This window comes from Manis pentadactyla, chromosome X (assembly GCF_030020395.1).
Source record: "Manis pentadactyla isolate mManPen7 chromosome X, mManPen7.hap1, whole genome shotgun sequence".
Classification (NCBI taxonomy): Eukaryota; Metazoa; Chordata; class Mammalia; order Pholidota; family Manidae; genus Manis; species Manis pentadactyla.
Window position 1 is genome coordinate 136,243,156 of NC_080038.1, and position 72,089 is coordinate 136,315,244.

A 72,089-nucleotide genomic window follows, 5' to 3' on the forward strand; every position below is an offset into this window, starting at 1 on the left:
TCCTGGTACTGCTACACTTTGCTGCACGCTGAATAATTCATTCCGAAATCGGGCCATGGATTGCTCTAACACTTATTGATCTTTCTTTTCCGGACTTCATCATTTTTCCCTCTTGAACAGTTAAGTGACAATTCATCCCCAGTCTCTGGTTATTCTCTTATTTTCTATAGCTTCTCATGCGTGAAACTCATATTATTTTGACTTTATAATATGTCTGTATATAGAACTCGAACTCTAGCATTTAAAGCGTTTGGATTCTCACTCACATATCCCTTACTTGTACTTCAATTCCCTTTTATCCATGTTGCTTCACTCTATCCAGTTTTAAGATCATTCTTTTTAAGGTAAAAGCAGCTAAGGAGTTGGGCAGTTCTGTTCTTTTTTTTTCTTCTCTCTTCATATGCTGTTTTCACATAGAGGGAATCACCCCCTTGCTGTTCTGCTTTTGTGTTGCAAATTTATATTGGGATTTTGCGATTATGTGAAGGCATGGGTTTCTGTGGAGCCAGGTAGCATTATGGTCAGGAATTCGGGAATGCCTGAAGTGCTCTGCCAGGCACCTTCCTCCCTGTGGGGAAACACACACACACACACTCTGATCAGAAATGAACAGGTGCCTGTATAGGATTCCTTAGCAAAGTGTTATTGGAGTAGATATCCTCACCAAACATTCATGAGGGTTTCTAGTGCATATAAGGCCAAAATCCCAATCTGTGCTCTTACCTGTCTCTGACTGCCACATAGGACAAGAGGCAGAAGGAAGGTTGATTGCGCATAGCATAAAACGTTTCCTGCACAATGACTGTATGAGTAAACAAGGAAGGAAGGAAACAAGAATGCAGGTATGGTGAATGGAGAAAAATCTTCTCCCCTATGGAAGACTTTTCTGCCTGAGCTAGTCAAACCATTTCCTACGTGGTCCTCTGAGATTCCTAAATCCATTCTCCATGCAAATGCCAAAAGTATTTGTTTTAAAGCACATCAGACTTTATAACTCCTCTTCACTGGAAACTGCCAAGATGCTCTATCCAGTCAACAGTTTTGTGGATCTGAGGGAGGGCAATTGCAGCAGGGTTGGTGACAAGAGCAATGGCCACAGCTCACTGACCTCTGCATAGTAAGCATGATGGTGCAGGGTTCACGTCAATATCCCTGCAGCAGACCTTCAATTTCTGTCATCCATGTTCTCAGCACAATCTTATAAACCTGTAGTTTCCTGTATCAAATGTATTTTTCTTTAAATACTTCTCTCCACCTGTTTGCCTCTTTCTCATGACTTCATTTCTGCCAGCTAACCATCCGCATTGTTGTAGGATCAATACATCTCTCTAGAGAAGAGCATTCCTACCACTGGTTTAAAAATACATTCAGGATTTCCTGTTTCTTTCACTCCTTACTCTGCACGGGTAAGGGAGCTGACACTAAAGGCAATTCTCAAAGTTACTCTGTAAACAATTTCAAATAATCCCCCTGATTTCAGCACCACTAATAAACTCTGTTACCTGTACCCACCAACTCCAAGACCAGACCTAGAAAATCAATTAGCAGTCACTACAGGCTTCTGCTGGGCTGTTTCTATATGACTTCATTTGCCAATATATTTCTATTTTTAGTCTTCTAGAAATCTTTTGAAATACCTTAATCACTAGAGGTCCCTTTCCATTCTCTTCCCGCTTATCAAGTTATTCGCTTCAGTTATCTATCAGCTCACGAAGTTGTGTAACAACAAAATGCAAAGTCTCGGTGGCTTGCGGCCATCCACATTTAGTTTATTTTTCTTGGTGTTCAGCTGACCTCAGCTGGGCTCTTTCATCCGTGTATAGTCAGCCTCGGGGCTCTTGGTAGTAATTTTGGCTAGGCTCCCTCCCATGTCCAGGAGTAGACTGCTTATCCGCTGGGGCAGTTCTGCTCGGCTTTATGTGTCTTTCACATCTCTCCAGCAGGCCAGTTTGGACATGTCCTTATGGCAAAGGCAGAGGCACAAGAACAAGTAAACTCAATTTTTGAAGTACTTTACAAGCCTCTACTTGTGTCACATTTGCTAATATCCCGTTTGCCAAAACAAATTGCACTCTGGCTAATCCCAGAGTCTGAGCAAGAGGGAACTACAAAGTTGCAGGCCAAGAAGTATGGAGGGGTGAAGAATTAAGACCATTAATAAAATCAATTCACCACATTTTTTTTGTTTGCATTCTTCACTCTCATATTAATAGTATCTCTGGAGGGAAGGAAGCCAGATGTGAATGTTCAGTGCACCAATTTGAACCAGAAGCCTTCATGATCTTTCAGTCACATGCCGTTACCCTGCTGTTTCCTGAAACTGGAATGACGCTTTCTCTCCCTTCATCTATTAATATTCTAACCATCTTTCAAAACCCTAATCAAACACCATCATTTTGTGGAAGCCTTCTATAAATTGTTTTTGCCTATTTATCAGCCATTCCCCATTGTTTTAATAATACAGCTTTGGTTTCACTTCACAGAACTGACATTTCACACCAGTCTTAAGTGGTTCCCATGACACAGAACCAATTATTCAACTCAAGGGATGGGTGTATGATCTGGCCAATTGCATACCCCATACCATGATGTTAGTGATTGGTTCCAATGTAGGCACATGGATCAAACTGGTCTGGAATAACGGGAAAGAGGCTTATGCATTTCACAGGAATTGCCAAGCTATTAGGATATTACCCTAAATCTTCTGGTGATCATCTTTCTCACAACATGGGTAGAGTATCCAATGAGTAAAGGCAACACTAACAAAAACAGTGCCAAGTGATAGAAATGGAGAGATCCCTGAACACATGATCTGAATATCTAGATCTACTTGATATTTTAATTTTTTCAGTACTTTTCGGATGTTTCAGTTAGGTGAACTAATACATTTCATTTTAGCTTAGGCTCATCACTTATAATCAAATGAATTCTTACTAATATAATTCTCTGAAATCTCAAGCCCCTGCCTTTGCTTTGCTATGACTATAAAGTGTATATTTCTTGAACCTTATTCCCTTCCTTCCTTTCTCTACTTAGGAGGTTCTTAGTGGAGGCACACACACACACATCCAGTGCGGTCATACGGAAGCTCCGGAGAGGAGAGCTTCCTCTAACTATTTTCCCACGCTCTGAGCATTCAGAAGTGCCCTCCAGTGGCCCACGAATTCTACAGTTAAGTACTACTGCAGCGAGTTTGTTGGCTCCCTCAGGTGCATTGTGATGGACGTAGGGACAAAGTTCAAGAAGCACCAGCAATGATCTAGGTCACAGCCTATGTCATAATGCACTCTTAGTAAATCAATATTTCTTTCTCTGCTTGATAAATATCTGTCTTTTGTCCTACACTGCAACCTTTATGACAGCACCGCCTAGGTATATTTTGTTCGTCCACTTATCTTCAGGTCAAAAGACAATGCCTAGGACATAGTACAGACTGGGAAGATATTTCTTGCATGAATAAATGTTGAAATAGATTCTGTTTTATTTATCTCTATGCCACCACAGCAACTAACTCAGTATATGTTCGCTGAAATAAAATGAAAATAATTACACAGTCTGTTCTAAACCATACATCTGTTGTTTCCCATTCCACCACCATCTCTCTAGTCTCTTCATCCTCATCATCTGCCTATGAAGACCTTATTCGTTCTTAGCACATCCATGGATTCCGAGATTTCTTGGAGTTAGCCTTCCTAGACTTTTTCTGTGTGTGTCCTTGATGTGTGCTCTCCTTGTATATTTTATATAACTCCCTTCTAAATTAGAGATCTTCCAGTGAAGTTTCATTTATTTTGTTCAACGCCTTCTCTTTTGCTTTCACAATGGTTATCATTTGGATAGCCCAAACTGCTTTTTTCCTGTCTCCATCCCTTACTACAGCTTTATTTATCCCTTTTGGAGTTTCAGGCCATTGAATTATAACCACCTCTTCCCATGACCTTTCTGATCTGAAAGTCAAATATAAACACTACCTCCACCCTATCTCTATACCATCATGTTTAGGAGACAAGAGGGAACCCCTGACCGATAAATCAGAGGATTAAACCATCCTGCCCCTGGTTCTCTCATATTATTTATTTAAGAGGAAGCCCTGAATCCCTGTGAGCTCTAAAAAGACTGCTTTCCTCCAGCCTCGAAATTCCCATTGAAAGGAGTTAAGTAAGTGTCCCTTCGTCCTGAAGGCCCCTAGGAAGACCTCATCCCTCTCGCGCCCCCACCATTCTGCCTTCAGACAAGCAGAACTGCTCTTGCTGTACTCGGCATTCACTAATGACCGTTGCTTTACGCAGCCAGATCCTCTGGGGCATTCTTCATCCCCTGGTTCCTAATCCTTATATTCCTCAGTAAATCTATTTTTCTGGCCCCCTTGGCTTCCCTGGTTGAACTCCCAAAGACATATTACTGTGCCTTATGGACCTCATGTTATAAGTCTTCAGCAAGGTCCCTCATGTTTTAAACCTCTTCTGTGTCAATTTCTTCAGTCCGTTGACACTAACACCTTTTCACTGCCTTGATCTCTCTGATATCTTTATTTCCCTCCTTACCCACCTTTAAGTTCTGTGTCCCATCCTTATGACCACTTTCTTACAGTCCTGCAACTTCTAATGTTTATTACTGCACGAGAGCAGCCGAAAGATTGTAAAAATCAAGAATAATGAGGAGACACTGACCCTCCCAAATAAAAAGGGTAAACTATAGTAATTAAAACAGTACAGAATTCCCAAATCATCCAGCTTCCTATGTACTCAATTTCTTCTCCAAACATCCTTCAGTCTCTTCAACTGAAATCTTGCTATTCTCTCAGAACATTATTTTTATTTAGTCCTTTTATAATTCATATATTGTTAAAAGTCAACATATCTCTAATTCAGAAAGTTACTTCCTTCCCCAATGCCTTTTCTTATAGATGTCTCCTTTAAAGCTTTATAAAAAACCCCATTGATTAGAGCCTTTGCTGTTTAACTATATCTCCTTCTCCGTGCCTCTATTATTATTTATGAGCCTCCCAGTCATTTTTCCTAACTAATCAGAGACTATTTCTCACCATCTTAACCTCCACCAACATTTAGCTTTCTTTAATCACCATGAATACAAATTCTTAAGGTTCAGGCTCCTCAGCCCTTTAACCTCACTGGGAACCTGAGTCTGTCATAACTTCTCTTTACTCTTTCTATTTATGTCTTCAGTTTTGTCATTCTTCATGTCCATTATGTTCTCACTAATGCCCTAAAGAGCCACTCTGCCCTTTATGTACTCACACATAATAATAATAATAATAATAATAATAATAACAGTAATAAAAACAACCCTGAAAGAACCCAATTATCTGTTTTATCTGTGACCTTGCCCACAAAGCTTAATACTACTGGATAAAGTCCAATGACATGGTAGTTTCATTCCACTATAAGATCAAAAGTACAGACACTGAAAGTGCTCACAACACTAATAGCAATCCCATTTTATCATGTAAACTCAAACTCCTTTTACCCACAGTAACTATAACAAAACTTCACTCATCAAGCATTTACTGTTATACCTCTCCTCTGACTCCCAACACATGATTTTGCCTGTAACTTCATGAGGAAAAGGAGGTGAGGGAAGGGGAGGGGGAGAGAGAGAAAGGAAGAGAAGAGAGAGGTGAGAGAGACTAAGAATACTTCGTCCTGTTTGCATATTTGCAGCCACATTCTTGAATTGAACATTGTATCTAATCCCTGCACTGTTTCTTAGGAAGCTGACACTATTGATAATCCCCTCTCACCTGTATTTAACCATTCTCTATCAATTATTTTTCTCATATCACTGTTGTGGCAAGTTGAACATCTTTCCATTATTTGAAAAAAAAGTAAAATAATGATTTCATACTCTACTCCTATCACCACTCTCCTCTCCACAGTGAAATTTCTTTAAAAAGCTATTTATAAACAATTTTACAATTCCTGACCTTCTACTCATTCCTCAAATCATTACATCTGGACTTTGTCCCAAATGATCTACCAAAAATGTTCTCACTAAGGTCACCAATAACATTTCTGCCACTAAATTCAAACATTTTTCAGCTATTCTTTTGGTTGATATTTCACTGGCATCTGATACTCAGTTTTTAAACTATTCTTTTTTCTTGGCTTTCACAGGGCCAGTATTTTTTATTCTTACCATTCTATCTCATTTCAAGATTCACTCTTCTCCCTTTGACCATTAAGTGTTGAAGATATCAGGTCTGAACAAGGCTCTTTCCTTTTATTTATCTAATTTCTCTCCCTAGGAAATTTCATACATATCTATGGTCTCAATTACTACTTGTTGCAGGAGACTTACAAATTTATATACCCATCCAGCTTTTCCTCTGAATTCCAGACCTAAAATTTAAACTTCTTTCATCATACCTTCCTTGATGTCTAGTAGACATATAAGTATCTCAAAGTCAGCATTTTTCAAACATAACTCAATCTGCACCCCCAAACTTTGTCTTCAATTCATTGAACTTCACTTTAATTAATATACTTCTCTCTGGCTTGACTTGCACCATCCTACTTCATATTAACATTATCTTTAGCCTAGTATCCTGAAATGGCTTCCTAACTGGTCTTCCTTCCCATCATATCTTCTCCACATTGTGATCAGAATAATGTTTTTTAAAATACACATGTGTAATTGTATTACCAACACACCCCAAGTGTCTAGAACAATGTTAGATCTTCAGTGAATACTTTGGAGTGAATGAATGAATGCAGGAGACCACTGGAAGAGACCAGAGAAGAGGGAAATGGGCTGGTAAATAAGAAACTACACAACTACAAAACTGAGAAAAGAGAAAAGTTGTATATTTACCTCACACCACTCACATATAAACATTTCAGATAAAATACAATATCTAAAAAACTATAAATGTATAGAAGAATAAATGGGTTTATTTTAATTTTGCTGTGGGAAAGGATATCCCAAGTAAGACATGACAACCTCAGGAATAATAAGGAAAGTAAATGATAGATATGATAAGATAGAGTGCAAATCTTGGCTTGAAAAAAAACCTGTAAACTGCAATGAAAGACAACAATAAAATAATGTATTTGAAAGATATGTAAAAGACAGAATTAAAATGACAACATATAAAGATCATCTATGGAAGAACAAAGAAACAAGTCACATAAAATGAACAAAGATTAAAAGAAGATGTAAAAATGTCTAGTAATCATTTGGAAAGTGGTTAAATACTGTTAGAATAAAGATAACCAAAGACATAATTCCTTAACCTTCAGATTTGTCAAAAAATTATAGATGGATGGTAAGAGTATAGGGAAAACAAACCCACATACACTTTTGATACTAATGTAAATTTTCATAGATTTTAGAGGATAATTTGGCTATATTCATAAATATTTTCACTGTGAATAGCAACTTTACCCTTAAGTAACTGTATTTTAAAATGCAGAATTATGCAAAATTATACTTATGAGGATCATTGATTTTGATAATAAAAATTAGAGACAGTCTGACTTTCAACCAAAAGGGTAATAATTTATAAAATATTAACACATGTAATAAGGAATATGAGTAAGAATTTATTAATTCCATCTGTACCGATGTAGAAAATTGTCTGGAGTGTCTTAAGATTTTTAAAGAGCTAATTCTAGAATGTATGTAATCTAGGAAACCACTTCTATGAAAACAAAAAACAAGCAAGCTTAGAAAACCTCATGGAAGGATAATCATACCTACTGTTAGCAATAGTAACCTCCAATTTTTAAGTTTTACTAGAATGAGATGAGATAGAAGAGGGGTTCTCATTTTAGATACTCTTTCAGATTTTCTCACATGTAACTTCAGTAAATTGCAAAAACAATAAATGTGAAATAAAAGAACAAATAGTAAAATTATAAATTTGTTGCATGCTTTTACATACTGTCTAGATCCATACCTATTCTAGCAAGTCTCTCAAATGATTTGATCTCACAAACTGAGAACATGTCCGAGTGAAAATATAGAAATTTGAAAGTTTTCAGAAGAGATACATAAAAATCTGAGCCCTTCACTCAATGATACCTATGTTAGACATTCTTTAAGACTTTGCTGGTTCAATTATGTATTACCTATATTGCCTATACTATGAATTTGTGACTTTAACATACAATGGCTAATGAAAAGGTCAAGTAATAGATTAATGGGGTGGATTCAATCATGTAAATTCCCAGATTGGGAGATGGTAATGGAATTAGCCAAACTTTTTATATAGTCCCCAAAATACTCTGAGTAATTTGTATTAAGGCAAGATTTTTTAAATTTAGCTTGCTGGATAATTTTTACTCTGATGACTAAGCTCAAAGAATCTATTATGCATTGTTATCATCAACACGTCTCTTAAATTTGCTTTGGTGTGGAAGAAGTTATATAACTTAATAGACTAGACTTTAAACAGCAAAAACATCCCAAATACAAATACACATACCTCTTCTGAAATTTCAGGGTTTCAGATTTTAATCTATTATAATAATAGTCAACCACTCATCTTAGCATATAATCAATTAAAATGCCCTCTTAGCATGTAAAATGAAGAGATTTGGGAGGAATTTTTTTTACAGGTTCCTATAATTTTGCTGTATTTGCTCAGAAACCAAATGCAAATCAACACCAACTAGAATGTTATATTTATAGTTCGTAAATATAAATTACAACTTCAATCTGATTAAAACAGGAATACATGCAGTATTAAAAGCTTCTCCCCATGGCATCTAGTGCCAATTTCTTTCTGTCCATAAAAATCACCCGATTTACTGTGGCATATATGAAATATTCAGTTTTCCTGATTTATCCTGTGTGTATCATCTAAGTGACACCTAAAAAGTGAAAAAGGGGACAGGGATGCAGCTCTCTTGCTGTGCTCTTAAGTGCAGCTACTGGGTAAAGGCTGAAGGTCCAGCACTGCTCATGCCGGATGACAATTCTTGGACTCATCCTCGGCAGGTGGTAGGTTAGAAGCAGTTTAATGTTCTCAAACAGGTCCTGTTAACTGGTACCAAGGTCCATGAGAGACATAATCTCAAAGGTTTGGTGTATAAAAGGCAATTTTATACAGTGTCGGGCTACCTAAGATAATTGAATTCTGGGCATCTCCTCTTACAACAGGTATGGAAGGAGCAATGCTGATGTCTTAAGAATTTTCCTGGCCTGCAGAGAGAAGTCCAGACCTGAGGTTGTTAGGCTCAGTTTGGTTTAAAGATATATCAGTACTGTTATCTTCTGTCATTACAGCTTTTCAGTGATCGAAATCGGCAGCAGTGGATAGTTACATATCAAATCGAAGTAGGTGCCCTATTTCCTTCTGGGAAGAACCATAACATCACACAGAGGCTAATGGATGTGCAGCAAAGTAGGATCAGACCAGTACTGTTCGTTCTCAGTAATTACCTCAGTCTTACTTCTCACTTCTCCTCTACACACACCTTAGGTTCAAACCAATCTGACTTTTTCATGAATATGCTCGATGATGTACTAAAATCACATCTTCACTCATAATAAACATAACTAGAACCTATGATCATCCTCGATCCCCATCTATAATTATCAATAATATAATCTTGATTATCTATCAAATATGATTCCAGTTGTGGTTTATGTTTTATCAACATTCTTTAATAGTTGCCAGGTGCATGCTATGTGATGAAGATCTTCTTCCCATTTTGTGCCAATATGAATCACGACTTCCCTTTGCATAACAAAATTTATGTAAAAATTCCAGCAGACTTTTCTAACCTTTATTTAACAATAACTACTCAAGGGCAGGCCCAAGCTCTTATTGCTCTAACCAGTCAGAATTTAGGACAGGATTTGGCACTAGAGTATCTTCTCAATAAATGTTTATTGAATTGAACAGCATAAAAGATAACTATTAAAATCATTAAAGCATTTTCATTCAAAGATACATCCACCCAGTATTTCCAGTGTTTTTTATTAAGGTATCATTGATATACGATTTTATGAAGGTTTCACATGAACAATATTGTGGTTACTAGATTCCCCCATCATCAAGTCCCTACCACATGCCCCATTACAGTCACTGTCCATCAGCATAGTAAGATGTTATAGAATCACTACTTGTCTTCTTTGTGCTATACTGCCTTCCCTGGGCCCCTCCTGTATTATGTGTGCTAATCATAATTTCCCTTAATCCCCTTCTCCCTCCCTCCCTCTCACCCATCCTCCCCAATCCCTTTCCCTTTGGCAACCACTAGGCCATTCTTGGGTTTTGTGAGTCTGCTGCTGTTTTGTTCCTTCAATTTTTGCTTTGTTGTTACACTCCACAAATGAGTGAAACCCAATTAAAAAAAATTATTTATGAAATTTCTGAAACAATGCACAGTGCAAGTGTATTTCTACCATCTATTTGAAACAGACTGATAAGGGGAAAAGAATAAAAGGGAAAAGAGAAAATAAGAAGAATATCTGCTGAATAAAATGGAATTAGAAGACCTTCCAGTTTCCAGCTCCACATATAAGGAGCTTGGAGGTCACCACTCCACCCTAACAAGTAAAAAGTTGAACAGACTGAAAAACCAAAACTCTTCTGAGATCCATAGAAAGGGGAGGACACAGGGCAAACCACTGCTCTCAAGATTGGAGAGAAAGAGGGGCAGAAGATGGCGGCATGAGTAGAGCAGCGGAAATCTCCTCCCAAAACCACATATATCTATGAAAATATAACAAAGACAACCCTTCCTAGAATAAAGACCAGAGGACACAGGACAATATCCAGACCACATCCGCACCTGAGAGAACCCAGCGCCTCGTGAAGGGGGTAAGATACAAGCCCCGGCCCCGCAGGAGCCGAGCGCCCCTACCCCCAGCTCCCGGCGGGAGAAGAGCAGGCAGAGCGGGAGGGAGACGGAGCCCAGGACTGCTGAACACCCACCCCCGCCATCCGGGCCAGAGTGCAGGGCCCTGTATACTAGGAAAACAGGGCAGCAAGAACAGTAAGCGGGCACTGGAGGCCGGGCGCTGGAGGAAATAAGAAAAGTGAGCAACCAATTTTTTTTTTTTTTTTGCTGTTTTGTTTTGGCGAGCGCTTTTTGGAACTCTTAAAGGGATAGGGCCCCCAATACGAGGGAAACAGGGCAGCAAGAACAGTGAGCAGGCACCGGTGGCCTGGCGCTGGAGGACACCAGAAAAGCGAGTGACCAAGATTTTTTTTTTTTTTTTTTTGTGGTCGCTGTTTTGTTTTGGCGGGTGCTTTTTGGAAGTCTTAAAGGGGCAGGGCGGGACACTTAATCCAGAGGTAGGGAATCCGGGGATCTCTGGGCAGCCTAATCCCTGGGCTGCAGGGAGCAGGGAGGCCCCTCACAGAGATAAATAGCCTCCAGGCCGCTCCCCCTGCAACGCGACTCCACCACTTTGGAGCAGAGGCCCGAACCAGGCCACGCCCACAGCAACAGCGGAGATAAACTCCATAGCAGCCGGGCAGGAAGCAGAAACACTGTCTGCGCGCAGCTGCCCAGCACAAGCCACTAGAGGCCGCTGTTCTCCCAGGAGAGGAGGGCCACAAACCAACAAGAAAGGAAGTCCTTCCAGCCGTCACTCGTCCCAGTTCTGCAGACTATTCCTATCACCATGAAAAGGCAAAGCTACAGGCAGACAAAGATCACAGAGACAACACCAGAGAAGGAGACAGACCTAACCAGTCTTCCTGACAAAGAATTCAAAATAAGAATCATAAACATGCTGACAGAGAAGTAGAGAAATACGCAAGAGAAATGGGATGAAATCCGGAGGGAGATCACAGATGCCAGAAAGGAGATTGCAGAAATGAAACGAACTCTGGAAGGGTTTATAAGCAGAATGGATAGGATGCAAGAGGCCATTGATGGAATTGAAACCAGAGAACAGGAACGCATAGAAGCTGACATAGAGAGAGATAAAAGGATCTCCAGGAATGAAACAATGTTAAGAGAACTGTGTGACCAATCAAAAAGGAACAATATCCATATTATAGGGGTTCCAGAAGAAGAAGAGAGAGGAAAAGAGATGGAAAGTATCTTAGAAGAAATAATTGCTCAAAACTTCCCCAAACTGGGGCAGTAAATAATCGAACAGACCACGGAAATACACAGAACCCCCAACAGAAAGGATCCAAGGAGGACAACACCAAGACACATAATAATTAAAACGGCAATGATCAAGGACAAGGAAAGAATTTTAAAGGCAGCTAGAGAGAAAAAGGTCACCTATAAAGGAAAACCCATCAGGCTAACATCAGACTTCTCAACAGAAACCCTACACGCCAGAAGAGAATGGCATGATATATTTAATACAATGAAACAGAAGGGCCTTGAACCAAGGATACTGTATCCAGCACGACTATCATTCAAATATGACGGTGGGATTAAACAATTCCCAGACAAACAAAAGCTGAGGGAATTTGCTTCCCACAAACCACCTCTACAGAACATCTTACAGGGACTGCTCTAGATGGGAGCACTCCTAGAAAGAGCACAGCACAGAACACCCAACATATGAAGAATCGAGGAGGAGGAATAAGAAGGGAGAGAAGAAAAGAATCTCCAGACAGTGTATATAACAGCTCAATAAGCCAGCTAAGTTAGGCAGTAAGATACTAAAGAGGCTAACCTTGAAACTTTGGTAACCACGAATTTAAAGCCTGCAATGGCAATAAGTACATATCTTTCAATAGTCACCCTAAATGTTAATGGGCTGAATGCACCAATCAAAAGACATAGAGTAATAGAATGGATGAAAAAGCAAGACCCATCTATATGCTGCTTACAAGAAACTCACCTCAAACCTAAAGACATGTACAGACTAAAAGTCAAGGGATGGAAAAAGATATTTCAAGCAAACAACAGCGAGAAGAAAGCAGGAGTTGCAGTACTAAAATCAGACAAAATAGACTTCAAAACAAAGACAGTAACAAGAGATAAAGAAGGACACTACACAATGATAAAGGGCTCAGTCCAACAAGAGGATATAACCATTCTAAATATATATGCACCCAACACAGGAGCACAGCATATGTGCAACAAATACTAACAGAACTAAAGGGGGAAATAGACTGCAATGCATTCATTCTAGGAGACTTCAACACACCACTCACCCCAAAGGATAGATCCACTGGGCAGAAAATAAGTAAGGACACAGAAGCACTGAACAACACAGTAGAGCAGATGGACCTTATAGACATCTATAGAACTCTACATCCAAAAGCAACAGGATACACATTCTTCTCAAGTGCACATGGAACATTCTCCAGAGTAGACCACATACTAGGCCACAAAAAGAGCCTCAGAAAATTCCAAAAGATTGAAATCCTACCAACCAACTTTTCAGACCACAAAGGCATAAAACTAGAAATAAATTGTACAAAGAAAGCAAGAAGTCTCACAAACACATGGAGGATTAACAACATGCTCCTAAATAATCAATGGATCAATGACCAAATCAAAATGGAGATACAGCAATATATGGAAACAAATGACAACAATAACACTAAGCCCCAACTTCTGTGGGACACAGCAAAAGCAGTCTTAAGAGGAAAGTATATAGCAATCCAAGCATATTTAAAAAAGGAAGAACAATCCCAAATGCATGGTCTAATGTCACAATTATTGAAATTGGAAAAAGAAGAACAAATGAGGCCTAAGGTCAGCAGAAGGAGGGACATAATAAAGATCAGAGAAGAAATAAATAAAATTGAGAAGAATAAAACAATAGCAAAAATCAATGAAACCAAGAGCTGGTTCTTTGAGAAAATAAACAAAATAGATAAGCCTCTAGCCAGACTTATTAAGAAGAAAAGAGAGTCAACACAAATCAACAGTATCAGAAACGAGAAAGGAAAAATCAAGACGGACCCCACAGAAATACAAAGAATTATTAGAGAATACTATGAAAACCTATATGCTAACAAGCTGGGAAACCTAGGAGAAATGGACAACTTCGTAGAAAAACACAACCTTCCACGACTGACCCAGAAAGAAACAGAAAATCTAAACAGACCAATTACCAGCAACGAAATTGAAGCGGTAATTAAAAAACTACCAAAGAACAAAATCCCCGGGCCGGATGGATTTACCTGGAAATTTTATCAGACATACAGGGAAGACATAATACCCATTCTCCTTAGAGTTTTCCAAAAAATAGAGGAGGAGGGGATACTCCCAAACTCATTCTATGAAGCCAACATCACCCTAATACCAAAACCAGGCAAAGACCCCACCAAAAAAGAAAACTTCAGACCAATATCCCTGATGAACGTAGATGCAAAATACTCAACAAAATATTAGCAAACCAAATTCAAAAATACATCAAAAGGATCATACACCATGAACAAGTGGGATTCATCCTAGGGATGCAAGGATGGTACAACATTTGAAAGTCCATCAACATCATCCACCACATCAACAAAAAGAAAGACAAAAACCACATGATCAACTCCATAGATGCTGAAAAAGCATTTGACAAAGTTCAACATCCATTCATGATAAAAACTCTCAGCAAAATGGGAATAGAGGGCAAGTACCTCAACATAATAAAGGCCATCTATGAAAAACCCACAGCCAACATTATATTGAACAGCGAGAAGCTGAAAACATTTCCTCTGAGATCGGGAACTAGACAGGGATGCCCACTCTCTCCACTGTTATTTAACATAGTACTGGAGGTCCTAGCCACGGCAATCAGACAAAACAAAGAAATACAAGGAATCCAGATTGGTAAAGAAGAAGTTAAACTGTCACTATTTGCAGATGACATGATACTGTACATAAAAAACCCTAAAGACTCCACCCCAAAACTACTAGAACTGATATCGGAATACAGCAAAGTTGCAGGATACAAAATCAACACACAGAAATCTGTGGCTTTCCTATACACTAACAATGAACCAATGGTAAGAGAAATCAGGAAAACAACTCCATTCACAATTGCATCAAAAAAAATAAAATACCTAGAAATAAACCTAACCAAGGAAGTGAAAGACTTATACTCTGAAAACTACAAGTCACTCTTAAGAGAAATTAAAGGGGGCACTAACAGATGGAAACTCATCCCATGCTCGTGGCTAGGAAGAATCAATATCGTCAAAATGGCCATCCTGCCCAAAGCAATATACAGATTTAATGCAATCCCTATGAAACTACCAGCAACATTCTTCAATGAACTGGAACAAATAATTCAAAAATTCATATGGAAACACCAAAGACCCCGAATAGCCAAAGCAATCCTGAGAAGGAAGAATAAAGTAAGGGGGATCTCACTCCCCAACTTCAAGCTCTACTGTAAAGCCATAGTAATCAATACAATTTGGTACTGGCACAAAAACAGAGCCACAGACCAGTGGAACAGACTAGAGACTCCAGACAGTAACCCAGACATATATGGTCAATTAATATTTGATAAAGGAGCCATGGACATACAATGGCGAAATGACAGTCTCTTCAACAGATGGTGCTGGCAAAACTGGACAGCTACATGTTGGAGAATGAAACTGGACCATTGTCTAACCCCATATACAAAAGTAAACTCAAAATGGATCAAAGACCTGAATGTAAGTCATGAAACCATTAAACTCTTGGAAGAAAACATAGGCAAAACCTCTTAGACATAAACATGAGTGACCTCTTCTTGAACATATCTCCCCGAGCAAGGAAAACAACAGCAAAAATGAATAAGTGGGACTATATTAAGCTGAAAAGCTTCTGTACAGCAAAATACATCATCAATAGAACAAAAAGGAACCCTACAGTATGGGAGAATATATTTGAAAATGACACATCCGATAAAGGCTTGACGTACAGAATATATAAAGAGCTCACATGCCTCAACAAACAAAAAACAAATAACCCAATTAAAAAATGGGCAGAGGAACTGAACAGACAGTTCTCCAAAAAAGAAATACAGATGGCCAACAGACACATGAAAAGATGCTCCACATCACTAATTATCAGAAAAATGCAAATTAAAACTACAATGAGGTATCACCTCACACCAGTAAGGATGGCTGCCATCCAAAAGACAAACAACAACAAATGTTGGCGAGGCTGTGGAGAAAGGGGAACCCTCCTACACTGCTGGTGGGAATGTAAGTTAGTTCAACCATTGTGGAAAGCAGTAAGGAGGTACATCAAAATGCTCAAAACAGACCTACCATTTGACCCAGGAATTGCACTCCTAGGAATTTACCCTAAGAATGCAGCAATCAAGTATGAGAAAGATCCGGGCACCCCTATGTTTATTGCAGCACTATTTACAATAGCCAAGAATTGGAAACAACCTAAATGTCCATCGGTAGATGAATGGATAAAGAAGCGGTTGCACATATACACAATGGAATACTACTCAGCCATAAGAAGAGGGCAAATCCTACCATTTGCAGCAACATGCACAGAGCTGGAGGGTATTATGCTCAGTGAAACAAGCCAAGCGGAGAAAGAGAAATACCAAATGATTTCACTTATCTGTGGAATATAAGAACAAAGGAAAAACTGAAGGAACAAAACAGCAGCAGAATCACAGAACTCAAGAATGGACTAACAGGTACCAAAGGGAAAGGGGACTGGGGAGGATGGGTGGGTAGGGAGGGATAAGGGGGGGGAAGAAGAAGGGGGGTATTAAGATCAGCGTGCATAGGGGGGCTGGGAGGAAGGGGAGGGCTGTACAACACAGAGAAGGCAAGTAGTGATTCTACAACATTTAGCTATGCTGATGGACTGTGACTGTAAAGGGGTTTATAGGGGGGACCTGGTATAGGGGAGAGCCTAGTAAACATAATATTCGTCATGTAAGTGTAGATTAGTGATAAAAAAAAAAAGGTCAGTTCCTGTGTGGTAACCTCCAATGAGTTCTACACAAGAGTATAAAGGGCATATAAAAGTGTAGGCAAAGGGTCTGTTTGTGTTTATACAGAGGATCAAAGCCTAATTGGGCTACCCCGAAAATGAACTAAGATACGATATGAAAAAGAACTTCCAACTTCAGCACTCTCGGGAAGACTCATGACAGAAGATGATCATCAAAAAACCCCAACAAAGATCCACGCACTGCTACAGGTGTAGATGCACTCATCCCACCAGTTCCTGGACTTGCCATGGGAATGAGGAAGGAGATATCTAAGCTGGCCTGTGCATACAGTAAAACAACAAATTTGACTGGATCTATATTGTTGGAACTCAATCAAGAATTAGGAGAAGTGCAAATTGCAGCGCTCCAAAATCTTACAACTACAGACTATTTACTGTTAAAGGAACATATGGGATGTGAACATTCCCCAGGAATGGGTTGTTTTAATTTGTCTGATTTCTCTCAGACTGTTCAAGTTCAGTTGGACAATATCCACCATATCATAGATAAGTTTTCACAAATGCCTAAGGTGCCTAACTGGTTTTCTTGGTTTCACTGGAGATGGCTGGTAATTACAGGTATGCTTTGGTTATGTAACTATACTCCTATTATGTTAATGTGTGTGCGCAATTTAAGTAGTAGCTTAAAACCTATACATGCTGAAGTACACTACAAGAAGATATGTCAAAGAAATAATCAATCTTCCCATGTTTTCTGCCGCCTGCTACTTCTATAGCTTTTCTTCTTCCTTCCTAATTACAACCCTTAAATAGAATTCGTGCCTCATATCAAATTTACCGAGTATCATAATTCTTCCAAGTGGTAAAGATAACTCAAGACAAATGCTGGGCATAGAAGCTACAGGGCATAAATATGCAAAGAAATAAAAAGCTAACCATTTCAAACAATAAGGCTTCTCTCTCACTTACCAACTTTACATTTCCCTGTATGGCCCCGGAAGATGACTGGTTAGCCAGAGATGGGTAAGATTCCTCAAGGGAGGAACAACCTAAGACAGGCACAGTGGCAGGGGGGCCATCAGGTGAGAAATTGGGGATCAACAGAGGTGAGGCTTAGAACCTCACCCCCCCTGTTCTGAGAGAAATCTTCTGCATCTGTGGATGTTTTATTGCCCTGGTCTAGCTTGGATTAACACATAGTCTACAGGCACACACCTGATCATCTACATTTGCTCTCTTACAACACTAAACTATGTTTTCTACCTTTATCTTGTATCTACCTACCAGTTCAGCATTTTATTAAAAATAATAATTATAAAGAGAGAAATGTGGTATCCACATATAAATCAAGTATAAAAATCAAATGAGTATTCATATTTGAACTGACTGTTTATAGTTCATAATGCATGAGCAAAATTGAAGGTTTCTGTGATGGCTGCCCTTGTACTGTTCACCATGTAAGAACTTATTCACTATGTAAGAATTTGTTCTCCATGTAAGAACTTGTTTGTTATGCCTCAGAAGATTGGAGACTGACGAAAATGAGGCTTGGGGTGGATTAATGATTGTGCATTGAGCATTGACTCCACTATACAGAATTTTATTGTTCTTAACAACAATTTGATCAATAAATATGAGAGATGCCCTCACAAAAAAAAAAAAAGTACACACTTCCAATGGTAAAATAATAAGTAACCGGGATGTAATGAATATAGTCAAGATATTGTAACAGCTTGGTATGGTGATAGCTGGTACCTAGAATTGTCATGTATATAAGTGTTGAATCACTATGTTGTACACCTGAAACTAATGTAATGTAATACTGTGTGTCAACTACCCTTCAATAAAAAAATAATTATCTAAAAAAAAAAAAAGTTTGGAGAGAGACGGGTGAATACCGGGAGTTCTGGCTTAACAGGGCAGACACACACAGGTAGAAACCTTCACAGGACACAGTACAGGGACAGAAAAACCTGAACTGGAATTGATGAATTGTTGGAGGCTCAGAGTGGAAACTGACAGTTCAAGACTCCAGGGGACCCAGTCATAAAAGGATCCCACAATTTTGTGAGATTTACTTCTAGGGACTTGATCAGATTCCCACAGTAACTACTGGGGGAAATTTTCTCCTGCTTCTAGCAGGAGCAAGGGGAAAGGAACCATTTTGAAATATTCCTTCCAAGGCTAGCCCTCATGGGAAACTAGTTAACCCAAACACAACCTGTTGGGGTATTATCAAGGCCTAATTTATCTGGGGGAAGGGAACATCCAACTCAAGCCCACTCTAGCCATCCTCTACCACCTTAGGATGGGAAAAAAGGTGAGAAACACTTAAGAAGTTCACAGTACAGAGGCAAATACCCAATTATAGAGGAGAGGAGGGGAAGATGCTTTCCTGCACTAATGGTAGGAGCTTCAATTGTTAAAGAATTCTTAACGACTGTCAGGAAATATCTACAGACATAGAAAGTGTTCATACACTTTAACTAAGCATTCCAGTATTAGCAGATCCTGTATCTCTCAAATGCAAAAGTATGTATTCAGATATGTTAAATGCTAAATTTTTTATAATAGGAAAAGTGAGAAAAGGTAAATATTTACCAGTAGGTAAACAGTTAAATAAGGATAATGTAGCTATACCATGGAATATTTTGCACCTACTGAAAAAGATTGAGCTAGATCTGTGTATACAGAAATATAAAGATCTTCAAACTAAATTATTGAGATAATAAAGTATGTTGTCAAAACTATGTATGGTGCGATCACATTTACTTTTTAAATACAAAAAAATATGTGCCTATGTGTGTGTACACGTGTATGTATGTGCATACACTCCAGATTTTACTGGGAGACAACTTTTTGCTCCACATTCTTTTACTTACACTCTTTAAAAACTACTTCTTAATAACATGTCACTAGTGTTTTTTAAAAATATGAGTTCTACAAAGAAACAGAAGTATACTCAGATCTACTGAATCTGAGTCTCCAGGGGTGAAAATTGAGCCTGTGTATTTTGTAAAGCTCAAGAGGTGATTCTGATGCACAGCAAGAATTGAGACTGTAGAAAACAGTCTAGAAGCACTTCAAAACATTAAAAATAGAATTACCATATAATCCAGCAATTCTACCTCTGGGTATATACCCCAAATAATTGAAAGAAGATACTCAAACAGATATTTTTACACCCATGTTCATAACAGCATTATTCACGATAGCGAAAAGATAGAAAAAACTCAAGTGTCTATAGATATAGGAATGGATAAACAAAATATGGTATATAGATACAATGAAATACTATTCACCCTTAAAAAGAATGAAATTCTGACATCTGCTACAATGTGGATGAAACTTGAAGACCTTACACTCTGTGAAATAAGCCAGATAGGATAACACAAGTATTGCATGATTCCATTTATATGAAATACCTGGAGTAGTCAAATTAAGAGACAGAAAGTAGAATGGTGAATTCCAGTGTTTGTGGAAGGGTAAAACCAGAAGTTGTTGTTTAATGAGTACAAAGTTTCAGTCTGAGAAGATGAAAAAGTTCTAGAGATGGATGGTAGGGACAGGTACACAGCAGTGTGAATATACTTAATGTCACTGAACTGCACACCAAAAAATTGTTAAAATGGCAAATTTAATGACATATACATCCATGATAAAAATATTTTAAGTGGAATTAGACCAACTCAAAGAAGAAAACAGGGACAGATAAATATTTTTACAATCTCCAGCTGCATAGGGAATTCTCAGAAAACCAGTAACTTGTTCCTGACCATTCTAATCCATAATCTATCATTTAAAATAATGAGGCCCAGAGATACAGATAGACTCAATAAGAAACTGAATAGCAAGTGTCCTTTCTGAAGCACACGGCTGGAAGGGAGATGTAATGAAAAAAAGAAACTGCATGGAAATTCTTGCTTTATTTTTTGGCATCGTGTCCTCAAATGTATAGAAGAGTCCTGGAGGTAATACAGATTTGAGAACATGGTGGGAGGTGAAATCAGACTTGCAACTGTTGGCCAAGGTTAAAAATAAATAAACAAATAAATCTCCAAATAAAAAAACAATGAGATACAGGGAAAGCCCCAATGATAATCACTGTGGTTGGTTTGCTTATTTCAAACATACAAATAACAAACAAACAAATTAAAAGGGAGAAATAGATCCCCGGCAGAGGAGAAACATTTATAGACTAGGTCTTCTGAGAGCACATTCCCAAATCAAAGACACCTGCTACCCCTGGCCACTCTCCTCTGTTCTCCCCACACTGACTTAAGTCGTCAGAGGCTCAAGGAGAACTGACACCAATATATGAGGAGTAACAAAGAGAAAGGATCACTGTACTGATGAATAAATACCTCCTTTGATCAGGAACAAATCCTGATCAAAAACAATAAAGAACATACAACAAACGAAGGAACACTTCCCTGTTAAAAAGCTTCTCTTGACTCCACACACCACTTTAGCTGTTGCACATGTCTCACCTTTGCTTTACTTTGCTTACTTATGTATGTTTTACATAGTATCCAGTGTGTTGTCTGACTCTTCCCATTGGCATATAAGTTGTATGAAGGCAGATAGTTTTTTCTGTTTATGTGCTAGTGTATCTCCAACACCTAAGACAGTACCTGGCATATCCTACGGTCTCAACAAATATTTATTAAGTAAGTAATTGACTATGCAGAGAAATAAAAGAACATTTTAAAACATTGGCCCTTTTCATTAAAGAAAAAGAAAGGTTACAAAAAGTGAGTTACAGGGTCTGAAGAGGTATAGCTAATACAACAGCAAACTTACTACATCAGTGAAGAGCATAGGAAAAACTACAAGGGGTAGAAAAGACACTAAGAAAGACACTGAGGCCAGGCTTGAGAAATTATTGCACACACACAAAAACATGCAGAAATACATACAGACACACACTGAGAAACACGAAGAGAGTACATGATAGGTAGAATAACAGGGAAGATTCAGCATTCGCATAACTGGTTATCAAGGAAGACATAAACTGGAATGCTAAAATGACACACAGTGCTCTAGGGAAACCATAGAAATGATCAGCCACACAACATATCCTGGGGAAGTCACTCAATGCAAATTATAAATAATCCCATTGGTATCTGTGCAGGAAAAAAAAAGCAAATCACTTACATAAACGGGTACAATTAGTCTAGTATCAGTGTTTTCCACAGGAACATTTACTACAAGCCTTGGAACAAAGTGTACAAACTTCTTTGGGAAAGAAACATAACCCCATCATTTTATAATTTGAAAACTATCATCAAAGTAAAAATGGGTTTGAAAAATACTCCCAAATGGAAACGGAACTCAAGATTAGTACCAGTGAAAATAACAAGCCAATTAAGAAATTAATAAAAAGATAAGTAATTCAGTAAAAAAATGTATAGTTATGAAGGATAAACATTGACAATTTAACATATTTAAATATTTAATAGAGGCTTAACAATAATGGAAAATATGATAACAAAGCATATGCAATGACAAATGCTAAAAATCTTGGTAATTTAAAAAATAATGGTAAAGTAGCAGAAATTAGAAAAGTAGTGGGGGAAGAGGAGTGGATGAATGTGCTAATATTTTCAACTTTTTTAGAAGAGTTGATCTGCTGTGTAAAGTTGTCAACTCAATAAATACAAGTATAATACAGTATTTCATTAAAAATAAAGGTAAATACTATAATAAATAAAAATAAAAAGTGTGCTATCAAAAGTGCACAAAATAACAAAATAAACAAAGATCAGATAGTCAAAAAACAATATTAAAATTGAAAGACAACACAAAAGAAAATGACAAAAGCAAGAACATATTGGCTGTATCAATTATAAGTAAAAGATTCTCCAATTGGGTCAAAAAATAAAATTCTACCCTTGCCAAATACAAGGAAAGCAAATTAAATCAGATAATTTTTAAAAATGGAGGTATATATAGCAAATATATATATATATATATATACACATTATATATACACACACATATAAAGGAAAAATAAAAAAAACAAGATGATGTCATTAATATCAATGATAAATTCAAGAGAAAAAATTTAATGAGCTTTATAAAAGAGATACTTTATATGGAAAATGGGTATACTCCATGATGAAGAGCTTTCTGTCTTGGAATTTCATGCACAAATAACACAGCATCAAAATTCATAGACCAAACTCTCAGGAATAATATACAGAGGAATGGATATATAATAGTTACAGAAACTTTAACTCATGTGTTTTAGTTCATGACAAATGAAGTAGTCAAAAAACAAATAAGAACATAGAGAATATTTTAGTTAGTAAGGTTACATTTACAGATATAACTAACAATGTGCTATGTAATTAGAGACTAGCTCTCTTTCAAGCACCCACATACCCCATATTAAGGTATGAATAAAACCTTGACTAAATTCCCAAAGTAGAAAATGTGGAGGTCAGATTATCCAGGCTCACAGCTATAAGACTACAAGGTTATAGCAAAAATGATAACAAACAGACAGAAAATACTGATATGATAATTATAAGCAATTAAACACAAAAATTCTTTGCTATTATAGTTCTTATGTCCTATAGGAAACTAAGCTTAAAACTGCAGAACATCTGGAAAGTACAGATAATGAAACACACATGCATTACAGGATTTAACCAAAGCTATGTCAGAAGTTACACTGGTGAAAAAATGAAAATAAGTAAAACAAAATAAATTCAAAACTAAATGAAAAAGTTAACCAAAGGAAAGCAGAAATAAATGATTAATAATGGGGAATCAGATATTAATGATTGAGAATATTGAAAAATGGCAGAGCAGTTAGATACTTCTGAGCATTTGTTTTGTGAAGAAAATCAAGATGTAGAAAGCACTAGTCATCAGCAAAAAAATTGAGAAGTCACAAATACAGAAAGCTGTAAGTTACATGGGGAAAATAGACTAGGTACACATAGTATTTTAAAAATAGCAGAATAATTTGCACTTATTTTATGCAAATAAACTTAAAAACCTGGATTAAATGACTTTCTAGAAAAATTTAAATTACCAAAATTGATTCATGATGATAAATAATACCTAAACGATCCACTAACTAGAAGCCATAGAAGAGGATGAAAATATTATAAAGGGCAAATCTTCCCCATCATTTCCTACCCATGTAATTTCACAGATGAGTTTTGGAAAACCGAGGCTAAGCAGATAGCTCCAATGCTATTTAATCAAATAGAGAATACAGAAAAATAATTCAAACTTCCATGTTTTTAATAAATCAGCATTACACCGATATCAAGATTTAATAAACATAACACCATGAAAACTACAGAACAATCTCATTGTGTATTATTGACTCCAAAAGCTTAAGTAAAATATTGGGTAGACCTTCCTGTAGCATATTAAGAGAGTAATACAAACCACATTTTACCTCAGGTTTCTTGCCTGGACAATGGGAAAATTTAACTATCTCATAGAGATTTTGTGAGAGTTAACTTAGTTAATCTATGTAAAAGGCTTGCAGAATAGTCCCAGCTTCATATTTAATAAATAGATGGATGGATAGATACACATATAGATTAAGGTAGGAAGATACATACATTTATTTAGATTTATAGCTAAGTTTATAATTAAAGTTTGTATATATATAAACACACACGTCACACCATGTTTCTTGTCCCCTATGTTCTAATGCTTCCATCCCAAAAAGGTGTTACTGTCAGAGGAACAGAGATTTGCAGTCAAATTGGATTTAATGAAAACAAGCGTTTCATTTGTATGTCTTAAACACTATGCTAAAGTCTCCAGAAATACTTTTTCAAATCCTTTATCTTTGTTTCTCTCGTCCATTTTTTTATCCTCGTATTTTAAAGCTATTTCCATGACTGTGTCCTCAGAAAACCCTGAAAAGAGAGCAAAGCTCAGCAGTCCTTAAATTTTCCCTCCTTACTGCCACTCCACCCCAGTACTTCAGCTTGGCTCAATCAATAGCACTTAAACCCCTTCCTCCTCCTATAGCCTCTCCAAGGTCTCTCTCTTCACATTCTTGAATTTAAATCACAAAAGCCGACAACATCCCCTAACTAGGTAGATCCTTTCTCACAGATCCAGGGAAAATAAGAAGGTCTAGGGGCACAACCTGGATTTTCTTCATTCAGCAGGAGAGTAAATGCTGAGAACACTCAAGCGATAGTAACTTTTATCCTGTTGTAACCATATGTATGCACTTGTATGCACACACACACACACAGACACACACACACAGTCCATACATACTATAATAGAGCTAGGCATCATTCCATGTCAGTGTAAACAGAATTACTGCCTTCTTTTCAAAGGATAAACAATATTTCAACTTTTGGTTTGAACACTATTTAATTGCTCACCTACTAATGGATATTTAAGTTCTTCATAGGGTTTTTTTTCTTTTTGTTTGTATATATCCCAGTGAATATTCTTATACAAATACCTTCAAATACCTTTGTGATTCATGAAAATATATGTGTGTGAACATTTATGTGCATATGTGTGTATGAGAATATAGAGAGATAGTATTTAAAATATACATATTTAAGATAAATTTCTAGAAGTAGAATTTCTGGGTTTAACAATATATGAATTTAACATGTTGATAATGGACTAATTTACCACAGAAAGTACTCAAGAGTCCTCATTTCTGCCTATCCTCACCTATTTTAAAATATTTTCCAATTTTATAGGTGACAAATGTTATTTCATAGTTATTTCAATTCAGTCAGCCATGATGGAGATTAATCATATATTTTCATGTTTATTGTTTATTTGTGTGTCTTTTTTCTGTGATCTACTTATTCAAATTTAAGGTCCATTTTCCTATTGTGCTTTTTTATTATTAATATGTAAAGTCACTTGTACTTTGTCATATGTGTCCATTTTTTAGTTTGATGTTTTCCTTTTGACATTTTTTGTGAACATAAGTTTGAAAGTTGTATAACATAATTGACTTTTAATATCTTTTAGGTGTTCTTTTTCTTTTTCTTTTTAACATGATATGTAGTTTCAATGTTAGTGTCCACAATTGATGGAAGTGGCACTTTTAGGGAGTCTCATGTTAAAAAGAATTTCTTAAAGAAAGGTGTAATTCTGAGAAGATGTACCCAAAGATTATTTTGAAAGTTGTGTTTTTGTCAGATACTTTGTTTTTCTTGCCCTTTTAAAACATTTTAGGTAATATTTTCCTAGTTAGTTAGGCAATTGTCCCACTAACAACACTCATTTTTAAAAAAATCATCTTCAGCCACAGATGTGGAATGCCCAATTTGCAATATGCCCCCACAGGTATTTGGGTCTATTTCTTGCTCCTTAATTCTGTTGTTCTTCCTGCACTATTATAAAGCTCTATTAGTTACTTAAACTGTGTAAGACATAGACCTAAACATTCTAATTAATCTTTTTCATAATTTTCTAGTTGTGCCCTTCCAGTTCCTGCCTCTTTTTTCTCTACTTCCTCTTAAATTCCTCAACAAAAATGCCTATCATCATTATCTTGATTTCCTCTCCTCTGATGCGTTCTTGAACCCAGTGGCTCCTGAGAGCTCTGAAACTCATTTCACAAGTCCAAATCTCTTCTCCAGGTTCTAGCACAGTATGTGTAGCACGATCCCGTTTGTGTGTGTGCATGAATGGGATAGGATTAAACTGGTGAATCTATGAATTCAGGACCAACCATTGTTTCCTCAGTCTCCAGCACCACATGCACTTATTTGTTTATGTCATTGTCTGTCTTCCTTTCTATAATGCAGGATCCATATCCTTCTTTGTTCCTGAAGGATATTTTCACTGGTTTGGGGATTCAGTTAGTTCTTAAGCTTATCAAATCATTGGCTTCCAATAAACAGGAATTCCACGAACTGCCTGGTAGATAGACTTTCTTCTTGGTGCCAGCCCCAGCGGATCTGAACATGGCAGCTGCCCTCTTCCCTATGAACCTTTGGATCACTCCAGGTTAAGAAGGATTTCTTACATGAAAACTACACCCTTTGGGAGAAAATTAGCTTATTTTGGCAAGTGTGAAACCATTTCTCTAGAATTCTGCTGGGCTATTTGAGGGTGAGAAAAACTAGCACATTTACCAGGCCATCCTCAACCCAGGCCCTCCAATAGAGTACTACAGGGTAGTCGAATACTATTCTCTCTCTGGACTGGATTTAACCCACTTCCTCAGAGCCAGATTTGCTAGGCTAGTAAATCTCCTGGGGATGTCCGTGCTTCACTGCAATCCACTGGAGCCATTCATCAGAGGAACTGCCTGTCCCTGTGTGGCCTTTAGCCATAAGAACCATATCACTGATTTTAAAGGCAAAAAGTGAACATCTGTAGTTATTCCACTCTTAATGGATGGAGTGGATATGCCATTAGTGGCATTACTAAAAGTCATGCCTTTGTAGGGAGGATAGAGCATCCTACTTATAAATATAGAACTTCATCATGGCATCCACCCCCTGCTATTTCACCTTTCTTTTCCAAGAGCTTTCTGCTTTTTGTCAAAATCAGGCCCCTAGGCCTGAGTTTGGCAAGCCTAAGTGCTCTGCAGGGTAGATTAAGCTTCAGAAGTGAAAAGTCAGAGCCACATGGTAGTTAAAAGGCACCTTTAAGATCACCTACTGCACTTCCCACAATTTGCAGGTAAAAAAGAATGAGAGCCTGGAAGGGCAGTGCATCTTCCCCTACATGCCACCAAATTTCCATGGCACTCTGAAGTAAATGAATCTGGATAATAAACATAAAGTGAAGGTATAGTGTTCCAGCTGAGTGACATCAAAGAAGAAGCCTCCTTTATGAAGGATGGGTAACATGTAAAATATCAGGAGAACTTCTGATTTGGAATGGCATCTAAAATATAACCACTTCCGGAATGGCAGAGAAAGGAATTTCAAATATCTATTACTCCAGGCAAGCAAGGGAAATGCTAGCGAAAACTGTCAAATCAACTCTTTCAGAATTATAGAAATGAACAAAAGGCTTAGAACAATCCAGAGTTTACAAAAGAAAAATGGCTGAATCTCGGTAAGAACACTGAGCTTTATGGTGCTTCAATTGTCCTATTCCCACCCCTTCTCCCAAGCACCACAAAAGACTTGAAGACTAACAGCCTCATAACTCCAACAGTTCTAAAAGTCGTGGACCTAGCAGCCATTGTAGGGGCAGAATGTATTTGGAAGTCCCCATATCACCCAATCCTCAAAAAATGGGTAGTATTTGACCTGTTTGGCAGCACTCTAGAAGAGGCCCACTTGCGGTGTTTGTCTTTATTTGATCTGATTCAGAATTCGGTCATGTTGAGAATCCTATCCCCAGGGTGTTTGTCAAAACCAACCAGCAGCAACTGTTTAATACTTCAGCTCTATAAAGTAGTGATATGAGTTGGGACAAACAAGAGTTTGGCCAAAAGTTAAGACAAATACTTGAAGAAGATTTCCATAGAGGACTTTGAAAAACTACATATTTTTCTGAGAATCTAGAACAATGCACCAGTGCAAGGTACTGAGTGCCCTGAATACCTGCTGAAAGCTTTCACCTCAGACTGATCCTGGGTTCTAACAAGTAGAATGTAAAAGCTAAGGCAGTCTTCAACTGCCTGCCTGAAAGTTGAAGGCATGCCTAAGCACACATAGAGACCTTGAAAAAATAAGGGGGAAATACTAGTTCAGGTATTTAAATAAACCTCTATTCAATCATTATCTGTCTCCTCCATTTGCTTGGATTATAGGACTGTGAAGGCAAGGGAAAGATATTAGATCAGCATAGCAGATATGCACTCAATGAAACATACTGAGATCTTGAATGAGACTGAGATTTTGTTGAATCTCCATTCTATACAAATTTACCGAACCCTATCCTAGCAGTTTTCAAGCACATAGGTAAAGAGTTGTATGACTTCATCACCCAAGCACTTGCTCAGTTTAATTGATCTTTTATACCTCCCCAGAGCACAGTAATGGGTACACAATTAAGGGCCTGTTGTTTTAAGTGTTCCAGAACAAAAGGAGTTTCCCCAGTACTAACTCTTTTCACCATGAGGAAAAATAAAGTCACTTGAAACTTTTAGAAAACAGATACCCACTACAAAATTTAAGAAAAAGAAAAGTATAAAGACAAAGCACCTATATGCATTTCATTAAATTAGTGCACTCACATTCTCCCCTCTCTCCCCTCCACTCTTTTTCATGTGTGCACATGCACGTGGGCCCTGTCCTCCCTGCACCCCCAACCCGCTCAAGTAACCTTCAAGAACTAGATAAAAAGATTAGTTAGAAAACTATTTTTTATGCTAACACCCTTACCCTTTATGTGTAAAATTCTCTCCTAAATCCCACACCCATCCATTGCAACCAGGAGGTTTAGTGAAATCTTCTATTTTTATATTCCTTTTACCTCAATCATGCTTAATTGGCTTTGTGCAGCTGATTAAAGTGGGGCATATTTTAATACCCTGACTCCACAGCTACATGTCATTGATCCAGTGTTAGGAACATGATTGAAGAATAGCCAAGCAGAATTCTAAGTTGGATCTTTTTTCAAAATGCAGCAGAGGAAAAAAGATGCAGTTCCCCTCCAGGTATGATGCAGAAATGTGAAGCATAAGAACTCCTGGTGGATGTTTTCTACAGGGAATAGAAAATTAGGTTGAGTGAATAAAACTAACACAAAGAGAAGTAGAGATGAGAGACTGGGAATGCAGGTGATATGAGAGTTCACTGCTCAGTTCCTTGAGGCCGTGTGAACCAGTGACATTTTCATGGTTCCATGAGCCTTAAAATAAGTCCTCCTGCTTGCTTCAGCTGGTTAGAACTAACTTTCTGTCATTAGGAACCAAAAAAGTTCTGACTAATATGGAAAGAAGTTTAACCATAGCCCAACTGGACAGAGAGCAAAGAAAGCATTAGGGAAAGAGGACTTCAGAAAGAAGATAATATATTACCTGTATTTTGAAAATAATCACCTGTCAGAGAATAAAGGAAAATGCTGTTGTAATCAGAATGACATCAATAGCCACGATAGATGGAAGGTCAGATTTGCTCAGTTTTGTGGGACATAGACGCAGAAAGGTCCAGAAGAAAAATGAAATATAACTCAGGGGAGAAAACTGGCTGGCAAATATGACCCTAAGAGTTAAATCATCTAGTTATTTAAGCCATGAAAGAGAAGGTATCACCCAAAGAGAGAGTGAAATATGAAAAATAGAGGCTTCAGAGAGAACACTGAGAAGGACCACATTCAATAGATGAAGAAATTGAAGGGAGCTGGCAAAGGAACTCAGAAGACAAATAAGAAATGGTAGGATAACCAAAAAACAATAGTATCTCAGAAGCCAAGGTAGGAAAAACAGCACTAAGTATGCCACAGGATAGACAATCAATACAAGAAATAAATGCTGGAGGCAGGAAGATGTTAGAAGGGCACTGCGCTGGTCCAGGCAAGAGAAAACAAGGATGGTGGTTGTATGTAGGCAGCAGACAGGAGATATTAGGTAAGCATTCAGGAGTTTGTATTTTCAGGACTTAGCAGTTATTTGTATGTAAAAGGTCAGAAAGAGGAAGTCACTGGATGTTACCCAGTTTCTGGCTAGGACTGTTGGGCATGTAATTAGCATCATTCACTGAACCAAGGGAAGAGCTCTTTGGTAGAGACAATGATACATTCAGTTTTGGACATGTTGATTTTTAAGTGCCTGTTTTATATTCAAGTATATATGTCAAATAGACAGTTGAATATGGTTTTGGAGCTCAGAGGAAAGATCTGTACTAGAGATATATTATTGGGAGTCATTTGCTTATATTTGAACTCAGGGATTATATAGGACTGCCTAATGCAAAAGCCAGAAGTAAACAGGGACAAGGAGAGATCCTCGAGGAACTCCAATATTTAAGGGCTAGCTAAAAGATAATGAGTCTATATAAAGGAGAATTGTTTAAAAGTAGTTAGAGAGGTTGGAGGAAAACCTGAAACAGGTGGTTTCTCAGGATCCAAAGGAGTATTCACGAGAAGGTAGTCAATTCTGCCATATGTAATAGAGCTGACTAGTGAAAGGAAGACTGACACCATTAATTGTACAAATACGGAGGTCATCAGTGAGCAGAGAGTAAGATGTTTTGTGAAAATATTAATGGAGAAATAGTAGAAGATTGGAGTGATTTAAGAAGTAAACAGATCACAAGGTAATAAAGACAGCAAATGCAGGTAACTCTCGAGATGTTTGTCTCTAAAATGGAGAAACATAATAAGTTGAAGACAGAAACTTTCATGACAATTGTGAAAGTATATATCTATTTTTTAATATATCTTCTTATTGATACTGGTGTGAGGTTGGGGCCATATCATGCAGTGTCTTAAATGCCACCCTAAGGAGTTTTGATTTTTTTCCTGTAGACAATGCAGGATTATTGGGAAATACATAAACAGATCTAAATTTTAATGAGAGTAAGTAAGAGGGTTTTTAAGGATAAGATTAACAAAAAGAGACAATCTCTGTGACATAAATAACAGTTCAACTGGGAGATTATTAATGTCTAAAATAAAGTAATAGTCATGTATTTAGGGACATTAATGAGATGTAATAAACAGAGTATGGATGTAAACCTGAGACAAATACTAAGAAGGACTCAAAGATTAATCCTAAGTGATTGGGTCAATGGTGGTGTCACACACAGAACTGGGAACACAAGAGGGCAAGTGTATGGGTAAGGTAATGGTTGGATTTAAATATATTGGACTTGTGAAATATCCAAGTGGAAATGTGTAGTAGATGGATGGATGGGATATGGGGAAAGATGATTAGGTAAAAGAATAACTGCATTTAAGGTGTTTCATTGCATAGAAACCTGGTGTAAACTCTCAATTTCAAATAAAAGAACATTATTTTTGTTTGAAGCTATATTTATGTTTTCATTTCCCTAGATTGAATATATATAATCATAAAACATACAGTTTCATTAGCTGAAAAGGATTTCCATCTCTAGGAAACTGTGTGCATCAAGAGTTCTACAAAATTATGGTATAATTCAATAAAACCCCAGAGGATACTACAGAGGAGAAATAATTACCAAAGAAACCAACACATTTGGACTGACAACTCTAAATGATATATTTTTGTTTTCACTGAAAAATAAACAATTCTTTGGCTTGGTTTATTATTAATATCATCTTTCTCATATATACTTGGAAATTACCCACCAAGATATATAATCATCTTGAATACGCAGTAACCTATGTTTATCTTGAAGAATTGAGGTTGCTTGCCTTTATGGAGCACTGCAATATATGCAAGCCATTCAAACCAACTTCAGCTCCTTTTATTTGGAAGGGAGAGCTTGTTATCACTTCACATAAAATTTGGGAAACTATATCACATTTGTTCACTGAGTCATCACAGTGACATGTAAGTCTGTATACGCATTTTATTCTAACTGCCATCTCCAAAAGCAAGGTGGAAACTTTTTTCTGTGCATGTACTCTGCCAAATTTTGACACCTAGCACAAACACAGTTTAATACAGTATCATTGTTCCCAGTGATAATGTAGATGTGGAAGGTGTGGAGCTCACAGAAAGATACTTTTCAAGTCTCTTAGTTATTTTACTCAGAAGATATTTTCTCTTAAATCTATTATGTTATAGAAAGATCCTGTTGTAACTGTGGTTCCTTAACTCCAGGCAATAATATATGGCATGAGAAGGATGGTAATATTTAATAGGGTAGACGAAACCGACTGGAAATGCAGATCTATGGATGCCAGAACAATCCCCGTGTGTGACCTTGATCCTTTCCAAGCCACATGCTATCTCTATACAATGCAAACTTGAAGTTATTTGGAAACATCCAGATAACTAACTGTATTCAGAAACTCTTACCTCATGTTCCTGCTTTGGGTTAAGTTCCCCTTCTGCATCCTCCCAGAGAAGTCTGGAGAACTCTATGATTGGCCTTACTACATTATTTGTAAAGGTTCTGTGCATAGGCCTGTACCATAAGGCTTTTTACCATGTCTTACTCATCTGTTCATCATTCACACATATTAAAGAACATGAGCTATAGTAAGTGTTCAGTAAAGTTTTATTACACTGAACTAAACATTTTCTCATTTTCATTCCAATTATCTCACTTGTGTAGGATTAACCACTGGTCTTTGCAGCTTCACTAGCGAAGGTGCACTATCATGTATCCACTTTGAACATCGATGCTCTAAAAGATCAGAAGGCTTTTCATGCCAGTCAGATTTTGTTGCTGAATTTTAAAATGCCAAATTTAATTTGCAATAAAAATACCCTATTATGGTTGTTATTCATTCTGACTGATTATATAGCTAAAGCTATACCACGCATAATGAATTTGGTATCTAATATAAAATCTATGAAGTATGTAAGTGATGGGAAGGGAGGGTCAAAGCTCTCCAGCCTCAAGACAATCAGAAACTCACTTAAACCCAACCTTAGTTTTGACAAGTCAGCAGCTGAAGGACGATTTTATATAAAAAGGGATAAATGTATTTCCTTTAGTCAAAGAAAAAGTGGGAAAACTTCAAAAATAACTACATGCTCTAGAACAGTTTTGCAGGAGTAAACACAGACCATTGATAGAGCATGATGAAATGGGGGGGAAAGGTCAATTATTCAAATTAATTTCAAGTCAATAATTCAGCAACAATATACTGTAAGTATGGCAGAGTCCTTGGTACTCTGTAGGCAATGCAAGGCTCTTAACAGATGCAGGGTCTAACCTCACAAAGCTGGTTACCTAGGGAAATAAACACACAAATATTCAGGTCATTACAATACCAAACAGACTATAATGGATGCTAGAGCAAGATTCAAAGTACTACAGAAACACAGATAGCAGGAGAAATTCATTTGACTGACCAAGGATTGAGGAATGGGTTGACAAAGAAAGGAAGATTTAAACTGGACAGTCCCTTGAAGGATAGATGGTATTTTGACCAGACATGAGAAGGAATGGTAGAAGCCATGGCTCAAAAGTGGAAAGAAGCACGTTGGAAAATTGCAAGCAGTTGACTCAAGTGGGGCTGAAGCATAGTGTACTGGATATACTTGACATTTATTGCTTGGCCTTCCTGGCATTTCTTACCTCCTTCTTCAAGTAATGGTACCCCCACTAACTTTTGGAACTGATATTCTACTGTCTGTTCCTTTTGTTGAGTTGGAACTGAAGTGACTCCAGTGGTGGAGCACAAGATCTAGGCCTGGCCAATTGATTCACAGAATTCCCTTAGCCACAGTGATTAGTTAAGAAGCAGACTTGTGACCTCACATAGTCCCATCACAGTGAATCCTTGGATTTGTACAAAATCTACTGGGAAGAGATATACTTCCTTCTCCACTGTACTTGACCTTGGGAAGTCATGAGCCTGAAGGCTCAGCAGGTCACCTTGTGGAGCCTGATAGTGAAGACAACACAGGAGAGGCTAGGAGTAGAGATAAATTTAGTGGAGATAACAGTGTTTGGGTTCCTCATTTAGGTCTCACTCAGGACTTCTTTACATAACCTAACAAATTCTCCTTTTGCAAAACCTGTTTGTATTAGTTTTTCTATCACTTGTGTCCAAGAGGTCCTGTCTAGTAGTTACAGGACAAGCGGGTAAGAGAAAAAATGTCTATAAAATTAGGGTATGACTTGCTTCAGATACTTACTATGTCTGCCTACCTCCAAGTCAGGCTGCTTTCCCAAAGATTCAAACAATGCTACTTGGCCAGTGAGCGAGGTATGAAAGGTATGGACCCAGGGCCTCAGCAGCTCATTGGTCTTCTGGTGAGGCTCATCATGTTTCCAATCTGTGCAATAACCCATTAACAAGCAGCCATTCTCCTGGAACCCAAGTGCCCCACTAATTTATTTTTAAAAAATACCAGAGTCAGTGCCACAACCATCTAGAATCTCTGCAGGATATGATTTGCAAGAAAAGTTTTGAATGTAATTTTCTATCTTAGAGAACCATACCAATTTATAGGCATACATAAATATACTACCTTGCTAAAAATAGGCTACCCTCAGTTATATTAAAAAATATAAAAGGTGAGGTTGATGGAAATGATGAAAAGTTCCTTTTAGCAGAGGATTGCAAGATACTTAAAAATGTTAATAATAACCCTCACTGATTTTATAACATTCTATTTATTACTTCTTAAAACATTCACTGAATGCCTACTGTGCTAGATGTTTTGCTGATATAGATGAAACTTATCCAGCCCTCAAGGAAGTCAGAGTTCTAGTAGGATAGATAAGACCATCTTTCTTTTCTTTGTTCATTCAAGCCCACATGTCAGACACTGCTAGGTACTGTGGATTGAACAAGAGAAAATATTAAAGGCAGAAATCTGGCCTAAATTAGGAAGGCTATGCGTTGATAAAAAGCCAGGCAAAAAGCTGGGTGAAGTGATAGATTCATTGGTATGCGGTAGCCAAAATGCAGGCAAATCAGACCACGCCAGTTCTAGAAGAAACACGCTCCACACTGCTTAGGGTTGTTGCTCTCTAATGGACAGTGACTCCGACAAGGAGCTTTTTTTTTTAACTTCTGAGTTTGAAGTGATTGTAGATTCACAGGAAGGTACAAAGCTAGTTCAGACAGTCCTTCACTCAGTTGCTCTCAATAGCTACATCTTATACATAATGTAATATGAACACTAGAAAATTCATTTTGATACAATGAATGTAGTTCTATGCCATCTGATCACATGTGTAGATTGGAGAAGCCATCACCTCAGTTGAAGTGCAAAAGTATTCTGTCACCACAAAGGTCTCCCTTGTGCTACCCTTTATAGTCACAACCACTCGCCCGCCCCCACCCACCATCTCTAACCTTCAGCAATCATTAATGTTTTCCATCTCTATGGTTTCTGACAAGGAGATCTTTGGACTCTTCTCTTGGGAACAATGACCTTCAAATCCAGTTGTGAATCCATTTGTCAACAAAACTTAGAAATCTGAAGGTCTCCAGAGAGGCATACTCCCCTTGATTTCTGACTGTGAAGGAAGGAAGCAGAGCGTGTGCTTACAGGATGTAGTTACAATGCAACTTGACAATAGAAACATCAGGAAGGACTCCAGTGGAGTCTGAATGTTTTGTGTTGGCAGTTTTATTTTAACATGTGAGCTTTTCATCATCATTTAATATGGCTTAAGATTATTGGCAAGACGTTTTACTATTGAGTCTATTCTTAAAAATAGATGTGCAGTAATTATTTCTGTATCCATCATTAATCAGTGTCTAAAGAGAGGTTACTTAATCATCTGAGTTAGCACCAAGAAAAAAACATCTAGTGACAAAGCCAGTGAATGGTAGACACAAGTAATTAAAAATCTAGTAAAAAGTCTGGGCAGAGTAGATTTGCCAGTGCAATTTATCTAAAGAGATAATATCATTCACATGGTGAAGAACCACTTTGGGGGACAATATCAAAAGATCAATGTATGCTTGTTTTCACACAATATTCTCCATGGCCAGCCATCTATGTCACACTGTGTGCATTATACATGCAGCTTCCTCACAGGGTTTCTAGTAAGTTAGAGTAAAATTCTGGCCACTTCTCAAGGCAAAATGGTTTACTCTTCAGGATACGTTTCTCCTGCTGGAAACCATTGTCTTGGACATCTGCTGAGTAACTAATAGAATCATTTGTGTACGTGACAAGTTGGGCTATATAGAGGACATCTTTCTGTGTCAGAAAAAGCACATGCTAAACAGAAAAGAAATTATTATGAACCAGATTAATAGATGTATAAGAGAAGTTGAGAATCTGCCACTGGTAAGATTTGGCAACAGGTGCAGGATTCAAACCCTAATTTCTCATGAATGAAGAATAAACATCTGCTCAGAATAGCTATGGAAAAGAATATTCAGATCTCTGCTAATAAACACACTTGCAACAACAGGAGCCATGGGACCATAAACAAGACATTTTTTTCTGTATCCATTTATGTGCTAGTTAATCAGTGATGGCATCACTGGGGGAAAGTCACTACCTCACTAACTCAGCACTGAACAGTATTCTACAGAATAAGTTCCAATTATGGTTGTTCCAATTATGATCACTATTGGAGCTTATTTAAAATGCGGATACCTGTTTCTCACCCCAGGAATACTAAATCAGAAAATCCAGCAGTGATATTCTAGGATGTGCTCTGTTACAAAGCTCTTCCACTGTTTCCAATGTGAAGCTAAGTTTGGAAACCACTGCTCTAAATGCTATTCACTAGAGTATGTCCAGAACTAAATTAACCATTGCCTTCCTTGAGCCATCCAATCCATTCTGCCTTCTGTATATGTACTTCTTAAATCCATTTCCCCCTCTTGGGCCTTACTGTTATTATGTTAGTTCTAGACATATGAACTTGGACCATAGCAGTAGTTGAATAAACTGTCTGACTAGCTCAGTCATGCATATCTCCGTTATATCCTCCACAATTCCCGAGAGCATCAATACATTACAGCTCCAATATCCATCCATCAATACACAGGCCTTACAAGAGCCTTGTTTGGAGGAGAATATACAGTATCAGTTCTGCTCCTGATGACAGACATTATTTTAGAGATCCTGGAGGGGAAATGCACCAGGTATGATGAAGCAGTTGGTAGAGAAGAACATAGTGCATTGTGGGAGAACAGGCAGGAGTGAAGAAGTATATGCTTCATGTACTATATGATCTGGCCCCTGCCTGACTCCCTTCCTGCATCTTTACCTGTTTTTATTTTTTTAGACTTCAGTAATACTGAGCTTTTTAAAGTTTCATTAATAAATCATGTTGTTCTATACTCTTTGCTTTGGCACATGTTGTTCTGTCTGCTCAAACCATTCCTGTTTTTCTTCCAAGTTTTCAATTCAGAGGCCATCTCCTCTGAGAGACTGCTCCAAAGCACCCTAGCCCTATTGAAGCATTTACTCTTCTGTTTCTTCTGTACTTTGTAGGCGTTTCTACTTTGAACTTAATCATTTAATTATAAACTTTAGTTATTTGTTTATATGCCTATATCCCTCCTATATGGTCAGTTCCTTGAAGCTATGGCCTGCTTTATTTTTCTATACACTTAAATATTTTTGAAACATTAATTAAAATTTAATTGCTGATTCTGTAATACCTTTCTGTTGGCAGAGAGTAACCGCACCAGTAGGGGTGATTGTTGAACTGCTGTGTTGTATACTTGAGACCAATATAAGATTGTATATCAATGATACTTCAATAAGAAAAAATTTAATTGCTGCCAAACATTTCATATTTTAAATGACTATTCCCCAGTTTGTGATATCTTAGGATCATTCCTATTTTACTTTTAATAAATAATGCCACAAAGTACATCTTTATATATAAATACTTGACCATTTTAAAATGTATTTATTTGGGGAATATTTCTAGAATTTAGATTAAAGCATCAATAAATATAGACTGACATTTTTGATCCAGATTGTCAAAGAGCTCTAAAGAAAAATAGTAAATTTTGAACTCCTATCAGCAATACATTATGTCTTCTCCCATTCAATGGTACTCCCAGATCTTCTACTCTTTCTTAGTGATACATTAAGACCTGGTAAAATCATGTGGTACCATATCTCTAAATATAATTTATATATATATAAAACAAATACAAATTATATGTATGTGTGTGTCTGTGTATATACACACACAGAGACTCTTAAATTTATAAATTTACTCATAAAAACTTTATCTCTGGCAGGTCCTAACTTTTGTATAGAACTCCAGACTCATATACTCAGCTGTCTGTTCAATATCTCCACAGGGTTCATCAAAAGTTATCTCAAATTTAATAAAGTCAAAAAGAACTTTCACGTGGAGCCAAGATGGCGGCATGAGTAGAGCAGCAGAAATCTCCTCCCAAAACCACATATATCTATGAAAATATAACAAAGACAACTCTTCCTAGAATAAAGACCAGAGGACACAGGACCACATCCAGACCACATCCACACCTGTGAGAACCCAGTGCCTCATAAAGGGGGTAAGATACAAGCCCTGGCCTGGCGGGACCCGAGCGCCCCTCCCCCCAGCTCCCAGCAGGAGAAGAGCAGGCAGAGCGGGAGGGAGACGGAGCCCAGGACTGTTGAACACCCAGTCCCCGCCATCCGGACCAGAGCGCAGACACAGTGCATGCGCGGGGCCCTGGATACTAGGGAAATAGGGCAGCAAGAAGCAGTGAGAGGGTACCGGAGGCCTGGAGTCAGAGGACATAAGAAAAGCGAGAGGCCATTTTTTTTTTTTTTTGGTGTTTTGTTTTGGCAAGTGCTTTTTGGAAGTCTTAAAGGGATAGGGACCCCAATACTAAGGAAACAGGGCAGCAAGACTGGTGAGCAGATGCCTGAGGGTGGTGCCGGAGAATAAAGAAAAACGAGCGGCCATTTTTCATTTATTTATTTATTTATTTATTTATTTATAAATACTTTATTTTATTTTTTTGTGGTCGTTTTGTTTTGGCGGGTGCATTTTGGAACTCTTAAAGGGGTAGGGCGGGACACTTAATCCAGACATAGGGAATCCGGGGATCTCTGGGTACCCTAATCCGCTGGGCTGCAGGGAGCAGGGAGGCCCCTAACGGAGATAAATAGCCTCCCAGCCGCTCCCCCTCCAACGCGACTCCACCACTTTGGAGCAGCTGCCAGAGCCAGGCCACGCCCACAGCAACAGCGGAGATAAACTCCATAGCAGCCGGGCAGGAAGCAGTAGCCCTGTCTGCGCGCAGCTGCCCAGCACAAGCCACTACAGGTCGCTGTTCTCCCAGGAGAGGAGGGCCACAAACCAACAAGGGAAGTTCTTCCAGCCGTCACTCCTCCCAGCTCTGCAAACTATTCCTATCACCATGAAAAGGCAAAACTACAGGCAGACAAAGATCACAGAGACAACACCAGAGAAGGAGACAGACCTAACCAGTCTTCCTGAAAAAGAATTCAAAATAAGAATCATAAACATGCTGACAGAGATGCAGAGAAATACGCAAGAGAAATGGGACGAAGTCTGGAGGGAGATCACAGATGCCAGAAAGGAGATTGCAGACATGAAACAAACTCTGGAAGGGTTTATAAGCAGAATGGATAGGATGCAAGAGGCCATTGATGGAATTGAAACCAGAGAACAGGAACGCATAGAAGCTGACATAGAGAGAGAAAAAAGGATCTCCAGGAATGAAACAATATTAAGAGAACTCTGTGACCAATCCAAAAGGAACAATATCCATATTATAGGGGTACCAGAAAAAGAAGAGAGAGGAAAAGGGATGGAAAGTATCTTGGAAGAAATAATTGCTGAAAACTTCCCCAAACTGGGGGAGGAAATAATCAAACAGACCACGGAAATACACAGAACCCCCAACAGAAAGGATCCAAGGAGGACAACACCAAGACACATAATAATTAAAATGGCAAAGATCAAGGACAAGGAAAGAGATTTAAAGGCAGCTAGAGAGAAAAAGGTCACCTATAAAGGAAAACCCATCAGGCTAACGTCAGACTTCTCAACAGAAACCCTACACGCCAGAAGAGAATGGCATGATATATTTAATACAATGAAACAGAAGGGCCTTGAACCAAGGATACTGTATCCAGCACGACTATCATTCAAATATGACGGTGGGATTAAACAATTCCCAGACAAACAAAAGCTGAGGGAATTTGCATCCCACAAACCACCTCTACAGGACATCTTACAGGGACTGCTCTAGATGGGAGCACTCCTAGAAAGAGCACAGCACAGAACACCCAACATATGAAGAATCGAGGAGGAATAAGAAGGGAGAGAAGAAAAGAATCTCCAGACAGTGTATATAACAGATCAAAAAGCGAGCTAAATTAGGCAGTAAGATACTAAAGTGGCTAACCTTGAACCTTTGGTAGCCACGAATTTAAAGCCTGCAATGGCAATAAGTACATATCTCTCAATAGTCACCCTAAATGTAAATGGACTGAAGGCACCAATCAAAAGACACAGAGTAATAGAATGGATAAAAAAGCAAGACCCATCTATATGCTGCTTACAAGAAACTCACCTCAAACCCAAAGACATGTACAGACTAAAAGTCAAGGAATGGAAAAACATATTTCAGGTAAACAACAGCCAGAAGAAAGCAGGGGTTGCAGTACTAATATCAGACAAAATAGACTTCAAAACAAAGAAAGTAACAAGAGATAGAGAAGGACACTACATAATGATAAAGGGCTCAGTCCAACAAGAGGATATAACCATTCTAAATATATATGCACCCAACACAGGAGCACCAGCATATGTGCAACAAATACTAACAGAACTAAAGGGGGAAATAGACTGCAATACATTCATTCTAGGAGACTTCAACACACCACTCACTCCAAAGGATAGATCCACCAGGCAGAAAATAAGTAAGGACACGGAAGCACTGAACAACACAGTAGAGCAGATGGACCTAACAGACATCTATAGAACTCTACATCCAAAAGCAACAGGATATACATTCTTCTCAAGTGCACATGGAACATTCTCCAGAATAGACCACATACTAGCTCACAAAAAGAGCCTCAGCAAAATCCAAAATAATGAAATTCTTCCAACCAAGTTTTCAGACCACAAAGGTATAAAACTAGAAATAAATTCTACAAAGAAAACAAAAAGGCTCACAAACACATGGAGGCTTAACAACATGCTCCTAAATAATCAGTGGATCAACGAAGAAATTAAAATAGAGATCAAGGAATATATAGAAACAAATGACAACAATAACACAAAGCTCCAACTTCGGTGGGATGCAGCGAAAGCAGTCTTAAGAGGAAAGTATATAGCGATCCAGGCACACTTGAAGAAGCAAGAACAGTCCCAAATGAATAGTCTAACATCACAATTATCGAAATTGGAAAAAGAAGAACAAATGAGGCCTAACGTCAGCAGAAGGAGGGACATAATAAAGATCAGAGAAGAAATAAACAAAATTGAGAAGAATAAAACAATAGCAAAAATCAATGAAACCAAGAGCTGGTTCTTTGAGAAAATAAACAAAATAGATAAGCCTCTAGCCAAACTTAAGAGAAAAAGAGAATCAACACAAATTAACAGAATCAGAAAGGAGAATGGAAAAATCACGACAGACTCCACAGAAATACAAAGAATTATAAAAGACTACTATGAAAACCTATATGCCAACAAGCTGGAAAACCTAGAAGAAATGGACAACTTCCTAGAAAAATACAACCTTCCAAGACTGACCAAGGAAGAAACACAAAAGTTAAACCAATTATGAGTAAAGAAATTGAAACGGTAATCCAAAAACTACCCAAGAACAAAACACCCATGCTGGACGGATTTACCTCGGAATTTTATGAGACACACAGAGAAGACATAATACCCATTCTCCTTAAAGTTTTCCAAAAAACAGAAGAGGACGTAATACTCCCAAACTCATTCTATGAAGCCAACATCACCCTAATACCAAAACCAGGCAAAGACCCCACCAAAAAAGAAAACTTCAGACCAATATCCCTGATGAACGTAGATGCAAAATACTCAACAAAATATTAGCAAACCAAATTCAAAAATACATCAAGAGGTTCATACACCATGACCAAGTGGGATTCATCCTAGGGATGCAAGGATGGTACAACAATTGAAAGTCCATCAACATCATCCACCACATCAACAAAAAGAAAGACAAAAACCACATGATCATCTCCATAGATGCTGAAAAAGCATTTGACAAAGTTCAACATCCATTCATGATAAAAACTCTCAGCAAAATGGGAATAGAGGGCAAGTACCTCAACATAATAAAGGCCATCTATGAAAAACCCACAGCCAACATTATATTGAACAGCGAGAAGCTGAAAACATTTCCTCTGAGATCGGGAACTAGACAGGGATGTCCACTCTCCCCACTGCTATTTAACATAGTACTGGAAGTCCCAGCCATGGCAATCAGACAAAACAAAGAAATACAAGGAATCCAGATTGGTAAAGAAGAAGTTAAACTGTCACTATTTGCAGATGACATGATACTGTACATAAAAAACCCTAAGGACTCCACCCCAAAACTACTAGAACTGATATCGGAATACAGCAAAGTTGCAGGATAAAAAATTAACACACAGAAATCTGTAGCTTTCCTATACACTAACAATGAATCAATAGAAAGAGAAATCAGGAAAATAATTCCATTCACAATTGCATCAAAAAGAATAAAATACCTAGGAATAAATCTAACCAAAGAAGTGAATGACCTATACTCTGAAAACTACAAGTCACTCTTAAGAGAAATTAAAGGGGGCACTAACAAATGGAAACTCATCCCATGCTCGTGGCTAGGAAGAATTAATATCGTCAAAATGGCCATCCTGCCCAAAGCAATATACAGATTTGATGCAATCCCTATCAAATTACCAGCAACATTCTTCAATGAACTGGAACAAATAATTCAAAAATTCATACAGAAACACCAAAGACCCCGAATAGCCAAAGCAATCCTGAGAAAGAAGAATAAAGTAGGGGGGATCTCACTCCCCAACTTCAAGCTCTACTATAAAGCCATAGTAATCAAGACAATTTGGTACTGGCACAAAAACAGATCCACAGACCAGTGGAACAGACTAGAGACTCCAGACATTAACCCAGACATATATGGTCAATTAATATTTGATAAAGGAGCCGTGGACATACAATGGTGAAATGACAGTCTCTTCAACAGGTGGTGCTGGCAAAACTGGACAGCTACATGTAGGAGAATGAAACTGGACCATTGTCTAACCCCATATACAAAAGTAAACTCAAAATGGATCAAAGACCTGAATGTAAGCCATGAAGCCATTAAACTCTTGGTAGAAAACATAGGCAAAAACCTCTTAGACATAAACATGAGCAACCTCTTCTTGAACATATCTCCCCGGGCAAGGAAACCAACAGCAAACATGAACAAGTGGGACTATATTAAACTGAAAGGTTCTGTACAGCAAAAGACACCATCAATAGAACAAAAAGGATCCCTACAGTATGGGAGAATATATTTGAAAATGACAGATCCGATAAAGTCTTGACGTCCAAAATATATAAAGAGCTCACACGTCTCAACAAACAAAAATCAAATAATCCAATTAAAAAATGGGCAGAGGAACTGAACAGACAGTTCTCCAAAAAAGAAATACAGATGGCCAACAGACACATGAAAAGATGCTCCACATCGCTAATTATCAGAAAAATGCAAATTAAAATTACAATGAGGTATCACTTCACACCAGTAAGGATGGCGGCCATCCAAAAGACAAACAACAACAAATGTTGGCGAGGTAGTGGAGAAAGGGGAACCCTCCTACACTGCTGGTGGGAATGTAAACTAGTTCAACCATTGTGGAAAGCAGTATGGAGGTTCATCAAAATGCTCAAAACAGACTTACCATTTGACCCAGGAATTGCACTCCTAGGAATTTACCCTAAGAACACAGCAATCAAGTTTGAGAAAAACAGATGCACCCCTATGTTTATCGCAGTACTATTTACAATAGCCAAGAATTGGAAACAACCTAAATGTCCATCGGTAGATGAATGGATAAAGAAGAGGTTGCACATATACACAATGCAATACTACTCAGCCATAAGAAGAGGGCAAATCCTACCATTTGCAGCAACATGCACAGAGCTGGAGGGTATTATGCTCAGTGAGATAAGCCAAGCGGAGAAAGAGAAATACCAAATGATTTCACTCATCTGTGGAGTATAATAACAAAGGAAAAACTGAAGGAACAAAACAGCAGCGGATTCACAGAACCCAAGAATGGACTAACAGGTTCCAAAGGGAAAGGGACTGGGGAGGATGGGTGGGTAGGGAGGGATAAGGGGGGGAAGAAGAAGGGGGGTATTAAGATCAGCATGCATAGGGGGGCTGGGAGAAAGGGGAGGGCTGTACAACACAGAGAAGACAAGTAGTGATTCTACAACATTTAGTTATGCTGATGGACTGTGACTGTAAAGGGGTTTATAGGGGGGACCTGGTATAGGGGAGAGCCTAGTAAACATAATATTCTTCATGTAAGTGTAGATTAAATATAACAACAAAAAAAGAAAGAAATGGGGGATTACTCCATGATAGGCTAAAACTAACTGTAAATCAACGATTAATGCATGCTTTAAATATGCTTAACTTTGATCACTTAAAGGGTGTCAGATGATCGGCTATGGAGGTACACTTTTCTGATAATATTCTTTTCTCTTAAAAAAAAAAAAAGCAGTTCCAGTGTGGTGACCTCCAATGAGTTCTACACAATGGTATAAAGGCCAGATCAAAGTGTGGGCAAAGGGTCTGTTTGTATTTATACAGAGGATCAAAGCCTAATTTGGCTACCCAGAAAATGAACTAAGATATGATATGAAGAAGAACTTCCAACATCAGCACTCTCTGGAAGAGTCATACCAGAAGATGATCATCAAAAACCTCAGCAAAGATCCAGGCGATGCTGCAGTTGTAGCTGCATTCATCCCACTGGTTCCTGGACTTGCCATTGGAATGAAGAAGGAGCTATCTAAGCTGGCCTGTGCATATAGTAAAACAACAAATTTGACTGGATCTATACTGTTGGAACTCAACCAAGAATTAGGTGAAGTGCAAATTGTAGCACTCCAAAATCTTACAACTACAGACTATCTACTGTTAAAAGAACATACGGGATGTGAACAATTCCCAGGAATGGGCTGTTTTAATTTGTCTGATTTCTCTCAGACTGTTCAAGTTCAGTTGGACAATATCCATCATATCATAGACAAATTTTCACAAATGCCTAGGATGCCTAACTGGTTTTCTTGGCCTCACTGGAGATGGCTGGTAATTATAGATCTGGTTTGGTTATGTAACTGTACTCCTATTATGTTAATGTGTGTGTGCAATTTAATTAGTAGTTTAAAACCTATACATGCTTAAATTACTCTACAAGAAGATATGTCAAAGAAATAATCAATCTCCCCATGTTTTTTTGTCTGCTACCTCTATAGCTTTTCTTCTTCCTTCCTAATTACAACCCTTAAATAGAATTCATGCCTCATATCAAACTTACCGAGTATCATAATTCCTCCAAGTGCTAAAGATACCTCAAGACAAATGCTGGGCATAGAAGCCACAGGGCATAAATCTGCATAGAAGTAAAAAGCTAACCTTTTCAAACAATATGGCTTCTCTCTCACTTACCAACTTTACATTTCCCTGTATGGCTCTGGAAGGTGACTGGTTAGCCAGAGACGGGTAAGATTCCTCAAGGGAGGAACAACCTAAGACAGGCACAGTCGCAGGGGGGCCATCAGGTGAGAAATTGGGGATCAACAGAGGTGAGGCTTAGAACCTCTCCCCCCCTGTTTTGAGATAAATCTTCTGCATCCGTGGATGTTTTATTGCCCTTGTCTAGCTTGGATTAACACATAGTCTACAGGCACACACCTGATCATCTACATTTGCTCTCTTACAACACTAAACTAAGTTTTCTACGTTTATCTTACATCTACCTACCACTTCAGCATTTTATTAAAAATAATAATAATAATAATAATAAAGGGAGAAATGTGGGATCCACATATAAATCAAGTATAAAAATCAAACGAATATTCATATTGGACCTGATTGTTTATGGTTCATAATGCGTGATCAAAACCGAAAGTTTCTGTGATATGACTGACCTTGTACTGTTCACCATGTAGGAACTTATTCACTATGTAAGAATTTGTTCACCATGTAAGAACTTGTTCATTATACTTTAGAAGATTGGAGACTGTTGAGAATTAGGCTTGGGGTTGATTAATGATAGTGCACTGAGTCCCCTATACAGAATTTTATTGTTGTTAACAACCATTTGATCAATAAATATAAGATATGCCCTCTCAAAAAAAAAAAAAAGAACTTTGTTCATCAACAAACATGTTGAGTCTTCCCTATCTCAGTAAACGACTGCTCCTCATCCCACACATTGCAAAATCTAGGAGTTATTCTTTATTTTCTGTTATTATCTCAGGTGTCCATAGATAATTCTTACCACATGCTACAGATGTTACCTCCAAAATCTATCCCAAATTTGTTGACTGACCTCCATCTTCCCTGCTACCACTGTGGCCTCAGCTGTCATATTCTTTCACTTGGACTAATGCTAAGTTTTCTAACTGGTCTCCTTGCCTCCAGTCTTGCTCTTTCCTATAAACAATTCTCCAAAAAGCAACCAGAATAATCTTTTTGAAAACAACTCAGATGATATCACTTCCCTGCTTAAAACCCTCAAAGGGTATCTCATGACACTTAAATAAAATCTACTCCTTACCTTATCTTACAAACCTATATCATCTGACCATGTTAACTTTCCAGGTAACTTTCTCTCTTGCTGGAGTCCTTTTATATCTTCACATGATTGACTTGTTATTCAGATCCCCAATTAAATGCCACCTCTTCAGGGGCCTTCCCTAACTACCCAACATTGAGAACCACCCAGTTATACAGATATTCTACTTTAATTCTCTGCACAGCATTTCTCTATATTTAACACTCTTCTTACTTTATGCTTCCCTTAGTCTAAGCCCTCCCCACCGAAAGTAATTTCCATGGAAGCATGGCACCTACATACATGCCTCGCTCAATGAGGCATTCCCAAAATTTCAAAACATAACTGACATGTAGTAGCTGTCTATTAAATATTTTTGATTAAATGTGTTTTTAGTAACCTTACCCAATTGGATGAAAGATTTCTCATTGCTTTAATTTACATTATTTTATTTTTCTCACAAGAGTGAATGCTTTTCATATACATAGTAGCCATTTATAGTTTTGTCATTATTGTATCCCTATAGTGAAATAAATGCTTCAAATCCTTTACTTTTATTCTTACAGCAAACCAGTGCTTTTATTTATAAGACTTCTTAAATATTAAATATATTTACCACTTACTAAATGTGTTGCACATATTTTACTAGTTTGTTATTTATTTAATCTTGATTTTTAGCACATGAAATATTTAATCTTTTGTAGTCAAATATACTGGTCTTTTCCTTTGCCACTTATTCTATATTATATTTAAAATTATCCTTCATATTACATTAAAAAATCCAGAGAGCTGATCAGTCATCACTAATATCTCCTTTTTTATTTAAATGGTTTAGTTTTCTACATTATTTGATCTGCTTGATTTTGTTATAAAGTATGAGAAAATGATCTATATTTATGTTCCCCAAAAGTGCATCTGATTATTGAATAAACTTTAATTCTGCATTATTTCTACTGTAACATTTCTCATAAACTTAACTCATGCACACCTGTGTGTGCGAATGTATATGCATGTTTATAGTAGTAATGGTGGTGGTGCTGGTTATAGTAGCAGTTGTAGTAGTAGTAATAGTGATGTGCATGGACTCAAGTTAGTACAGTGGATTAGATTACTAGGCCAACCATTTAATAATCATGTGACTGCGGACATGTTCCCTAAATTCTTCATGCCTTAGTTTCTTGTATGTATTATGGGAATAATAATAATAGTACTGGATTATAATTTTATGAGTGGTTTAAAAGTGAGATAATACATGTAGCAGAAGCTGCTAGTTGTCCAACAAATCCACCCACCCCTTCTTCAAGCCCATAGTTAGATTACTTTTTCCCAGCTGCTCATCCAGCTAAGCATGACCATAGGACTGTGTCCAGATTAATGAAAGTAGAAGTGACATATTTCTTTATATCACTATATATCAGATTTATATTATATATATATATATAGCAGTTATATCCATACAGGTATAGATATATAGATATACATATGGATGGATATATGTGTGTTCATGTGTATATGACATGACCACTTTACTGAGTTTCATTATTCCTATCAATTTTTATATTATAGTTTTTAATTGGTTATCTTAGGTTCACTAAATAGTTATATGGTCTGTCAGTAATAATTCATTTCTTCTTTTCCAATACAATGGTTTGTCTTTCTGAATTGACTAAACTCTATAGAATATTAAATATTAGAATTGATAGAAGATATTGCTATATTGAGCCTGATGTTAATATAATCACCTCTATGGTTTCAGCAGGATACTGACTATTTTTTGAGTCATATGTTTTTAATCTTATTAGTAATGGATTTATGTTGTCTATGATTCTAGTCTAAAAGCGATCTTTACTTTTAGTGTTTTGTGCTTATTTTGAAAGGATTTGATATCAGTTTGTATTATCATTTTAAAACCAAGAAATTTCATGTATCTTTCTGATTTCAAGCATTTTACAGAGCAAAGCAAAAAAAGAATCACCCATAAAACTGTCTATTCTAGAACATTTTGGTTTCAGTTTTTTGATGACTTTATAATTTTTCTTCTGCAGTTGTTGATGTATTAGTATTTTCTAGCTTTTGAGAATTTTTAGTCACTTTTATATTTTGAGAAAATTATCCATTTTAGTTATATTTTATAATCTGTAAGCATGTAATAGAACAGAGCATTCTCTACCTTCCCCTATTTGCATTTCTGTGGCTATTTGATGTAAAAACCAATTTTCACATATTTTATGTCTTTTTTCTTCATTGTTATGTGAGGAAGAATTTTTTATTTTATTGCCCTCCACCCCAAATTGTCTTGATTAATTATTCATTCACTAAATTTTTAAATATTTCTTTCTGTCAAAAATTTTGAGGAAATGATTTGTGGAAGACTAGTTTTCTTTTCCACCTCTCTAGAGTATAAGCAACTGAGAAACATTACAAGAATACAAATACGGATGGAGGGACAATATACTAACTTGAATGTAGTTAAAGGTGTATTATACAATGCATCAGAGTGTCCTAGCCTTTTCCTGATATGAGCTTACATAGCCAGCCATATGCATGAACAAAAGGTGGATAGTGGCTGCAGGGTATAGACCAACTCCTGTAGTAGGTTTATCCTATCACAGGGTAGATAGGAAGCCAAGTACATACTTTTTGAAGGCATCCATGTTTAAGGTGAGAGAAAGGACAGACATACCCACAATGCTTGACTTTTCCCCACTGATTCCATCACTAATCAGCATGGCCCACTTGGTGTTAGGACCTCCCTGTTTTCACCAATCAGACACACACTTCTTCCCTGGTGAGGACGCCTGGGCTATGGGCTTTAGAGGGGTAAGAAAGGTCAACGCCAATACCTCATCCTTCTGGGAAGTGCTATGGGCTCTGGAGTCTGATTACATGTATAGCATTCACTGCTGACAGCTTAGAGCTGAATGCCTCCTGGAAATTCCATTCAGTGGAATGGAGCTTCATCCTCAGTGTCACACTCACTCTCTGGGGGCAGCCCAAATCCAAAGTTAGGTAGATGTAGGGGTATAGAGGTATTCAGCTACCTTGCCTTCATTTGATAATAACATGGAGGGCTGTCCCGGCTGCAGACTTCCCTGTGGCATTGACTGCAGCAAAGACCTCTTCTGGAGTTCAACTTCATCTACCTAATCCTTCTTCAGTCTCTTACAATAGGTATTGTTGCTGAGAGTACTTCCCAATAAACTTACTATATGCAAATCTCTGTCACAGAGTCTGTTTTCTGGAGAACTCAATGCAAGACAGATATACACTGGAAATACCCAGGGGCATTTCAATAATACTAGACCCCAACTCCAAAGATTCTGATTTAATTGCTCTAGGGTAAAGTTTAAGCATTTTAAACACTCCCCAAAGAATTCTAATGTCCAGCTAGGGATAAAAATCACTGTCTTAGCCCATGGAGCTTAGTAATGAAGCACACAGTGTGGCCATTGCCCTTGGGAAAATAAACTAGTTCTGTGTCAGGGCAGTACTGCTCCAGCACTGATGAGGTAGCCTAGCCCTGCACCCCTAGCATCAACCACTTCAGTTTCATGTATCTCTCTGGGACCAGCTATGAAGACTGTTCAACTTTTTGTCCTCAGAAAACTATAAAGTAGGTCAGAGTAAGACATTAATAAAATGAACTTCAAGGCTCCATTGTACCCTAGGCAGAGTATTTTATCTTTATTCTATTTTCCATTTCAAATTATGCCCATCTGCATTGTTTAATATAGCTCACCAGAGATTATGCAATTAGCCCAAATAATTACAACGTGAAGGATGCCCCAAATTCAAACACTCTGAACCCCCCTCGATTATATCTTTCCCAGGGAGAAATTAAGGAACAAAAAGGAAATCTCCTTGAATTGAAAGTCCAAAGAAATTAGAGTTAAAAATGTTTGCCCTTCCAAATTTCTCAATTCCTCTAGGTCTCAATCAGAGGACTCCAGTGCAAGGGCATCTGTAGAGATGGGTTTTCTTCTTCAGCATCTGTAGATAATTTCCTCTGGAAATGTGTAAGTCCTTCAGTACCACCTCAAAAATTGAAATATCTAACTTTCTATCTCTCACGTGTCTCCCTTCTCCAAAGCATCACAGTGCCAGTCCCACAACCAGAAAATTTAGGAATCAAGAATATAAATACAGATGTACGTAAGTTTTTGTGAGTGACATTATATTCCTAGAACCTTGTGTTTTCTATCTTATAAGTGCCCACTTTTTTTAGCAGCCAGATAACAGCAAACACAGTTGGTGTAAAACAAGTGGATAGACAAAGCTTAGAGACGAGAAGGGTAATGGAATTATTGTTTTACTTTTTGTGTTTCATAATTTGATTACTGGTGAAGTTGAATGTTTTCTTATATGTTAATTATCTGAAATACTTATTATGTGACTGTACAATATTTGAAGTATATAATTTTCACACATAGAGTGTACTTAGATTCCTTGTAAATCTGGGGCAATGAGAAAACAATAATAACCTTGTGAATTGGTTGGTTGTTGAGTGAGAAAATAGTACTAGCTTTAAATACGAAATTAGCCTACTCTAAGAATTTTATCTTCCCCAAACAGGATGGCTGTATTGACTAGCCCAGAAGGCTTGTTAACCATATACAGTAAGGGAAGTCGAGTACAAACATGCCAAAATGAAAATGCATGCAATTTTCCCAAAGAACTGAAAACTCCCAAATACAAATATACTTTAAATGCAGTCAAGGCCTACTGCTGCAAGTTATTCACTAGTACTGAGGAAATAGGTCAGGGAGTTAGTTATTAATTCATTCTATTCCTTTTTATCTAGTTAATTCTCTCCTCTGCCTTGCTCAACCACAGCCTCTCTTCATATTGCTTTATCTGCCTATCTTAGGTGTCTTCCCCAGACATCCTCAGCTGAGGCCCTCCCAAATCAGCCTGCCCATGGGAAACACTAGAAATCTATATATAAGTAACAGGCAGAATTTCAAATCCGTTTCATTGTTATAGGCCATCATCTAATATACCCAGAGATAAAACCCTCCATTACAATTCTGGATGCACAAAGAAGTAACTTGTACTTGTCCTTACCAAGCTAATCTGGTCTCTATTCCTACCTTATTTTCCGACAGTCCGATTCCTCATGGCTTATAGAAGGCCGTAACTCCTTTTCCTTGAGGGCTGTACTTTTTATCCCTGTGTGATCACTGCTAATACTATCTGATGGGATTCCCATGGCTATGCCTAGTAATGTCAAAGTCCCTGGATACAATCACCTCCAAGCTACCGCACACAGACAAACAATAGCCCTTCTGGCCAGTCCAACAGGTGAGGTTCCACAGCCTCAAAAATCCAGATTGAGGGTTCAGTTGCTGCCACTATAGAACTATCTGCCTGCCCTCCCAATACGCGCCCCCCCCCCCACAACCAATTTGTCTCCACTTAAATGCTGAAATCCTTTTGCTTTGTAATTGGCAGAAGAGGGAGAAAGTTTTGATGAGAGATTTCTGTGCGGAGGTACCACCAGTGTAGCTTTATTGCAGTGTTTTTAATGACTGCAAACTATCCCACCGTATGGAGGTATTATAATTTATTTAATCATTCTTCTATTAATAGGCATTTACTTTGTTTTCAGTTCTATTATGAATAGTGAAATTCGCATCCTATTATTTATGCCCTTATATACTGGTGGGACTACTGAGTAAAAAGAGACATAGAAATAATACAAATATAAATATATATAAATGTAAATACAAATCACCAGATTGCCTTTTCTAAATGTTTGTAATGTTTTACATCTCCACTAGCAAAAGTAATCTTCTTTTTAATATTATCTATTTAATGGGTATAAAAAACTATTTAACTGTTACTTTCAGATTTCCTAACTTCAAGCAAAATGTGATCATCCCTTCATGAATCTGTTGGCCACATTTTATGAAGCATCTACTGTTTTTTGCTCATTTTCCTTTTGGATTATCTTTTCCATATCACTTTGCAAGAGCTCTCTGTATATTATAGTTTTAAAAATATTTGTTTCTATTTCTACCATTTGTGACTTCTGTTTGTGGCATTTTGTCAATCAAAATTTTTAATTGTATTGTCAAATATATTTATCATCTGTTTTATAGCCTTTGGGTTTCCAGTCGTAAGAAGTTTCCAAGAATCCCAAATTATATACTTAATCTCACTTACCTTCTTACAAGATTTTATGGATTAATTGCATACGTATTTAAAGCATTGTAATTTATTTTGGGGTATACTATAAGATGGAGATGCATTTCCAATATCTTCCAGATAGATTGCCAATTGTGACAGGACTGTTAAACAACTGATTCTTTTCTTACAGAAATGAACTACCTACAGCTGGCATATATTAAAATCTCATACATACTAATAAACATCTCTGTATTCCTAGTATGTTCTAGTGATGATTTTCTATTTCTTTATGAAAATCATATTTATTTCATTATAGAGACTCTATGTTATGTTCTTGTATCTATTAAAATATTTTCATTTCTCTTATTTTTATTTGCTATTTTAGAGCTTATATAATCACATTATGTTTAAGACCATTTTATAAATTTCCCAAAATAACTATGCTGGGATCTCAATTATAACTGCATTAACTTCATATATTAATTTCTGAAATTAATATTTAATGGATTTAAATCTTCTACAAGGAGACTGACATGAGATATCCACAGTTGATTATACTTAAAAAGAATGAAGTAGATCTATATTTATCTATCTAGCTATCATCTATCTATCTATAGTTTGACCTGAATAAATCCTAAAAAAAAGGCACAAAGTAATATTTCAATGTTGTATGACATCTGTGCCATTGAAAAAATATTTTTAAATACTCTGTATTATTTATAGGTAGCTACATATGTAGTAACAATATTTTTTAAAAATTAGTGGAAAAGATGCATATCTACTCAGTAAAGTGAGGGCAAGAGAGAGAAGTAGGACGGTGAGGAGTTTTAGTTACATGAAATTGACATATTAGTTTATAAAAAATTTGAAGCATATAGCAAACTGTTAACATTTGTTCAATATAGATGGTAGGTACATGTTATATCATTTTTCACAATTTTACATAAGTTTGAAATACCTCATACTTTACTCTTTACTTTTAAAATATATTTTCTTCATTTTTGAATTTCAGACGTCTCACCGGTCAATGGCTAAACATTTGCTGTTTTTCTTTCAGCCTGCTGGCTCTTCCTGTGTCCTTTCAATCTGAAAATCTCAAGTTTTTATTCAGCATGGGGAATGAATAAAATGGTTCTCTCCATCTTATGGTTTCTCCATAAGTTTCTCCTCCATGTATTCTTTACTCTCCTTTCACTCCTATTATTGGGTATTAGACTCTCTGGTTCTCTCGTCTATTTATGCTGTCTTTTCATTCATTATTCCCATTCTAATATTTCTTATATATTTGCTTTGTATTGTAGAATACCTCCTCCAGTTGATCTTCTAGATTAGCTATAGTCATTCTTTTACCCTGATTCTAACTGAATTTTGTATTTCGGCAAGCACTTACCCAAGAAATCTATTTCTATATTTTTGCAGTATCTTTTCAATTCTAATCTAGAGTTTGCCTTACTATGTTTCACCTTTTCTTCACTAAATCTGTCTCAGTTCTGTACTGAATGTTTGTGTGATTCTTCTCCAAGATGTTGATTCCCCTTGAAGATGAAGCAATTATACTGCCTGTTCATTTGGGGGCATAAACACCAGTCAGTCAACTGGAATGAGTTCCTTCAGTGTCTGTACATGTCAAGCTGCCAGAGTGTCATAGGAAGTGGTGGGTCAGTAGCTAGTGAGGCCTAGTGAGTAGGAGCTGGAAGCAGACAGTGGTCAAGGCTAACTCTCATCCACCATCAATGTCTGTTAAAGAGATGCACTTTGGCCATGTGCTGATCCCCATTTAGAAATTCATGATAATAAATACCCTCCAGATTCTCCCAGAGAGATAGACATACTCTCAAGCAAAATACTCCTCATTCTTGCTCAACCCCTCCATTACAATAATTACTGAAACAGAACCTGCTATCCAATAGATCCTATCTGTAAGATATGGATAAGAAGCTCAGCAGATAGACCAATTCTGCTGAGCTGCTTTAGCACATTCAAAAAGAGAGCATTTAACATCCATATACATAGATGACCGTAAGCTATAAATACAAATTATTGCTATAAAGCAATACCTCAAGTAATTTGTGAGAATCTGGGTACAAGCAGAGGTCTTCCAGGGACCAGGTCAAAAAGTGTATCTCAGAGTTCATCTCCCTCCACAGAGTAACCAGCAGAGAATCCAGCAACCCTTGGGCTGGATTGTGGATTTTATTTGTGGAAACCCTTGTAGATTTCATTCTATGGGTGTCTCCTGAGATGACAACCCTTGATATGGATATAGACATGCCCAGAGAAGGCAGTTGCATCAGTGAATTTCTCTAGGAGGCTTTTCTAGCAGTGCATGAACAAGTAGGAAACAGAACAAAAAAGGAAGATCACAGTAGATGCTAAGTAGTGACTATGGTTGCCAGTCAGACTTGGCTGTGATTATGTGAGACATTATTTAAGAACTTCCAGAAATAACTGTGGTATATTTTGGGAGAGAGGACTGAGACTGTTGTTCATGTAGAAGTAGACTATTAAGCCAATAGATATTTGGGCAGCACAGTAATAATAATAACCAACACAGGTGATTTCTATGTTCAGAGAAATATGCCATTTTTAATTTTTTTTTTTTACTGGTATTAACTTATTTAATCCTTTCACCTACCCTGTGGGTCTGCTACTATTGTTACATCTTATTTTACAGATGAGGAAGCTGAGACTTAAAGAGGCTAAATGATGAGTCTAATTTCACAAATCCTCAAAACCTGTGCACTCTTAATGTTCACATACTACATTATACACATTAGAACTGGGAACTTCACACTGGGTAAATATTGAGGCCCATAAAAATACCTAGTTGTAAATTAATAGGCACTGAAGAGAACTAAAAGACACAGATATATCTCCTAAAAGAGATGAGCCAGTTAAGTAAGGGGAAATTGTCAAAAAGTTGATCAAAGCCCACCACGACCTAAAGTCAATCAGAGACTGCCTATAGGATCAGAGTTAAGTGACATCTGTTAAATGTATTGCAAACATTATTGAAGACACATCCATGTGAATAGCTACCAAAGGCTTTTTTGGCTCAAGATGGTGAACTGATCCACGAATGAAATCCAAGTTTCATCAAGCAAACACTCAATATGTACCTCAGATTTCACAGAAAATAAACTAATGAATTCTCACAGGAAGTGCAGAATGACTGGACTGAAGCAAAGGTAAAATGGACAAAATACGTGAAACGATATATTTTTCAAAAATATTTTATTGTGGAGATAGAAGAACAACTTCACAAAAAATGAAGCTATCCCCTTGATAGCTAATTTTGTAGAAAGGTTCCTAAGGAAAATGCAGATATGCTACTTGGAATGAGCTAAGCCACTCAAGTTCCAGGATTCAGATCCTTGAATTGGTCTGAATCCTCTGAACTGTCAGAGCCAAATAACCAATTGCTCCATGGGCTTAGATGAGGCTCTTTACATAAAATAAATAAATAAATAAATCTCAGGGATCTCAACACAGCCACCAGCTTTATTAATTGTAATGTCTGTCAAGCACGATGAATGGGAATCAATTCACAAACTCTCTCTTTTACAGTGCAGAGTAAAAATAGGTTCCTGAAAGTAGAATTTTTCTTCACAATCAGAGATGCAAGTAGTATGTTTCAGAAAAGTCATTTTTTACTGGAAACACAAGCAAGGGAAATGGATACTTAACCTCAACTCTTCTTTGTTATAAGCAAGTTAGTATTTAATAAGTTCTATCTCAAAGAGTTGTGGGTAAGACATTATTAATGTATGTTTGGCTCCTTAGTTTGTGATCAATTGTGTAGTCTTCCCATGATATTCACAGTCACTACAGCTATAGAAATAGGAATCTAATGTAAGTTTCTTGTGTTTGGTTAATCACTGAAGACATTAAAATATAATCCATCCATGTATTCATTCACTCAACAAATACTTATTTATCTCCTACCTTGAGATGGGGATAGAGCAGTAAATGAAACCAAAACATCTCTCTTCATAACCAACACTGTAAGAACTGTGTTTAGGGAAAATAATTACTCTTTTCCTTATTATTGAGTAATATTTCCATAGCAGCCTTTTGAGGAAAGTATCATTATGGATGCCCACAGAACAAATTTCATTAGTCTTGACCAGGAGTTAGAAAAGTTTCTCTACAAATGTCCAGATAGTAAATATTTTTAGCTTTCAGGCCATACATTCTCTGTCTCAAGTACTTGACATTGCCCTTATAGCCTCAAAGCAGCCATAGAGCATATGTAAATGGATGAATATGACTGTATTTCAATATAATTTTATTGACAAAATCAGGTGATGAGCTGGGTTTGGCCCATGGGCCCTAGTGTTTGATTCCTTGTCCTGACCATTTTCAGGTTACAAGGAAAAAATAATTAGAAATGATTTTCCAATGAAGTGAGTTAATTTTCAGTTAAATTATATATACATAGGTGGCCTAAGAAAAGATTTGATTGTGTGAACTTACAATCTATGCATTTATAGATCATAAATGGATTAAATTAATGACAAGAAGTTGATGGCAGAAAGCTGTTATATTGTGCTGTCAATAAAACCCATGGAAAATCTGTCTTTAGATCAAGTTCATATTGGAAGTGACTTTTCCCACCAAAAGGATATAAAAGTTGCTCTAATCTCAAAAACCCAAAGAACTCTGGTCACATGGAGAACAGTGGAGGAAGCAAAACATACAAATATGGTTACACAATATTTTGCTTTGAAATACAGAGCTGCAACAGCATAGTTCCAAGGTGGAATTTAACCTTTTGTACAACTGATAAAAGCTCAAATTATAAGAATTCTATTCTGAGCCAGTACTCAGACTTAGCAAAAATATCCCTGAGACCCTCATTAGTGAGTAGGACAGAAGCAATAGGACTCACAGACTAGGGCCCATATAAAACCATAACCCTTCCCTGGGCCATTCTAATTAAGGGTCATCAGCCATTCCTTACTGAGGAAAAACCAGGAAATGAGAATGAGAACCCACTCTATTGCTTGTGTCACATTCCAAAACATGATATTAGCTATGATTCTCAACTGATACTTTTATAATCTCCATCAAGTACCCTTGAGTACAATTAAATATTAATACCTAAGCTTTTCAGACCCTATCTGATTATTAGAGTGAAGAATCTGTTGCCCACAGAAGCCAACTCTAATGGGTCTCCACTGATCCATGATGGGTCAACTTGATTATCAAGAAAGATAATAAGTGAATGGATTGATATACATGAAATACATAAACATCTTTGAGCATATAATAATACTAAACAATAACTCATTGGACACCATTGGAGGTTGCAGACACCAACTGATTAAAATGAAAATTCATAAAGGGAAAGAAGTAAACATTTACTTAGCCTTTTTAATAAAACTATACCTCAGGTGTCCAAATAGTTGAAGAGAGACATTTATTTTTTAATAGAAGGATCATAGCTAATTAAGGAAGAATGAAGGATGGTATCAAGAAAAACTCTGTGGCAACCTTGAATACCATAATGGAGCAAAGCCATTAACATCATGGTTGTTAAAACCATCAGATGAAACATTTATGGGAACTTCATGTTGGATGGGTGAGGATGACACACTTGAAGGCACTGATGAATCTTGACATCACTAAAAATGGGACAGCCAGACATTAGATGTCTTAAGATTTCTTGTAAGAGAAAGTACACAAAACCACATATGAAGTACTCTTATATAAAATACAATTTAACTTGAGTTTAATCATGCCTCCAGATGTAACTCATAGTTTTCAGGAAATACAAGCTAAACATACCACAAAATATCAACCAAATCCAGAATGTGAGCCATTCTACAGGACAAAGGAGGTATTTTCTCAAATATATCAATTGCATGATACAGAGGGCTATGGGAACTATTTCAGAATAAATGAGGCATAAGAGATAAGCCAATCAAATGAAAACCAACTGTCAAAAGACATTTTGAGATAATTTGGGAATCTAAACGTAGACTGAGTGTTATATGATTTTAAGTAATTATTAATTTTGTTAGATGTGATGATATGAAGGGTATAGCCAAAAAATGTCCTTATAAGTTAGCAATGTATACAGAAGTATTTGTAAGTTAAGTGACATGAAGGGTGGGATTTAATTTAAAATACTCCAACAACAAAAGAGGGGAGACTAGGGGACACAAGAAGAGAAAATGTAACTGTTGAAACTGGTTAATGGATACATGGGAGTTCATTACAGTAATGTAATGTATTCTGATTTTATGTGTGTTTGGCAATTTGGGGGATAAAGAGTTAAAAGATGCTGATACCAAGATGTAAAACCAAGTAAGCTGTACCCAGCATAGAGACTTAACAAAATGAGACTGATTTTGAACTGGATGAACTTATATGCTGTACTCACATACAATGAAGTATGCTACTTTTATTTGAAATTACCCAGTATTTTGTCTCAATTTACTAGTCATTACTAGTCAATAAGCTAGACTTACATTTCATAAAGTCATTTCCTCCTTTCCCATTATAAAGAAAAGGATCTGTGTTTCATTCTGTGTGTGGACATTCATGTTAATCAAATTAACAGTATCTGTTCAAATCTCAAACATGAAACATCATATAAAGACAAAGAGCTATTGATTATCAAGAAGTCAGAGACAGGTCAATGCAGAGAGAATGTATTTGTGTAGCCATGGAGTCAATCATACTTTCATTACCAAAACCTAAATATGTAAGAAATGTTAATGGCATTTTTAAACAGAGGCATAGTAGAGAGAGGGCCATGGTAATATGGGGTCCAGTATGGATGCAGTTCCAAAGATGATGAAAAAATATACCAAATGCCAGGAGTAGTAACTCTTCGTAGAATAGTATGTCTTCATAGTGAGACAATAGATACATTCTAGTTTCTTCCTTAATTTCCTTTGAATTTTAATATTTCTTCAACAAAGATAACGTTTATGTAATCAAAGTTAATTGTAAGAAAATAAATGCAAAAATATATTGGAAAATATATGACACCTGGATGACAGCCCATGAGTATGGCTTTAATCTATACACCTGAAAAACAAAGAAAAGGTGATCAAAATCAGAAAAAGGACCAGACATCCAGGAGTGTAAAGACTCTGTTCTTTAAAAATATTAAGGAATAAGATTATGTAGTGATTGACTACCTTCCTAGAAGGGAATAAAACTTTGCATTTGAGATTGGATAATGGACTAAGTTAAGGGCAAAGAACATGCAGTCAGGGACTTTTGCCTGTTTTTGTTTCTCACATCATCCCTGGGACTTAGACAAGTACCTGGTGCACAGCTGGGCACTTAAATATTTGTTGAATGATGGAATAAATAATGTATTTTCTCAATCTCTCAAAATAATCCTTTGAAATAGGTGATTAGAGAGGGATAGTAGAGAGATCAAATAACTTACACAAGATCACACAGGCAATATAGACTAGAAGCAGAAGGATCTGACTCCCAAAATGTTTGTGCTGTTCACACAAATTCACTGAAACTATCTATCTAGTAATATTATTTACATGCTACTAGTAAAATTAACGTGCACCAATAGGCATCATTTGGAATCAGTAAACCTACAATGCAACCCATAAATGGTATAAAAGTCAGTCTTATGCTTGCATATTGTGGCATGTTTACAAGATTATGTGGGATTGAAGAAGGTTAAAGTTGTGAAAGTAAGTATAACCAAAGGGAATAGCCAACAAAAGATCTAGAAAGTAAATCTATGTAACATGACCCTGTAGGTGTGTTAAATTGTGATACAACTTTTAAGGCTTGTAAAATTTCAGAAACGGTAAAGAAGATCCCAAGGGACTGACCTTGAAAATCGTAGTGAAGAATATAAAAGGAATTTCAGGTGAGGGGAATGAAATGAGCAAATGCAGGCAGAAGAGAAGAGACTGACTCCGCCCCACTCCATCATCTTAGGGAATTCCTATACTTCTCTATACCCCACTTTCCCCACATGTAAGGAGGTGGCTCTAAGTATAGTAGACAGCATATTTATTGGAACTATTCCCCAAATTTCTTGTTTTGTGAACATTTCCCTTTCTCCCTGCTCCTTACTCCCTTCTCCAGGATATAAGGTTACAGAGGGAGCAGCTATGGTCCTGCAATATCACCCCATCTTCTTTTATCACAATTGTTTTTTGTCACAGATTTGGGTACCTGAACAAAAAAAATGAGAACCTCTCCCCCATGAATTTAAACTAGAATTATGAAATTCCAGACTCAGTACAATTGGATTCTGGAAAAAAACAGTGTAAAACCCAAGAGCTATGCAAAAAAGAGTTTGTATCAAGATTGAGGAATCAAGCAGACAAGCAACGCAGCAAAGAAAACAGGAAGAGAAACAGTCCTTGGTTCCGTAAAATGTCCCACATACCCTTACAATAAATCCTGTCCCTTTAGTAAGCCAGCTAAACAGAATTTAGTTATCAACAAAGGGCCTGTCTAACACAATTGGAAAACTTTAAAGTCATTTTTGGCTTTTGCATTGTCAAGTTGCATAAGTTATTACAGTATATTTATGGAGCAGTGTACACATAAAACTGACTCAAGTGTAGTTAGAATGTATGTCCCATGATGGTTGAGGTCTTTGATTTCCTCACTGATGCATCCTAAGTGTCTGGAACAGTGTTTGGCACACAGTGGGTGCTCAATATGTATTGAATGAAGATAATGGCATGTAGGAGACCAGTGAGCCATCTATTTCCATATGTCAGTGGAGCCAGATTATAGATAATTGGAAAGAGAACTCTTAAGTATAAACGTTATCCAGAAAGATTTAGAAAGCCTATGCTGAACTAACAATATAGCAAAATTCAGGTTTAAGAAAAAGACTTCAAAGGACTCCCATTGATTTTGAGATAAATAGAAAAATTCTTGGAACTGACTACAAAGGCATATGTGGACTAGCCCCTCACATCATCTACAAAACTCTCAGTAAGTTCTTTGTCAAGTTAATGCTTAAGATACACAGCTCTCTTTCATTTTTGTTGTTGCTGTTTAAATCTGCCAAGTGCACTTACACCATGGTGAATTTTAGGTTATTCTCCTTACCTGGAAAAATATTCCATTCCCAACTTTCCTGAGTAACCCCTACTCATCTTTCAGATTTTATCTTATCACTCCCTCTGGAATGTTTCCCCTGTCATCATCAAGATTGAAATTGTGTATTTGTTCATGTGATTTGAAGAAATTAGCATCCATCTTTCCAACTGGACTGTATAAGGCAGAGAATGAGTCTCCCTTTACTTCACCAGAGAATCCTCTGCTTCTAGAATGATACCCAGCATACTAGCTGCTCAGTAATAATTTTAATTAATGAGTGAATGAGTAAACACAATTGATAATCATATCCAAGATTAATTAGAAAAAGCAAACTGTAAGATGAAGGTGCCAGATGAGGGACAATATTAATAACTGTGGTATAAAGATATTAACTTCTAGACTAGGGTCATGGCATTGGAAATGGATAGAATGGTGTAACTCTGAAACTACTTTCTATTCGTTATCTTTTTTACTATAAAACAACTAAAAACTTCACACACATAGCCCAGAAGGGTGAGATATGAAAAGTCAAACTTCACAGTCCTAGTCCCCTGAATCACATATCCTCTATATAGTCATTTTTAACAGTTTTCTTCTTTTCCTTCCAGAACAAAAATGTAAATTTGTACACAGACATGCAAGTTTTCATGGTGCGCATAATGATATTGTATAAGATACCTTCTTTTGTGCGTGCACATTCGTTTTCTATCTTCTTCCACCCTACTCTCCTGCTAAGCAAACTGAAATACACAGTCCAGTTGGAAAGATGGATGCTAATTGCTTCAAATCACATGGACAAATACACAATTTCAATCTTGATGATGACAGGGGAAACATTCCACAGGGAGTTTCACCCTCTCCATTCCAACCAGTTCCAGTCAGTTGGGTTCTCTGATGTGTTAAAGGGACATGGGCAAGTTACAGAGAACAGTTATCTTCCCACTGCTCCCTCCACAGGCCACTGTACACTTGCTGTGTCCCTGCACTGAAGAAATTTCTCTCAATACAGCCTGCTCTGCATGATTCACTTTCCTTCCCAATCCTGCTTAACTTCCCACGTCTCTCACCACTGCGGCCCTAGGAGTGGAAGCCGCCCTGTGGCTGCTAGCAGGTTCCCACACTATTCCTTGTAGCCACCCTATGACCCACCAGCATCTTGGTAATTAACCACTTTATAAATACACTCTCTTCACATTATCCTAATTTTGGTGGATCATCTATTTCCTGTTGGGATTAGATTGATATAGTTGTCATGCTCCATATAGTCTAGTGTTCTTGATTTTTCCACTTGCATCATTTTGCTGATTCTGTGATGCAGATTTTTCACATTTTAACATCTCTGTAATTGGGATGAATTTTACAATTAGTGTTGCATTACGACTTAATTCTCAGTGTTTTCATATCCTTAGTGAAACATAAAAGAGTGATGCCTCTTAGAATTAATGAAATACAATAACATTCCTTGGAACTCTGTGACTATCACTACAAAAATATAGATTACTGAACATTGAAGGGGAAAATTAGTTGTAGGTCTTCTGAGAGATGAGGCCAGCATAACCAAATATTCAATCACAGATGTCTGGGAGAATAGGGGTGCCACTGACAACTAGGGCCCTGAGCAAGAGATGCTGGTTTGCATAGAAGGGAATACTGAGTTTACAGAAGTTCACTGTGTACTTGGAGGTAAAGCATCAAGGAGTAGATTAGACGGCATCACCAGGGGTGGTGATACACTTTAAGAAAAGCCAGTGTCCTTGGTGTGGACTTGTCTTAGTCAGCTTGGGCTACAGTAACAAAATACCGTAGACTTAAAACACAGACATTATTTTCTCACAGTTCTGGAAGTCAGAGATCAAGTGTCAGCATGGTCAAGATCTGGTGAGACCTGTCTTCCTTACTTGCAGATGGCTGCCTTCTCCTATGTCCTTTCCTTGGCACATGCACATGGTCAGGGAGGGAGAGAAACTGAGAGACAGAGACAGAAAGCGCTCTTCTCTTATAGAGCCACCAATCCTATCCGATTAAGACCCCACCCCTTATGATCTCACCTAAACCTAGTCACTTCCCAAAGTCCCCATCTTCAAATGCCATCACAATGGGGGCTAAAGCTTCAACATATGAACTTGGTGGAGGGGGGGCACAATTCAGTCCACTGTCCCTGGCCCCCCAAAATTAATGTCCTTCTCAAATGCAAAATATACTCATTCCGTCCTAACATCCCAAAGAGTCTCACCCCAGCATCAACTGTAAAATCTAAAGTCCAGTCTCACCTAAATACCATGTAAATCAGACATGAGTGAGATTCAAGCTACAATTCATCCTGAGACAAAACTCCTTTCCAGCTGTGAACCTGTGAAACCAGACAAATTATGTTCTTCCAAAATACAATACTGGGACAGGTATAGGCTACAGAGTCCCATTACAGAGGGGGCAAATCAGAAGGAAGAAAAGAATGACAGGTCTCAAGCAATTCCCAAATCTAACAAGGCAAACTCCATTAGATTTTAGGTCTTGACAATAATTCTCTTTGGTGCCACATGCTGTCTTTCAGGTCTGCTGGGGTAGCAGCCTTACAACTACGGTTCTAAGTGCAGAGTTCTGCTCTCACAGCTTTGCTGGGCTGGGGTCCTTTTAGGAGGTCCAGCCCCCACAGCTCCACCAAACTGTCCCAGCTCCTGTGAAAATATTTTGTGAAAGCATTTTCATACAAAAAATGTGAAAAATCTGTGTAAGTATTTTGGCACAGCTGCAAAAAGATAGCTTTCTAAATTACCAAAGAAATTGTAAACTAAACAACATCAGCCAGTTTCTAATTCTTATAGTATTTCCTATCTTCACACTGTGGTGAGAAACAAGAATGTATGAAAACAGAAATTGAGAAAAGGAAATCGATGGAGCAATAGTTAGCTGTGAGGGAGAATCAGGGATTCAACAAGAGATTGTGGGAACGGAGACAAAAACAAAGGCAGTAGAGTTGGAAAGAATTGGATATCATTTTAAATCAATTTAAAAGGGTTAGGAGGAGGTCAAAGAAGAAGTAACAAATGAGCCTAGATTTCTACTCCGGGAAAGTAGGTGGATGTGACAGGAGAGAAAATAGAAGAGGAACAAATTTAGAAGGTGAAAATGATTTCTATTTTAAAGATGTTGAGATTGGGATGTATGAAAAACATCTGAGTAGACATAACCGGTATCCTGTTGCATATGCTACTCTCAGGTTCAGAGGCCAATATAGGCTGGAAATACAACTTGGGAATTCATGAGCGCAGTGCTAATTTGAGCAGATTGGGGGTGTCTAAAACCACCCAGGCAGTGAGGTGCACATTGAGTGCCAAGAAGAATGCATACAAGAGAATCCTGACACATCCCGATGTGTAAACATTAAAGCAGAGACAAAGGAAACCAAGGAAGAGTCTGGAATACTCCTCTGCAATGTGCGAGGAAAACCAGGGGAGTGTGTAATCACAGAATCAAAGGTAAGAAACTATCAAGAACATATTCAGACAAAGGAGCCAGACAGAAGTGGGCTGAGATGTGAATAGGATGAGAGGAAATTCAAAAAGGTGCTCAGACTTTAAGAACTTTCACTCTAAAGGTGAGTAGCAAGATAAGGCTGAGGTGGGAAGTAATTTGACCTTGAAAAGGGGCGATTTTTTTTTAAAGATGAGAGCTACTTGAGCATGTCTAAATGCCAATAAAAGAAGCCACGAGTGATTCAGTGGAGCTGGAACACTCATCAGCAGCAAATATAAATGGGACTGTTCAGAGCAGGACTGGCAGCTGCGAAGCACAGCCTGAATGACAGGGCTTCCACAACCCACTTCAAACTGTGTCCACTTCCCTCCAAGCTCTTACTTTATTACCTGAGCTTTCACTCTCAACAGATGGTGTTCTTTCTTTCCTGCTTCGCAGCAAAGAACGGCTTTTCTAAGCATAACACCTGAGCCAGAAACCGGGAGGGAAAAGCTGTGGCTACGAAATAATTGCAAATGTTTGTGTAGAGGAGGTGGGTAGAGCAGTCAGGGGCAGGGCCTCCCAGACAAACAGACACGGTGGAGCGCCATGTGTCTGCCACTTCCCAACTCCCTGAACTGGGACAAATTGCACAACCTCGTATTTGTTGTCTATAAAACTGTGTGTACTAGCAGGGCCTGCTTACCCCTGCTGTTTCTGCAAGGTTTAAGTTCGATAAAAAGGGTTTTGCCCATTGTCTGGTACATAGTAAGCATGTGATCAATATTAGACAAGGAAAAGATAAATGTGATATAGAAAAATGGGCAAAGGCCAAAAAAGAGGAACTACAATAGGTAATCAAAGAAATGTTTATGGAAGTGTCTATGACAGTTTTTTCCTATGAAACTGCGGGAGTTTCAAAAAACAATGCTCCTGGTTGGGAAGGGTATGGGGAAATCAGATGGTTATTCATGCACTTTTCCTTGGAGCAGAAATTGATATAACATGTCTGAATTGGGTATAACATATCTGAAGGACAGTCTGATTCCAAAGCCTTTAACTGAGGCCCTTTGACCCACAAATTCCACTTCTAGGAATTTATCCTAAGGAAAAAGTCACCTTCTAACTATATAATTGTACATAGATGTATGAAAAATGCCATTTACCCTAATGCTGTTTCTGATAGAGTGAAAAACACATCCTATCTAATATACCTTTTAAATGGAAGATTGTTTAGACCACAGTAGATCCTTTCTATGGAATACTGTAAAGCCATTATCAATGATGATGTAATGCATATATGGAAATGTGCTTATGATATACTGAAATGTAAAAAAGCAGGTTACTAAAGTGTATGTATATATCATGAGGCAATTTCCTCTAAAAGTAAAAGTACTCTGTGTGTTTATATAGTTTGTAAAATGTCTGCAAAGACCAGAACATTAATAGAGGATGGTTTTAGGCGATTATATTACAGATTATTTTATCGGGTTTATTTTTATGACTTCTGAACCTTCTTCATTGAGAATATGTTAATTTCATAACTGAAAAATAATATATTTAAAAAAGTGAACTATATTCGTAATTATCTGGTTATTTCTATGAGGAGACCTGTGCTACAGACACGTATTTACTCTGGAGACCTAATTCTAAATTCCTGGTGTGCCCTGGGTAGGTTCTCTCCTTTCCTGGGGCTTCAGGTTCCTTATCTGTTAACATGGTGGTGAATTTGATGACTTCTGAGGTTTCCTACATCCCTAATACACTCGATTCTTTGATAAGCTAATTTGCACAATATGCAAATGTGTAATAGTCTACAATGTCAAACTTGGAGAAACGGGGATTTGCAAAGTTTCAAAGCAGCTACAGTTTCTCCAGTAATCCTGAGTCAAAGGCTTGGAGATGATAGGCAGGGCCATCTTTTAATAATAATATATCTGTGGTCCCTAGAGAGTCAGGGGCTTTGTTATTATTTATACTACTTGACTTGCACTTTCTCCTTTTCAAAATTAACACTGTTTCTTGAAAGTCTGTTGTTAAAGTTTTGGACATAGGTATTTAAATAATTGCACTTAGATGTATTCTTGAGAGCTTTTTTTTTTTGTCAAGGTAGTAAGCAGCCCCTGCGAAAATATTTTGGTGAACCTGGTGATTCACTTGATGATCTGAAGGAAACAAAAAACACCCGCAAGCCAAAGTGAGCACAGAGGGCATTAGTTTGGGGGAAGAGGAGGGAGGCTGGTGAGGAAGGGGGCTTCACAGAAGGGGTGCAGGCTGTGGAGGGGGTTTATGCTGGACAAGGACAGGGTAGGGGTGTTGGTTGGGACATCAATGGGAAGGAAGAAGAACATGGGTAAGATCATCTGACCTTGGCACTGTCTCCAAACTTGTAGTGACAGTGGGTCATCCTCTTTTCCTCTTCTAGAGCTGTTGTGAATTGTTGTTCAGTGCTTGCGGTTGGTTGATCTTTGTTTGTGGTCAGCTGTTCCCCACTTGTGGTCAGCTGTTCCTCATGTGATATTGGCTGTTCCCTGCTGGAGGTCGGCCATCCCCTCTTGAGGATGGCTCTTCCTCACTGGCAGTCAGCTGTTCCCCACTTGAGGTCAACCGTTTGCGGCTTGAGGTAGGCTCTTCCTCCCCTGTGGTCAGCTCTTCCTCACTTGAGGTTGGCTGTTCCCCACATGTGGTCATCTGTCCCTCGCTTGAGATCAGCTGTTCTCCGTTTGTGGTAAGCTGTTGTCCACTTGTAATTGGCTGTTCTATGTAAGGGGCTAATTGTTCATCACTTGTGATTGGTTGTTCCACATTAGGGGCTTGTTCTGCACTAGGAGCCAGTTGTTCCTCAGTCATGGTTGGAATTTCCCAACCTGTGGTCAGTTGTTCTTCTCCCATGGCTGCTTGTTTCACACTAACATTTGGTTGTTCTGTGCTAGAGACTGGTTGCCTCTCGCTTGTGGATGGTTGCTCCCCATATGTGGCTGGTTGTCCCACACAAAAGGCTGGTTGTTCGATATCTCTGCAAGTCTCCTCTAGTTTGTAAAGCACCTCACTCATTTTGAGGCCAACCACTGTCTAACCCAGAGCTGCAACCCTCCCTATATATATGCCCCATCCCCCAAGTCAAAGAGGAGCCACACCCTAACCTATTGTTTGGTCATCAAGTCACTGCTCCAGCCAATGGGAACCCTGGGTGGCTTAGGCATCACCAAGCACCACTCATTGTGATGCTAGTGTTGGTGGCTAGGGAGGCTGAAGTGTGTGAGAGGCCAAGATACTCTGGTTGGATGAAGGTGGGGCTTGTTTAGCACCCCTTAAAGATGTAACCCAAAGTGACTTTCTACCTCTTACCCTCTCCCGTGATTCAATGTGTCTTCAGCCATAGTTCTCACCTTATTTTACTTCTGGGACTATAAATATCCTACCTCCCTTCCTTCTCTTGTGGCTTCCTGGAGAAATGGAGTTTATCTGACTCCTGTGATGAGGGACACTAGGGGAAGTCACATATATGAACAGCTATATAGCTAGCTTCCAGCTTCAAGGAAGACACATTTTTGGGGAACAAATCCTTTCCTGTCCATGTAGCTCACTAGGTAAAGGATGTTAGTCCCAGAGGAAATAGCTGTAGGAATATCCTATAGGCCACATATCCCTCATTGTAATAGCAGGTCCAGCCAGGTTAGGTCTTCACCTGAACACATGTCCTTTTGCCTGAGTGGTTCTCTCCTGGGTTTCCTATATACCAATCACTTCCTGGGAGTTACAGGTTGCTTATTTACCCAAAGTGCATTGGTACAATATGCTATTTAAAATATTTTTAAAGGCATAACAAAGCATATTAGAAACTCAAACTCAGAGAAAACTAGGAAAATGGAAAAAAATATTTGGAATATACATCACAGATAAAGGCTGATATCACTAATATGGAAAGATTTTTAAATGATAGGACAAAGGATCCCAAATAGGACAGAAAAATGGGCAAAAGACATGAACAAAAAATTTACAAGAAAGATACAGAACTGACCCTTAACAATCTGAGATGCCATTTAACCTCAGTAAAGATAAATTCAAATTAAAACAACTCTAAGATATGGACAATGATTCACTCTGACACAGAGATTTGATTTAATAGCCAAGGACATTTAAACAGTTACTATAACCATATTCTATATGTTTAAAATGTAAAGTACAACCATGGAAGACATAAAAGGGTCATGTAGAACTTTTAAGAGAAGAAAACTGCAGTATCTGAGATGATAAATTCACTGGATGGGATTAACGGCAGCTTAGACATGACAGTAAGAAAAGTTTGTGTCTTTGAACACAAAGCAAGTGAAGCCATCTAGAATAAGACAGAGTGAACCAATATATAAAATGGAAAATACACCATGACCAATTTGGGTTTCCCCAAGGAATGCAAGCTTGGTTAAACATTCAAATATCATCTATGTAATACATATCAATAACATTTTTGAAACATAATTATATGTTCAATCATATACTTACTAAATGCAAAAAATGCACGTGGCCAAATCCAGTATTCTTTCATGATAGCACTCAACAAACTTAGAGGGTACCTTTCTCGACCTGATAAAAAGCATCTATAAAAAATTTGTTAACTAAAATTATAATTGAAAGAGAAAGAGTGAATTATTTCCTTTTAATATTAGTAACAAGACAAAAATTTTCACTCTTTCCACTTCTATTCAACATTGTACTGGCAAGTCTAACCAGTGCAAAAAGGCAAGCAAAAGAAATAAAGGATATTTATTTTAGAAAAGAAGAAATAAAACTATCTTTATTCAGAGGCAACATGATCATCTATGTAGAAAATTCAATGGACTCACCAAAAAGCTATCAGAATAAGTGAGTTCAGCAAGGTTTCAGAATAAAATGTGAATATGCAAAACTCAGGTATATTTGTATATATCAGTGAAGATTAGAAACCAAATATAATGATATAATATCACTTACCTAGCATTAAATTTCTGACAATGCCTAAGAATAAAGCTGACCAAGATGTGAAACCCTGTATACTGAACTGAATTGCTGGGATTTATTAAAGAACTAAATAAATGGAGAGTTACGTCATAAACATGGCTGGAATGGTTCAATATTGCTAACATATTAATTCTCCCTCAAACTGACCTATAGATTCAGTGCAATGACATCCCAATTCCGAGCAGGCTTCATTGTAAAAATTAACATGCTGATTCTATAATTTATATGGAAATGTAAAGGACCTAGAAGAGCCAAAACAACTCTGAAAAAGAGGATAAAAGGGAAAGACTGCCATTACCTTGTTTCAGATCTTATTATAAAGAAAAGGTATTCAAGACGTATAGTACTGCTATAAATATAGACACATAGATCAGTGGTACAGAGTACAGATTCCAGAAATAGACCCACACATATATGGCCAAATAATTTCTGACAAGGGGCAAAAGAAATTCAGTGGAGATATGAGGAAGAGGGGAGGCAGGAAAGAGAGATTACAAAGGGGCATGAGGAAACTCGTGGTGACGGATATGTTCAGTCGCTTGATTGTGGATATAGTTTTATATGTTTTTTATATGTCATAACTTACAAATTATACAATTGTGATACATGTGGTTTATTGTATTACAGTTATACCTCAATGAAGGTTTTCGTTTTAAGAACAAAGAACAGGATTTAAGGTAGGCATTTCTTTACTCAAATCTTGTTTTTGTCAACTATCTGCAAGACTCTGGGTAAGTAAATATCTCTAATCCTCTGTATCCTCATTTATAAACTGGGGTTGATAATGTCACCTACTCACAAAGCTCATTAAATTACTGAAATAATGCATGTAAATCATATAGCAGATTCTCAATAAGTGGCTAATAATGTTAGTGTCCACATCATCTTGTTTGATGTTGCATAAAATCACATCATAGATGTGTATCAAAATGTCTTTAACCCACCCTGATTATTAGTTTCAAATTCTTTCATATGAAATACAATACCATTCTTACACACTTATTTTTTGCACTCGTGCTCAATTATCCCCTTAAGATAAATATCTAAAAGTGAAATGTTTAACTCAGAGTATGCACATTTTAAAAGTTTCTTGATATGTGTCGCCAACTTTACTTTCTTTTTGCATTAATTTGCATTCTCCGTGGCGCCGCATGAGTGTTTCTTTATTTTTCTCATATCCTAGCTGGCACTCAGTATTCCTTTCCTTCTTTAATCTTTCTTATCTGATAGGTGAAACAAGAATGTATCCTTTTTGTTTTGTCTTTCACAAAGTCCTTTAAACTTTTAAGAGAAAACTGAAGATATGGTTACAAAAGTGTAGTTGCTATTTTGAAGCTCTAGAAATCACTTTATAATCTGACCATCAT